Source organism: Apteryx rowi, unplaced genomic scaffold (genome assembly GCF_003343035.1).
Source record: "Apteryx rowi isolate R43461 unplaced genomic scaffold, aptRow1 scaffold_132, whole genome shotgun sequence".
Taxonomy (NCBI): domain Eukaryota; kingdom Metazoa; phylum Chordata; class Aves; order Apterygiformes; family Apterygidae; genus Apteryx; species Apteryx rowi.
In genome coordinates this window covers 311380-381065 of record NW_020447553.1, presented here as the reverse complement: position 1 = coordinate 381065, position 69686 = coordinate 311380, and the positions used below count along the sequence as shown (strand labels likewise).

Below are 69686 nucleotides of genomic sequence, written 5' to 3'. Positions count from 1 at the left end.
AGAACAGTCCACTCCAGCTAACTTTTAATTTGGCACTGGTCAAAATTACAGCCTGTTTTGAAAGTGTTTATCTCAAAGACAACAACTGAAAGAAAGGCTAGGATTTTTTTTTTTTCTTTTAATTAAAGAAACCGTCTCCAAAGTTGGTCCTTATGAGGAACATTCTGCTCTTCTGCTGAATAACCAGAGGGATTCACACAAATTAGCATATTTCAGTATCAGAGCTTATATATGATTGTGAGAGATCTTTAATAAGAAGATAGGTCTTACAGCAGAGCCTGCTAATTAAGGGGGGCTAGTAATGTATAAATAAGCTCTCGCTAACCCTCGGATCGATTCAATCCGGAGCAGAAGGGACTAAAAACTTGATGTTTTAGAGCTCTTACAGAGACCACATGAAATGAGTTTGATAGTTTCGGTCTGGATGTCAACTAGGCACCGGCACTTTACAGGAAACCACCATCACCAAGTGACCTCTCGGTGGGTAAATCCGGAGTCAAACTCAGAGTTACAGGCAGGAAGGCTCCATCCAGCCCCTTCCGTGGGACACAGTGGGGCCAGTGCCAGGGCGTTGGGATGCCAATTGCCAGGGCTCCAACTCTTACAGGGGATAAGTAAAGCCTTTAAGCCCCAGAGCTGTCAGCCTGGCTGGACCGAGGTCACAAGAGGTTTGTTTTGAATTGTTATTTTGAATTCAACTGTGAGAGTCTCCTAATTAAAGATAACACTGAGCGTCTGCAACACGCATGGTGAAAGACTGGAGAACAGTCCGTTTTCTGCACTGATAACGGTTTCATCTTTCAGAAATGCAATAGATCCCCTCCACTAGTGACGAAGGGGTATTTCCCATGGTTGTCTGCAACACCTTTAGAACAGTTTTGGAACAACAGAGCAAAGCGAGGACAGCTACAGATACACTTTAGCCCTGGCACATTAATGATTTTTCTGGAAAACAACTGAGTTTCAAAAACAGCTTTGAAGAGCAGTGGCTCACCCCACGATCTTGGCGAAGAACATTTTGTAATAGCAACATCAGGCGGACAGGGTACCACTTAAATATAGCACAGCTCTAATACACTAAGCTCTCCGCAGCTTTATAATTAACAGTAAACAGAAATCCAGTTTCCCCCTTGCTCCGTCCAATACTGGATGACATGCATAACAGACTGGTTTCACTTCGGTATCTCACGTAGCACACTTGACGCTAACCGTCTCAACACCAGCTGTTTATCACCGCTCCTCGAGTCTGACAGCAAAGCTGCACGTAAAAGCACTTTCTCACTGTCAACTATGTTAATTTAGGCCTTTTTGACTGCACGACATCATACGGCTCCGGGATGGGACTACCATCTCCAGCAGGCAGGGAGCAGTGACGCAAGGCTGAGTCACAGCAACCTTTTCAAACCACTCTGCAGCAGCCTGAACAGCATGTCTGACCTCAGCCTTACGTGCACATTTGAAAATACACAGGCTGCCACAGGGAACGGGGCAGACACGACGGGGACCCCGATACAGGATCGGAAACATCAACTGTTCTGGGAGGTGATAATGAGAAAGCTCCTATCCTACCCGATGTTCATAAATGCCCAAGAAATTTGCACAACCAATATTTTTCTCCATTAGTACAGCATCAAAATCAATGCCTCAAATAATACTAAAAAAAGAAGGTTTTGAACTGCTGTGCAGTACTGCTTAGCCCAGAGATAAGCAGTATTAAGGGTAAAATCTGAAACCTGTCTAGTCCAAAATTACTCAAACATTAGCTAATTAACACACCATAAGTTTCTATGGACCCCACAGAAACTGTGGAGATTAACAAAAACGGTGCTTTGCAAGGAACCAGTTCCCCGACAGCCCTAGAAGCTTTGAGTTTTTGAACTGCTTTGTTTTAAAACTAAATCATTTAACAAATGTACTTGAATCACCTGATTTGAAGATGACTGAATCATCTTATGATTCTCCATACATGCAACCTGGCCTATCTGAAAGGAAAAGGAACAGAGTCAATACTGCAGAAAACATCTTTTAGAAGAAAAAAAGATCACGCTCACGTGTGTATTACAGAAATTATACTGATGTAGCAAATGGTCAAGCCATAACAGCAAATCTATACTTACTGGAATTTAATAAACTGTATGTTTCTTTCCCATTCTTTAGTTGGCCTCCTAAATAAGGTTACAACAAATGAGGCAAACAACAACTGACAAGAAATTCCAAAAACTCCAAGACATGTAGTAAGTCTTTATCATCTTATTTGTATAGAAGTTTACAGTAGCAAAGACCTTTTATCTCCTGAGCCTGTATCAGCCACTAACACCTGAAGGCAGCCTTATCAAAAAGCATTGGTCTGCAAGAAGGTTTTCAAATGCCTGCTAAAACATTCATATCAATGGATTAGGGAACTCATTCATAACTATTAATTGCTACAGTAGATAATGTTCCCGGCTGTAGTAATCTCTGCAGTGGCTAGAGGTTACATAATACCATGATTTTTAATCTGCTCACCCAGAGGAAGAAATTAGTCAGCTTCCACAAAGGTTAAAGCTTCCTTATTCTCCATTTTCCTCCTTCATTTGTCCCAGTTATGTAGATCTAGCAGATGACATCAACCACACAAACTGGGAGAGACTTGTAAAACTCATCCCTTTCATTCGCAGTCCTACTAGGAAATCCGAGAAACTGAAAGTGCTACAGCCTTTGCTACAAAGCAGCTCAGAACAGTCGCTCTCCTCCTGCCTTTCCCCCCACTCTCCTCCTTTGCAGACTTTTCACTCCGGTTATGTTAAGGTATCAAAACATACTGAGCGAGAATTGCAGTCGCTCAAGCCACAAAGCAGATGCATTTCCCTACAAATACCACTTTTAAAAAAATAATGTCAGTGATTATTAAACCGAGAAAATCTGCTGTAGTTGGGGTGCGTCCTTAATCAAGACRGTTAATAGGACAATCTAAAACATAACATGGACTCGCAGATTAATGTCAGGAAATGTGGCCAGCTGTTGTCCCAGGAGAGTGGAGCCACTGGGCTGGGATCCAAAAAATCCAGCTACGCTTTCTGACCTGGAATTACTTTTACCGAGGAAACCCTTCATCTATAAAATACGGCCTCGCTATTTTCGCATGCCTGATCTTTCAAAGCTACGCAACCAAAACTTTACTTACAAAGATTATCACCGGACAGCAGCGAAAACTAGTTGTTATATATCATTTCTTATTGCAGTCACAAGAGCAAGCTGTCACCGGACTTGCACGTTCTTGCATTTCTCTGCTGTTATGCGCGTGAGGCACATGGTTCTGTTCTGCTACTTTTATGGCTGCTGAGCTGTGCTTCCTTCTGAAAAGCCTCTCCTCTGATTCAATGGAATAAATGACGGCAGCTCAACGCACAGGTCAAGGACACAGTGCTACTTTATGAGGGCTTATTGGCAACTGCATTCGTTGTGCAGTTCTTACAACACATGCTTTTGCCAATGAAAATAACCCGTTTCAATCCATATAATTTCCGTGCATCAGTTACAAACGCAGGCCTAACATGCAACTACGCTCATTGCTGTTTTGATCCAATTTCACTCGCCCTTCTTTGCTTCTTTCATCTATTTTGCTATTGTGTCCCACACGTTTTTATTCTCAGAATAAACTGCTGACTAGTTTTCCAGTCACTCTGACTGTGGGATACTTCTGACCTGTTCCAATTTAGAGCTCACAACCGAACCACAGCTGTACGGATATTACTATATTTGCTCATTTAGTAGCAAAATCAATGGAATGACTGAGCATTCCCACAACCGGTAGCAATCAAGGGATTAGTACCACTTTTAACAGCTACACATAACAATACCCTTGAGGGTTTTTTGAGGGCAAAAGCCAGAGAAAAAACAATCCCACAGTCATTACATAAGAAATCACTGAATGCTGAACTTCAGTGACTACAGCCGGTGTTCAATGCCTCTTCTGAGACTTACAGCCATTGGTTTTGCTTCTGAATTTCATGCCCACCCTCATGAAACAGCAGCCTCATTAAAAGTCCTCTCTCTATTACRGGCTCTGAAAAGTGAATACATGGGCCAGAAATATGGTCCCTATTCAGGTCAAGGTTCTGCTTCATCAAAAGAGAACAAATCACGACCACAAATTAGAATTTCAACAAGAGAGGGGAGGAGAAACTCTGTCATGAATGCTGATGAAATCAGACCTAGGGAAGGCAAGTCCTAGGATTTCTGCTGCTTTCAGCATCTGTAATTAYTTCCTTGTAATAGACTCACACACCCATGTAAAAGCCCACTTTACTCTGCCTTTGCAGTTCTGCTACATTACAACCCAGGCTGTTTTGGTCAACAGTCCTGCAAATGAGTTGCAGTTCACACAGCTGCTGCAAATTAATTCCACTCACCAGGTGCCATGTGTCCCAAGCAAACTAGGTTGGGATTAAAAAAAACAACATTTTCCCCCCCACTATTTCTAGGCCTGAGACTACAGGGCACATTCCTAAATTCTGGCCTGTTGTTATAACACCCTTCTCTGGGAAGCTGCACATCCTTTGACCCTGCAAACCATTGCTCCTTGGCCTCGCATCACACACACACATCCCAGAGCTCCATCTCGGCTGTGGCCCCCAGAGCCTCTCTTTTTGCCCATGGTAGGAAAGGCAGGGTGCCAGGCTTCGCAACACAGATTGGCCCTGAGAATTTCTCATCTCAGAAAATAGCATTTTGGATATTCCCATTGCTCATGTGCATTCACGCGTGCTGCAGGCTGGATGCAGTCCCTCCCATAGGTCCTCCTTACACRCAGCAGCRGTTGCCTTCCCTTCCCCCAGGATAMAACAGCCTTAAGCATGCCCTGTTTATCCCAAAGCACTGAGGTCTGGATTTGTCTAATCTGAGCTGCCTAGATTACGAGTCTTAGCTTCGCTGTACAGACACCAGTAAGAAATAAGCATCCGAAGGCAATTCAGCTCTTCAGAATRCAAATGGGATCAATCTGGGCTATGGAAGCTGTAATTCAGGGATTTTTCAGAACTGGGAGGCTATTGAGTAGGTAACTCATACAGCAAGGCTGTCCAAGGCAACAACAGCTACCTAGGAGAGACTGCGCAGGAACAGGCTATTTCAGGAGCTCCACAAATGCCTTTCACAAGTTAATTGACTATTGAGGTGGCCTGTGACCATGCAGTGACTTTCCTAACAGCATTGCAACTTCATGATGCAATTATTAATACAGTACCACTGTTTCCAATTGCTTTGCCAATATTCCATTATGGTCACAGCTTTTGGCAAAAGGAGGCTAAGGTTTAGTTAACTGTTGTACAGTACTGAAGTCTTGCATGAAATTTATTACAAAGGGTGAAGTATTATTTACCTTTCTCTATACCCAGATTTTCTACTTACAGGTTTTTCAGGCATATCAGGTGTAATTAGAAGCATTATTTTTAAATGACCTTATACTCTGCTTCCTTTGATTATGCTGTTAAACCCTGAGCTAAACACTTGGCTGCCTGTGATGGATACATGTAATGAGTTCAAGTTGAGGTCAAGTGACAAACACATCCTAGCATGCCCCAAACTTTGCGTTGAAAGCATCAGCTAAAGCTAGACACAGTTGTTACTTTTCATGACCTGTAAAGACAGACTGGATTGCCATGAAAAAAAATATTACCCTATCCTTCACAGAAAACCAAAAGCAGGTGGTTAGGGAACCTCTCAGATTCTGAAGAGGCAAGACTGAACATGCTAAAGATGTTAGAAAGACATGGCAAGAAATTGAAGAAAGACTACAGTTATTATCAACTCAAATAAGAGGGTTTCTCAATCCTGATGGTTAAAAACAAGGTTGGGGCCAGGAAATGAAGATTATTGCTGCATACAGGTCAGGTAAGGCTAACTGTAGTGCACAGAAAAAGCAAAGTGTTTTATATTCATTCATTTTATACTCCACATATCCAAACTTGGCCACATTAATGATGATCTTAGATTATATGTTTTTTAGCAAAATTATGATCAATGATGCAGATGAGGCTTTTTTTTTTTTTTTGAGGCTCTGGGCTTAGTATATTGCCTTCCACTCAGAACTGTCATAAAACAATTCCAGAGAAAAACCTAACACTTTCCCTGCTTGCAGTTACATGCAATCTACACCAAACAGCCCAAATGTGTTTGCCAAAACTTGCTTCTCACCACTGTTGAGTAGTGCATAAACAACAACTTTGGTCCTTTTGACTCCAGCTTCTCCCAAGTAGACACCTGTGGCTTGTCTGAGCCCACTGAAGTCCACCCAACTTCATACAGAACAACTACAAAAGAGAAAGTTTCAAAAAACAAATCTACATGGTGAATTCCTACCCAGAAAGGTCATTCTTTTCAAGCTCCAAACAGAAAACATCCACTTCAACACTAGCAGCAGAAGACAGTACTGAAAGAGATAAAAAATCATTTCACATGCTGCAGATCAGGTAAGTCTGTCTTAAAACACACATCAGTTTAGCTAACTCAGCACACACCTACATCTATTAAAGCATGACCTACTTCAACCTGTTGTTAATTGCTTTAAGATAAGCTGAAATAAGTCTGTGCATAGTCTTCCACACAGGCTTCACTGATAACTAGTGTAACCATAAAACTGCTYATTTCAACTATGAGAGACTCTCTAATGTGGATGTTATAGAAAATATAGTTAGGCCAGTGTAAGCAATTGCAGGCTGTTTTGCAAAAGAGCGCTTTTTAGTGATGTAAGTACATACCAGCTGTAAATGGTATCAGTCTGTTTATTTTACTAAAAAGATGACCATTTCCCTAAATAAAATTGTTCCACTGGTACTAAAGGCATGTGCAAATCCAGTCTGAAGAATAACAACTAACAACGCTTTTAAACAAGAGCAGCTTTGCCTACAGGCTAACCCACAGTTTTCGAATCCAGCAGTCCCCTTTTTGGAAACCTACATCACTAAAAATGCTTCCAYGAACCAAGGGCAGAAATATTTACAACCCACGAATGCAGGTGATTCCCAGCAGTGCAGTCTCACAGACCAGGCACAGAGGTGAAGCAGGACACACCTTGAAAGTGCAAACCGCCTGGTTCTCATTACCAATCTCCTTCCAATTAACAGCTCACGATTGCCAGGAATGCCAGCAAGGACTGTGACTTTGAGAGGAGGATGAGAAGCACATAGGAAGTACCGGTGACTTTTCCGCCTTAAGCTTTAACCTACTGCTACAACCGGCCTTGGTTTTACAACAACCCTGGCAAAGTCACTCAAAACATTCTCCGTACAAATAGGTGCGCACAACCTCCCAGGATGATCAGCATTATTACTACACCTTTCCTGAGCAGTTTAAGGTCACTGAGAAGGCAGCGCAGAGAGGAGGCTCAGAGACAGCAGGAAGTCACAACGCAGAAAGGTGCCCGCAAGCAGGGGCGGACTAAGATCTCGCTTATTCCTCCTGCCAAGGGGAAAATCCCACAGCCCCTAAAAGCTCCTGCTCCCTTTCAAGGTGGGGCAGGAAGGAGGGACGAAAGGGAAAGGAAGGCAGACTCGAGCCTTGAGACACGCTCGATAATGACAACGCACAAGCCTACAAACCCAGGGCGCGCGTAGGGGGGCAGCGGGACGCAGCCCCCCTAACAGCGGGGCAGTTTTCCCCTACAGGGGCTCACGGGCAGCAGTCGCGCACCAGAGTCCTGCAGAAAGAGGGACCGTGGGGCAGATGCGGGGACGCGGCACGAGCCCCACAGGGGTAACAGCCCCAGCCCCCCCCTTGCCCCCCAAGCACACACAGGGCAGGGGGAGGCATCCAGAGCCCCTCAGACCACCGGCCCCCGACGTGCCCCCCATGCCAGAGAGCTGCGGAGGCCCCCGCAGCCCCCCTCGAAATGCCCACGGGGCGGGGGGTGGGGGGAAGGACCCCTCCGGCCCCCCTAAAACACACAGAGGACAGCGGAGGCCCCTTGGCCCCTTCGACACCCCCCCAACGCCCACAGGGAGCAGGGAACGCCCCCCCCCCCCGGCTCCATTCCTCCCCCTCCACGGAGGGGGACGGAGGCCTCCCCGACCCATTAGCTTCCCTCAAAGCACACGGGGGCAGGGAGCGTCCCCTCAGCCCCACGGGCCCCCCCCAAAATGGCCGCGGGGGGGGGCAGAGAAGGCTCCACAGGGCCCAAAATGGCCACGGAGGGCAGGGAAGACCCCCCCCCCAGGCCCCCAAACGGCCGCGGAGGGCAGGGAAGGCCCCCGAAGCCCCCCCCAGGCCCCGAGAGCAGGCAGCGCCCCGCAGCCCCCACGAAGGCCGCGGGGGGCGGGCAGGGCCCCCCCCGCCCACCTTTGAGGCCTCGCTCACCGCGTCCCCGGCGACGCCGCTGCTTCCGGCGGGCGGAGGGCGGGGTCCCGCCGCCAGGCCCCGCCCCCTCCCCTCCGCGCCCCGCCCCCTCCCCTCCGCGCCCCGATTGGCCCCGCGGGTCGGGGCGGCTAGCCAATGAGGGCCGAGGGATCGGGCGGGGCGGGGCGACGGCGGGGTGGGCGGGGAGGTGGGCGGGGCAGGAGGGGACGAGGGGGCGGGGACAGCAATGCGGGGACACCGCTGGGCGCACCCTCGTGTGCCCGCCTGTGCGCGCAGTCCTGTGCACACCTGCCGCCGCGCACCTKCAGTGCACACCCTCCTGTGCACACACCCTCCTGTGCACACTCCCTCCTGTGCACACCTTCTAATGCACGACAGTGCATGCGCTCCTGTGCGCACCCTCCCGCGCACACCTCCCCTGCCCACCCTCCTGCGCACACCTTGCTGCGCGCACCCTTCTTCGCACAGCCGTGCGCAGCCGCATTGCCAGCCCCAGCCCCTCCGCGTGAACGTCCATGTCGCACCTAGGCAGCCCAGGTGGCCCCCAGGTGCCAAGGCCCTGCTCCAAGAGCTGCTTTCCACTCCGGGCATGGGGACGCTTCAGTTTCTGAGCTGTTTCGGGGGCTTTGCAGGGGTGTGGTGACAACAGCTGCTCCCTCTCGCCTGGGGGGGCCGCAGGGACTGAGGGGACCCCGCAGCCAGAGCACGCATGGTCGTTCCTGGGCCGGCGTGGGCTGGCAACCCTGGCTGGCACATGTGGAAGAGGCTCTGGAGCCAAGGGAAGGAGCATCATCCTGCAGGACCGTCCGGGCCCTGCCGGACCCCGGGGAGGAGCTGGAGGCTGCGCCAGGCCCAGCGTGGGGGCCCTCGCAGCCTCCTTCCTCCTTGCTCGCAGCCCCTGCAGCCAAAAATCTCACCCATCACTACCTGAAAAGGATAAACCCAGACATGTGAGCCGCTCGCTCGGATGCCACCGAGCCTGTATGTCCCGGTGTGGCCGGCAGCCCCGGTGGGACCCTCTGGCAGTGCATCCATCCCGGTGCCTGGCAGGGTCCGGGTTGCTGGGCCTCGCTGCAGCCTCCGGACCCGGTCTCTCCTGCGGGCCAGGCACCGGGGGGAGGGACAGGGACCGCCGGCCCGGTGCGGGGCACCGGCGCTGCCCCGGTGCCGGAGTCCCCCGGGGTCCCCGGGCAGCCCAGCCTGCTGGCGGCGGCGGCACCCCGGGAGCGGCGGCGGCMCCCGGGCGGAGGCACCGGCCGCGCCGGGACGCGGGGCAGCAGCCGGGGGGGCCACGGGGCCGGGGCGCTGCCTGCCCGGGCTCCGGCTCGTTTCGATTTCATTTCCTGGAAGGATCGCGCCGAAGCTCGGAGCGGCCGCAGGGCACCGGGGACCGGGACAGCGCCGAGCACCGGGACAGCGCCGAGCAGCGAGGGCAGCGCCGAGCACCGGGGACCGGGCGAAGCATCAGGACAGCGCCGAGCTCTGGGACAGCGCTGAGCACCGGGGGCAGCGCTGAGCACCGGGGGCAGCGCCGAGGACCGGGAGCCGCGCCGAGCATCGGAGCAGCGCCGAGCACCGGGGCAGCTCCGGGTACCGAGACAGCGCCGAGGGCAGCGCAGCACCGGCGGCAGCGCCGAGCACCGGGGCAGCTCCGGGTACCGAGACAGCGCCGAGGGCAGCGCAGCACCGGCGGCAGCGCCGAGCACCGGGGCAGCTCCGGGTACCGAGACAGCGCCGAGGGCAGCGCAGCACCGGCGGCAGCGCCGAGCACCGGGGCAGCTCCGGGTACCGAGACAGCGCCGAGGGCAGCGCAGCACCGGCGGCAGCGCCGAGCACCAGGGCAGCTCCCGGCACCGGGACAGCGGCGAGCACCGGGGCCGGGGCAGCGCCGAGCACGGCTGCAGGGAGCGGCGACCCCCCGCCACCGGGGATGCAGGTAAGAGCCACCAGCCTTGCAACCAAGCCCGAACTGCCTCCAAAAGGAGGTGCACCCCCATTTAGGACTGACCCGTACTCCTACACATCCAGGATTTCTTTTTACCATTTTTTTTCCCAGCTTCCCACTCCAAACCACCCAAGGACAATATTTCCTCTTGAAACAAGGAAATACTGYCTTGTGTCTCAGAAACACTCATGGAAGCGGCTAAGCAGGAAAAAAAGCAACAAAACAAAATTGGTGCAAAGTCGTAAGAGTTAAGAATACTTCTCTTATTCCCTAGAAATCTTTAGGAGCAGGAAAGCTATGTAAACATTCTGGATCATCTTTGGAGTAAATCTAGTTGTAACAGAGCCATGAAGACGGGGGAAAAAACATAAAATGTCTTTACAGAGAGGTTATAGACATAATACACTGCTAATTTCTTTCACTTTTATTTTTCCTGTCGCCTATTGCTTAGAATGAATCTGAAACATGGTTTGCATTGCTAGAAAGTCTGTTCAGAGTTTATACTGGATCTTCTCAGGTTTCCTCACACGTTGCTAAGAAGCTGATTACTTTGTTAAAACCAACAACGCAGATCCTGTAACAGCTAGCAATGATTATACCACTGCCAGAGAAATTGTAAATAATGGTTCTTCTGATGAAGAAAAACCCAACACCCGGAGATTTAGTTTTGGAATGATTCAGCTCCTTATCTTTATCATAAAAAGACTGAGCWATAAAGATAGTTCTTTTAAGGTTTCCTTCTTGTTTTGACATAATACGTGACAATGRAGATGCATCATCACTATAAAGTACTTCGGTAATCTCCAGCCATTCCCGGCATCCTAGCCAAATTGTTCCCTTTCTCCAGGTAAAACTCCCCCAGACAGAAGTGGAATATTTTCCCCAGGTGAGGTGGAGCGATCCGCTGCTCAGACACTCGTGGATCCCTGCGGGACGCTCCCTGGCTTTGGGGGCACCAGCTTCACATTAAGATGTGTGTCCAACCACCACAGTCTGCTCTGTCACTAGCACCTTGATTTTCTTTAGCCCTGATTTTCAGAGAGGCTGAGCTCCTACAACCCCCCATAAACTTGAGGAGCGCTGGCTGGCTTAACCACCCTGGAAAATCTCCCTGAGGGTGTATTGAAGTGCCCAGAATCAGCAATTGCTTCAGAAAATACTGGTTACAAGCAAAGTTGTCAATCTTCCAGAGAATTAAGCTGCTCAGATCAGCCTCGCAATTGCTGGGATTCACATTTCTAAGAGGAGACATACCTGCTGGGCTATCAATAATATTTCAAGATGTAGATGGGACTGAAAACAGGATCTGAGCTTGCTTCTTGCTCACGGGCTCTGGATAAAAGCCCCGAGGCAGGCTGGGGTGTGATGCTGCCTCCCAGACCGGGAGACAGAGGTGCTGGAGCCATCTTTCCTTTTAGTCCCGAGCAGTGACCATCTCTGCGGGCTCTGTGAGCATCTTGGCTTTTGTTGRGGCTGGAGCAGCTCATTAACGAACAAGCAAGAGCGAGGAGTAATTCTTTTGAGTGTGAGGTTCGGACTCCATTGCAGGAGGGCAAGATGAGGGGACATCTCGCTAATGCCTGGGATTGCTGTTTGCAGTTATGTCCAGGTGATTGCTAAGGAGTTACAGACGGAGATACATCTATTTATATGGTGTGATCAAGACAAAATCTAAGCACCATTATCATCACCTTTATTTATCTTCATAACTCTCTGAAGCATTTAAGTCCTGTCTTTAAACCCCAGACCTCCAATGAGCTGCCAAGGATCTTGCAGGAAGCCTGGAGCTCATGTGGGCGCTGAAGGCTCTGCTGGTCTTGGCTTCATCTTCCAGTTCCCTGCAGCTATGGGGCATTGGAGATGCCTAATAACAACTCACTTTTGGAGCCTAGATGAGCCTTTAATGATGGCAGATACCTGTGCTAATGTTGAGGAAAGAACTTGAGAAAGAAGGAGGAGATCTCTAGCTACTAACACTGTCTGAGGGCAACCAGAAATTCAACCCGGGGCTGGTAAAGAATCTGGAATCAATGCTGAAGAGTCATGCAGACATGTCTTATCTGTATCCTTTATTCTAAAGCATGCAGCCAAAAAAAGTGCAGCTCAGTCCTCTCTAAAACCAGGAATGAATTAAAGGAAATACAGAAGATTCCCCGGTCCTATTAGAAGTTATAGGGAGAAAAAGGGTAGATTACTTGGCACTACATTACAGATAAAACCTTGCCTCCCACTGACCTGCAGAAAAGAGAGGGGAACTTTCCATATGCCCTGCAGTTCTCATTTCCACTTCATTYGGGAAGTTGAGGTGGCACTTCCAGGAACCTGCCACTGTCTCTATTGCCATGTTAGGTAGCTGGTGTGGCACTGATTCAGCATGAAGGGTACCCACTCCTCCCTGCAGACTGAGTCACCAGCTTTACCTCCAGACATGGGTTTTCCCCTGTGGCTTCCTTTCAGTGACCAGCCAGGCTTGAGCTACTTTAAAGTGCATCATGCCGCTCCAAGAAATTAGCTAGAAACTATTTGGGCAATGTTTATTGTGGTGGAGGTGTCTCCAAAGCAAAGCGAAGGCAAGACACAAAAGGGAACTTCTTCCCCGTTGATGTGTTTGATTTCTTTTTGCCAGGGTAAAGTGATGGTTGGTTCTTCGAGCCCAGTTGTTGCAGCTTCGTTACCACCCCAGCCCCAGGCCAGATGCACACCCATCCGCGAGGGGGAAATCTTCAAGCTACCGGGAAGGCTGAGTGAGTAGACGTTGAGCAAGTCAACGCTTCTTATAAAAGATGTCCCCGCAGGGTGGGACGCAGTGGGTGCAGCAGTGGTCTCCCACCCTGTGACCATTGCCCACTGTCTAGATTAGGGGACAAGATGGGCCAGTCATCACGGCTCATTTTCTTTCTCTGGGGTAATTTGATCTGTGAATGTTTAAGAGGGGAAGTTTGGGGATGGAAAAGCCTAGCATCCCATCCGGTCCCTCACTGGTTTTGAAGATGGAGACCAAGTTGTTTCAGAGGCTGCCCGTGGTTTCAGGAATCCAACCCTCGCTGTGGAGCAAGGAGGATGTGATCCACTGGTTGAGATGGGCCGAGAAAGAATATTCCCTTCGGCAAACGGATGAAAGCAAGTTTGAAATGAACGGGAAAGCCCTGTGCATTCTCACCAAGGATGACTTCAGATACAGAGCTCCTAGCTCAGGTTAGATGAGGGGGAATGGTGTTTCTAAGGACAGACTGAGCACAGCATAGGCTGGGCTGCTAAGAGGGGCTGGATAGGTCCTGGTAGATGTGGATTGAGCCCTGTCTAGTCAGCTGGATGAAGGAGGCTGGGACAACTCTCTTCTTTCTTTAGACCATCTAGACTGCAAATTCTTTGGGATGGGGATAACCCCCTACTCTGTAAGTGGCACAGAAATATAGGTAACAGTATCAAAATCCAGCTGTGGGGAGCAGCAAATCATAGTGGCTTTTGGGCATCACCTTTTGTTACTCTTTTTTGCATGGTTTCAATGGGGTGGGATAAAAGAACCATCATGCACAGGCAGATGTGCATTCCACGTAGTCCTTCCCCATGGCAACACCCTTAGTTGTCCACTCGAAGCCCTATTCTGGATTCTGCTATGTGCTTTCTTACATATGGAGCATATTGTCCCTGCAGCAGTTTCAGTTAATAAACCTGAGTTTCCTATCCAAAAGTCAGGTGTGGTTTTGCCTCATATCATTAAAAGAAAAGTTCCAGATAGTTACAGTCCCCACAGCGAACAAAGTGATCCTTTACTGTGTGCTTATGAGAGGTCTGACTTCCCTGGGGGACAAGATGCGATGGTGAAAGAGAGTTGTCAAGAAAGAAGCAGATGGTGATGGAGAGAACAGGGACTGCATGGCTTGAACTGCCAGTGCAATAATAAAACCTGTTACCACTTTTTGCAGCTTCTGTTATCTGGATGATGTATTTCTGCAACACTCTATTATAGAATGACATAATCATCTGAACAGACTCAAATGCTTTCCTTCCCCTGTAGGTGATGTCTTATATGAATTACTCCAGTACATCAAAACTCAAAGAAGAGCTCTGGTGTGCAGCCCTTTACTGAACTCACCCTTCAGGGAGGTCAAGAGCACGGTGGAAGGTATGATGGAGAATGGCAGCTGTCCATCAGGCAGAGCCTGCCCTTGGCCACAGTAGGTTGCACAGGTTGGAGGTTCGAAGCTCACCAGTTTGAGGGAGGTGGCTTGGAAATCTCCAATGTTGTGGGGACGAGTAGCTGTGTTCGACTGCTCCTCTTGGCTCGGCCATCCCCGCAGAGCTGGCAGATGGAGAAAGAGGAGGAGTGAGATGTTAGGTTTGGGCAGAGAAATGAGCACTAGTGGGGTGGCAGGACCTAGGGGCTGGAGCAGGGTGGTCTTCCTTTCCAGATGCTGTTCCTGTCCCTACAGCAAGGGCTGCGTGTTCATAGATAGCCACTCATTTTGGGTGCCCTGTTTCTGCAAAGCCAGCTTAATGGCTTTGAACTTCCTTCCTCCTATGGCTCCTATGCTGATCTGAGGGTGCAGACAGCCTCTTTTCTGGGACCACCTGGAGTGGCTGAAGACATCGCTGGCCCCAGCTGCCCACTGCTGCCTGGTACTCAGGGAATGCCCTCCCCACAGCTCTGCCAGGGTTAGTTTGCACAGCCAGTGAGGATGGTTTCACATGACCTGGCTCACTTTGCACTGAGGTGGATTCAGGAGCACTTTCATGAGCCTCTCTGCTGGCATTAACAAGTGGATGTAGGGTGACAAATTTCTTAAACTGCCGCAGCAGTTTCCAAGGGGATCAATCACATGCATGTGCTCTGATATTCTCCCATTCCAGCTTTCCTTCTCCTCTAACAACTCTCCCACCTGCCCTCCCCATGGCTGGCAGTGCCACTAGCCCACCTTGGACCTTCTGCTGCTTCTGCTTCCAGCACTCCTTTTCCCTCAGGAAAATCCCAGCATTTTGCTCTTCRCCTGTCTCCACTGACTGCAGCGTCAGTCGGTTGGTGTGAGGCTGGGGCTCGGAGTGACGACAAACCCAGACTTTCAGCAGTAAACCAGCTCTGCTTCTCTGCATGTTGTATGGCTTCAAAGGTCTCCTGAGTCCTACTGTAATGCACTGCATGGGGTTTTCTTGCAGGGGTGGACTGCAGCGCAGAGGCTGCCCCAGCCGCTGTTTCTTCCCCCCTGCCCAGCTGCTTGAGCCGCGCCAAACAGTCCCTGTCCCCCGGCTGGACCTGCAGCCATGAGGAGCCCCTGAACCTCTCTCATCCCAGCTCGGAAGGCAGCTGCAGGGCGGATGCCCTCTGCTCTTTTCCTACACCCCCATCAGCCCCAGCGGATGGGAAGATTGCAGGTGAATATGAATTTTTAGCCTGGTTCCTAGGGGAAATGAGGTTGCATTGCCTTTGTCCTCCTGTCTCTCAGCCTGTCCCCCTTCCATTTATTCCACACTTCAGTGAGTGCATCTCTGCCTCAGTTTCCCCACCTGAGAAGTGCTAGTTTTCCYACGCATTTTGAGATTTAGCAATGAATGTGCTGCACGGGAGCTCTGGGCTCCTATTATTATTATTGCTATGACAAGAAGTCCTGCTGCTGACCAATCCTCACCAGAGTGTACGTGCCTTAGCGGGAGCTCTGTGACTGTTTCTTCTGTGCCAACGCTCAGACTGCAGGTTACTGTGGGATTACGTGTACCAGCTCCTCTCTGACCGCCGCTATGAGCCTTACATCAAGTGGGAAGACAAGGAAGCCAAGGTCTTCCGGGTCGTTAATCCTAATGGACTTGCCCAGCTCTGGGGGAACCACAAGGTAAATTCAGTTGAGACCAAGTTTGTCGTTCTTGGGCTTTTGAATGTTGCCTTAGCTCCATCCGCTCACAACCTGCTCCCTGGATCCATTTGACACGAGGGCAGTGGAGGGTGAGAGCAGARTGGGCCCAGGTCTACACCAACCTCTTGCTGATTTAAAAGAGAGGCACGTGTCTGATGGGAGCCGCTGGCCCCTGGCCCCTTGTCCCGCAGCAGGGATGCAGACCGCAACAGCTGGGGCTTGCTGCCAAGGGCCCAGAAGCAAGCCCAGGTTACGGAGACCCATGACACCACCTGCAATGTCTGTGAAATCACCTTGAGCATCCCACACATGGCCTAGCAGGCCCGATTGCTGCACAGAGACCCAAACTAGGTGTTTGTGCTTGGTTTACTCAAAAAAAAAMCCCAATTCTTTTCTCCTTCCAGAACCGGATAAACATGACATATGAAAAGATGTCACGAGCACTCAGACATTACTACAAACTCAACATCATCAAAAAGGAGCCSGGGCAGAAGCTATTGTTTAGGTAAGATGAAGCAGTGGAGGGCAACTGGCGGGCTCCAGATGTTGGTAGCTGCTTCATCTCACTGGATCCTTGATGGTCCAGACCTGAGATGAAGTCACAGTGTCCTTGCTGTATTTTTGGGGCAACTGCATGAGAATGTGGCCTGTCCTGGTTTGATGGTGCTGTGAGGAGCCTGGTCCCACCTGGCTGTCTGCTGCCACACATGCAGGAATCCCACAGCAGYTGTGTGCATGTATCTGAGTGCTGAAGTTAGCCCTCATGTTGAAGTAAAAGGCCTGGGTTGGTTTTGGTTTTGCAAAACCTCAGTGGTTCCTTCTGTGTTTGCTTCTTTTTTTCCTCCCCTGCAAACGCAACACCCCAGCAGGTTTGTATCTGGGCTGTGCTCTGTGCAAACCAGGTGCATGGGATGCCTGGGCGCTGTGCTTCTGCTGGATCCGCTGCCCCACGCAGCAGGTTGGCAATCCACCCCAGGCTGAACTCTGCGGGCCAGCGGCAACTAGCCCTTGTGGAGTCAGGCAGGGAATTCAATTTTTCTTTGAATTTCACACCATTTTCAGTGCTGGATGCTTGCCTGGGAGTAGCTTAAACTTAAAATGCCAGCGCTGGGCTCAGGGCTGAGGTGCGATGCACTTCACCTCCCTGGCTTGGTGCATTCGGGGTGCGAAGCAAGAACTGGGATCCTCAGCAAAGCATGGAGACTGCAGACAGCCTCCATGAGGAGCTCCAGAGCTCAGCTGGCAAGCGCAGTGGCTTGAGCATTTACAGACTGTTGTGGGGCTGGGTTTGGCCATGCAGTTAAAACTGTTCAAAAATGCATTGCAGATTTCTGAAGACTCCTGGGGAGATCATCCATGAGAAACCCAGCAAACTGGAGCAGCTGGAGAATGAGGAACACGAGGATTTCAAGGAAGACACATTGGAGGTCTCACCGTAGGAAACCTCTGAGGGTGGCATTTGCAATGTATTGCAGACAGATTTGTACTCCACTGTGAAGTGCTGGAGTCTCTTGCTCTCCCAGCAGAAGGCCACAGAGCAGTGGTCATGGATTTTGAAACCTGTCCTGAGCAAAGGCTGTGACAGCTTTGGGGCTTTGTAAGCAAAACTCACACACCAAAATTATCCTCCAACCCAGAAAATGGAGGTGAATGTGTGGGTTGGTCTTTTGCTTGCTTCTTTTCCCTCCTCTGTGAAGGAATGTGATATTTTTTGCTTTTTATGTTTCGACGCTTGTCTGCAAGGTTCAAACTTGCTGGTGAAGATGGCTCCACTCTTAAAACCAAGCCTGATGAGCAGAGAGTGCTGGAGCAGACTCTTTGCGTTGCACATTTACTGAAGCACTTTCACTGAGAGCGGTGGCCCGAAGCATTCACATGCCGGTCTGAAACTGAGCCTTTGCCCCCGACTGGGGAACAGACTTACATTGCAGATATGCTGTACATTACAATCTCAAGGGCTGCAGTGGAGCTGCTCGCAGGATTGAGGGTGGGAATGTGCTGAAATATCYGCCTGGATAGGGCCTGGTTGGAGATGCGCAGCTCCAGACTGCAGGGAGTCTTTAAGCTGGGTCTCATTTTAACTCCTTTCCCTCCATATAATGCTTTTTGTAATTCACTGACTAGATAATGTGACAAGAAGCACAAGCCAGTAATGAATACGATCACACTCAGCGTTAGAGATGTAGTTATTTGCTTTGGGTACAAAACAGGACACGTACTCTCATGCCCCACAAAGGGGCACGGTATTGACTCACATGCTCCAGGGGTGCAGTTTGGGGTGCTCCTGTGAAATCCATGGAGCTGGGCTGTGTTTTACACCATGGGAGGATGTAGCACATATAATCTTTGCCCTCAGCTTCTGAATACCCAAAGTTCCCAGTGGGCTGAAGTTTACACAGAGTATTTGGGCAACTGACGGAAACAGCTGGCTTTGTGACCTCAGGTTAGTAAGTGCTGGAAGGAAAAATGTGCATGTGTTTTTTAAATCTGAAAATATCTATTAATATTTTGGGATTACTTTTTGTTGAGGAAATAAAATTCTGAAACTGCACAGTTGAAAATCCCCCTTCTTGCTGGTTGAAAAATCTGAAACTGAGAAACCCAAGCCTTCCTCATTTACCCAGAAAACAAGCACTGCAAAGAAGCTCTCACGTAACCAGCTCCAGATGAGCAACCCGGTTCTTGTCCCCGAGCTTGTCAGCCTGGAAACCAGAGCGCAATAGTCCAAACTGCTATTTGGGTGAATGCAGCTATTGGGTGACTGCAGTACAAACACTTGGTGTTTTATAGCTACGCGGAAAAGCACAGATATACATAGTGAAAGCAGCCTCATGTTTCATGGCTGATGGGAAATGGGGAGTTCCTTCAGACTTTGGTTTCGCACCAGCRCAGAACTAATCCTCCTGGTTTCTATCCTTGCTCTGGACACTTGCCCCCAGCCCCATTGCTGCATTGGGGCAGCAATGCTGTGAACAGATCAGGGAACCGTTGGTCTTAAAAGAAATCTTGGCAAGATTTGATGACTGAGGTTTCCATCAAAGACTGATGTTGCCATCCCAAAACCACAGCCCCTCTTGCTGTAAACTGGCATTGCGCTACCAAAATGGTTTATACCAATTAACTGACTGCTCCAAAGAGGGTGATTCCTCCTCTCTTGTATGCTGGCAGAAGTCCCCGCCACATTCCTTGGGTCAGAAATCAATCAAACTTTTCCAAGGAAGAGAGCAAAATTCCCACTCTCATTTAAAAATCCTCTTTTATGCTCAGAACTTGCTCCTTCGCCTGGCTTCCAGTTGTGGTTGGTAGCCACCTCACCTGAAGAGCTTAGTGGGCTACCCGTGGTGGGAAGCGCAGCGGCGGGTTGGCGAAACATCCTCGCTCCAGCTCCCAGCTCCTGACTCTCAGCACCAGTGTGTGTTGGCACAGCGCAGTGCACAATGTCTTCTCCAGAAACACACGGTTGGGAAGTTTCACTTCCAGAAAATCAGCAGCTCATCAGCAAAACACAAGGGCTGGACAAGTCAAGTGATGGCAGAGAGGAAAATGAGGAGTCAGATGTGCTGGTGGGGTAAATGAACATAATGTTCAGCCTTTGGGAGATGCTAGCAAGGGAGGGAGGCCAAAATCTCTGCTAGGAGAGGGGTGGTCGGTGTCCAGCATCCAGCCAACCTGGAGCCAGGTGCCAGGCCCATCCTGGGGATGCAGGTCACACAAGGAAGGACCCTCAACTGCATGATCCTTCCATGGAGGGTGCATTTTGTCGCAGAAAAGACTAAAAGGAGATTTTTTGGGGGGTGAAATCTAGTCCCATGTAGAGAGTTAGCATAAGGCCTGCCTAGCCATGAGGATCAGCTTTGGAAGGAAAGAAGGCCTCCTTTCTTGGAAGTTGTCCCAGCCTGGCCCTGTGTCGCTCTTGAGATATACACCTGTGGGTGCATTTTACTTGGTCTTCTCATAACAAGACATCCCACCTGCCTTCTTGCTGTGGAAACAGCCCCAATGGCTCCTGAGCAGCCCAAGGTCTAACCACTGCTCAGGCTGGCAGGGCTTGTGCTGTTGGAGAAAGTGGCCAGGCGTGATCCTGGTGCTTGTGGGTGACGTGCACTGATGCCACGTGGGATGCTGTTAGTTCACCTGTTTTTCCAGTAATGACTAAGGATCATGCTGGACTTAAACAGCGGGGATTTCCTCTGCCATTTGGGAAGCTGCCAAACACATTCAATCCTCCTTGTGCTGCACCGCAGCCACGGCTTAGGAGGAAGCCGGGGCAGCGGTTTCTTGGGGGCCAAGAAGCAAAGTGCACTTTTGCAATGACGGGCAGCAACACTGTGCTGGGCTCTTTCCCGGCTCCCAGGAAGTATTCCCATCCTCCCTAGGACAATGTGACCGTGGCTCTTCTCACTGCCTCCCAACAGAGGTGGTAAATGAAAGCAGAAGGACGGTAAACATGTTGTTTTCCTGGAACCAGGACCCATCCCCTTCGGTAAACAGCAAGTAATTGCCGCTTGCACTGGGGCTGATTGGCGTAGGAGTGCAGCGAGGAAGAGCACACGCAGGTCAGTGACTTGTGCTGTGACTGAAGTCCAGGGACAGTGGCACAGATACACCCTGACAGGTGCTCCACAAGAGTTTTTTCAGAGATTCAGGCACTTAATTCCTTGAAGGTCTCCATTCTTGCTTCAGATGTGTCTGACACCAGGTTTGAACAGTGTTGTCTAGGGCAGGGTGTTGCACAAAAGCAAATACAGAGGCTCACACACCCCACTGGCACTGCTGTCTTGCATAGCTCATCTCCTGAGGAAAGTGGGCTAAAATCAATCCTTGGGCTGCAGGAGAAGAGGATTTGCTTTGGAGGCTGGTGCCCACAAACCTCTCAGGCCAGATGCACTGCAGAGGTGGGCTGAGTGGTGTCTATCGTGGCTGCTGGGCCCTGCGGGTCCTACGAGTTGCTGTGCTGTCTATCCAAAGCTTGGCCTGTGGGGGAAGAAGTGGCTGCCCCTCAACACCTGCATCTTGGCTCAGATCTGACATTGCAGATCCTTCTGTGCTTTGGTGCTTTCCATTCACACAATCACATAAGCGTTGGCTGGAAGGAACCTTTGGCATCCCTAGTCCACCTTCCCGCTTAAAACAAGACTGTCACCAGCACCAGATCAGGTTGGTCATGGCTTTGTCTTCAAAACCTCCAAGGACAGAGATCCCCAACCTCTCTGGGGACTTGTTTGAGGGCTGCTCCACCCTTCCGCAGAGGAGGTTTTTCCTGATGTCCAACCTCAGTCTCCCATGCTGCAGTCTGTGGCTGCCTTGTTTCCAAGAAATTTGGGTGTTTTGACTCCTGGGTTCTGCTCATGAGCACATTTTAACTCACAGCTCATGCGTGGCCATTCCTTTCCCTTGTTTTTTTCAATTCCTGGAACAAACTCCTGTAAATAAAGCCAGTTTCCCCCTATGCTGCATCCTTGCATTTTCAGTTCTGCTTTTTCCCTCAAACATCACTAAACTGAAGATATCAATCTCATCTTTGTGTACCCCCTCCACATGACTTCTCTGCCTGCTAGCTTCCTCATTCTCCCAGCACTGATGAGAAAAGCAGACAGATTTGGATTCAGATCTTAAAACCTTTCTCCCCAAATCTGGCTGTGTGTGGACATGGGATTTTGCTTTGGCTCGGGTCTTCTGCAAACAGTTTTTTCTTATGTCTCTCATCCACTGGGTTTGAACATCTCCAAAATCCCAGAAGGGGCCTGAATGTGGATAAAAGACTGGCTCCAGAATCACAGTTCAAGGCAAGATTTATTCTGCAAATCCCTGCTAAGTGCTGGAGTTGCTTTGGGTGTCCTATCTTCAGGCTGTGCCCAAATGCTCTTACAAAGAGGAAAGGCCTGGACAAGGCCGTAAGTCAACACTGATTCCCAGTTTAATCGTGGGAAGTCTCCATAAACAGGGATGGTGTTTGGACTCAGCCTTGGACAATCTCCAACACCAACATCTCCAAACTGGAGATAGCCAAACTATGCCCCATTGCCAGAGTGGACATGGCCTGGTCAAAGTGGCCTTGAACCAGCCAGCCTTTCAAAGTCCTCTTCATTATATGGCTGTTGCAGAGAAAAAGCACCCAAACAAAATTGGTTGTGAGACTCCTCATCCTCTGGAAGCAACCCTCTCATGAAAGGACATAGTCATATGATACTTAGCAGCATGGAGCTCCTGATGGATGGACTAATTACTTATCAGCAGTAGATGAGGACACTGAAAAACAGAGCTAGGCAGTCCCTAATCAATAGCAGACACTGTTTCATCAGTATAGGCTAAGGAGAAGAAGAAGGAAGAAGATTGGATCTTTCCTGCAGGACTGTCCAAGTAATAGGAAATTATGGCCCAGAAAGTCTGTAGAAACAGACCTAAAGAAAATAAACATGGATTCATTCAAGTGCAAGCTGAATCCATTGTCTGGAAAAGATCATTTTTATTCAGGATAGACCCGGTCAACACATCATCCTAGCTGAAAACCACAGAAAATGAAGTATTGTTCATGCTGAAATCTTGCCAAGGGGTTTTCCAAATCCGCCCTGCTGGGAGTGGCACAGCACAGGTCACTGCCTCCATTGCAGCTCATGAAATACTTCCTCATCCCATCACCGTCTCTGCAAGGTGCAGTGCAAAATGTTGCCATCAGATGGCAAAATAGCAATGAGGATGACAGATAGCAGTCTGCAGGAGGGTGGCAACAGGCCAGAACAGGAGGATGGCTGTGGTCCAGATTATTGTCTAGTGTAAGAAACACCACAGATTTATCAGACCCATCTTAAAAATAACCTCATCTGTCCTCACTGTTAGTGGCTAGTGTGGTGCTTAAAACCAGCAAACCCACTGTCCCATGCTCATGCTCTAGTGTGGAGCTGTGTTTCACGTTTTAGGGAGGCACATGGGCTGTCTGAAGGACCCAAGGCTGGGTTTCAGAGACCCTGCAGTCCAGCTCAGCCAGGCCGTGTATGATGTTAGGAAAGAGCCTGCTAACATTGTGCCCTAGAGTGACTCCAGGCTGTGCAGCAGCCTCAGACATCTGGTTTCTTGGGGGCTCCTGGGATCTGAGCGGGGAGATCTGGCTGCTGGATTTAAACCTCATTTTCTTGAGGAAGACATGACTTCTCTCTGCTTTTTTTGCAGAAATCACCTGACAAAGCCCAAACACAGCAACACACCTGTGAAAAATAAACTAGCTGGCTTAGATAGCTGGTTTCAAAGGGCAGCCATTACACGAGGTGATATGGATGTTTTATGCTGATTTGCTGCTATTTGTCACCAGGAAATTTTCTTCTCCAGTGAAACTCACGCGCGCATGCCTTCCAGATATGGGTGATGTATCTTCCTGCCATGAGGGAGGGGGTAGCGGAGATACCATGAGGAAGTGTTGCCCTCTCTCATACCTGAATGGCTGCTAAAAATAGGAGTTGCTCAGCAAGCAACCAGCCTGGGGTATAAAAACGGCAACTCCTAAGAGTGCCTGACAACCCTCGGTACTTGTTGGCGAGGAGCTTGTTTTGACATATGTCCAGAAAGGCAGAATTACTAATGGAAAGGTAAATACAAAAAGAGCAAATAAAAATGATGTACGTTCAATGTACTGGAATCAATCAAAGCAGAAGGGGGTTGTTGCTTTGCTGTGATTAAATCTATTTGAATGATTTATTAATGGTACTGTCCTGGGCTGTTGGATGGTTTTGGAGTTGCCTTGGATGGGTGCAACTTGTCTTCTTGATCCAGAGAAAGATTGAATTGCGGTGGGTTGGTGTGCATGTGCGTTGTGCAGCACTCATCTGGGTTGTCCTAGCAGTGGCTGGCATTGCTCCTGGGTTGCGGAGATTTTTGCCTTGCTCCAGGGCAGCTTGTTTGTGTAGCTAAGAGCACAGCCATTCGGATTGTGGTGTTTGCTCCTTGCACGTTGTTTGGCAGTAGAAAAGGTCTGGTTTGGGTCTCAGAGCCAGCACGAAGCATAGTCATGGCTCAGTCCAGCTCAAGTGTTCAAAAGACAGTTTAGCAGGACTTGCAAGGTACATAAACTTTGCACTGATGGGCTGTGCAGGGCTGAATTTTTGCAGGGTTAGCTCAGGAGTAACTCTATCAAAAGCAGAAGAACTGCAAAGTGTCCAAGGGGCTAAAAAATCTGGGCTCTGTTTTTTCAATTGTAGCATCTCCTGTTTAGTTTTGCTTGTAAATGTACAGGAAAAGAGTGATGAAAAAAGACTGTGGTCAGATAGCCTAAGCGCCACTCGTGGTCCTATGCTAGCAAGAGCACATGGAGGGGCTGTGTCATCGCAAGGTGCTCGGCCAATACTGGGAGCAACTGAGTTTGTTTGCAGGCTCCCACGTTGCCTTCTCCGAGGAAGCTCCTGGCCTGGGTGTGCAGGGTTTGCTCTGCAGCCTGCTGCCAGCACGGGGGAACGACCCATTTCAGCAGTTGTGAGAAACCTGGTGTCAGGCCTTAGACTGGCTGGAAGCACCCAGCATTGTCTGGGAATGTTCTTTTTATCAGACACTACTTTGAGGGGAAACACTCAGAAACCTGGGGTTAGGGGGTTGTGTGATTTGTCAGAGGATGGGTGCTTTTGATGTGGCTTTTCATCATAGTTTGGGGGACATGTTACAATATGAAGACTCAGCAGCACATTATCTGCATTATACCCTTGCAAACCTGCTGTGTCCCGCACAGCTAGGTGGGACCAGTCAGAGCTGGTCCTCTGGGACCCACTTTTGGCAGGCAGCTTGGGGGGGCTGATGGGCTCAGCAGTTTCCTTCTGAGACCAGYGACCAGCTTGTCTCCCTGCTCTGCAGTTTCACTTCCTAAATCAGTAGTGTCTATAGCCCAGCTTATAGCATCATAAAACCCTGTGTTTAGATAAGGAGGACTTAGAYAGCAGCTGTAAAAAGGGTTGATCATTTACCAAGGACCAAAACAGTCTTGGACACCAGGAGCTCCCCTTTRGGTTGAGCCCAAAAGGTGGTTATTTCCATCATGCCCAACCTGACTGCACAGTGTGGTGAGGAAAGCAAAAACCACAATGAAAATGTTATTTTTCTCTGCAGCAACGTACRGACTATGGATGTGGATATGCCACTGTGGGACCTGGGGAAGAACCCATCAGGAAAGATCCTCTCACTAGACAGGCAAGGGGCGAAAAAAGTGCTGGAAATCTACGTCAGGCGCTCGCTGAGCTGCTGCGAGAACTCCCTGGCTGCTAAGAAAAGATTTCAGGAGAGAGCCGGTGGGCGAGGGAAAAAGGCAGCCAGGCTGCAAAGGTCAGAAAGCGACTTCTGCAATTATTCGTGCTCCAAAATCAGCCTGAAGAAGGACCAGGAGGAGGGATCCAAAACATCAGATCTGGAAGAGGCTCTAGATAAAAAAAGCAAAGCATCAGCTCTGGAGAACTCTGTGAAAGAGGAGTCAGAGCACAAGGGGAAAAGCGGCAAGAATTCCTCCCAGGGGAAAACCCAGCACGCCTGGTTCAAAAGTTTCTTAAACTTCCTCTTCAAGAAGAACCCTGATGACCAGAAGGAAAATGCAGGGCAAAAGGCAAAGGAAAAAGATATCAAAGCTCCTCACAGCACCAAACCAGAAGTGGTTAAAAGACCTGGAACAGACGTGAACACATCCCCACCGCTGGGTAAACCTCTGAAAAAGAGACCCAGCCTCAAGAAGGTTTTCTCATTTAAGAAGCACACTGCCGCGGAGGAGGAGCGGGGCGAGGCAGGAGCAGAAGCGAAAGCCAGGAGACCCAACCGCCTTCTGCTGAGGCACATCCAGAGACCGGCCTCACCAGGTGAGACCTGGCCCCTGCGCCCTTGCCTCTTGGGAGGATGGGGCAATGCAGATGGGAGCTGAATGTGGGATCGTGTTTGGCAAAGCAAGGGAGAGTGTCCAATGCCGAGTTCCTAACCCTAATTCTTCCCTTCCCTTCGGAGCACACCAACAACCATCCCAGCTTTCCAGGGCCTTGGGACAGGCTTTTGGGGCTCCTGACTCAACTTGCTGTCCCAGGAAAGGGTGAATTTTGCCTCTGCTTAAAGATGGCCCTGGGTGAAGTCCACAGGCACAGTTCATTACTCAAGCTTGGGAGTGCAGCAAGTTACCACAAGTCAGCTGCTCCCCGGTAGCTATCCATGCACAGGTTTTCCACCTGTAGCAAATGAGGGACACTGCAATTTAGTTTAAACCTGCATTTGGGATCCAAGATTAAAYCTATTAAAGTCTAAGATAAGTGGCTTTAAATTTGCTGCTGGCTAAGGGTGTGAGCGGGGACAGCTGTTGTGACACAGCAGGTTACTTGTGCAGCAGGTTACTGTACAAGTTACTCCATCTGCACCCTTCCCCTGCTGAAAAGTTGACAAGATGGTTTTTATGAAGGTTTGGTCAATTCAGGGCAAGTCGCTGAAGCTCATTTACAGTTCAGAAAACACAGTCTGATAGTTCATTAACGGTCTACACTAATCCAAGGTGAACACAAGCATGAAGTGAACACACAGAGGAATTTTGCTAGTCAGGCGCTCGTCATGCTTGCATTTCCCTTTTAATCAGTGAGGGACTCGTCCCAAACCCTCGATTCTGAATGTGTGTTTTTCTTCTAACAGTTACAGACCAGCCCGACTGCTACTACGCACAAGTCTCTGAAGAGATAGGGCTGATAGTCCACGGCAGCGAAAGCCAGGGGAACAGCGAGCGCAGTTTCAAAGAGCTGCAGGGACCGGCTAGCACGGATGGAGTTGGTGAGTGTTGCCCTCAACAGAGCTTCATCGCAGGCTACCATTGCTGCAGGGGTCAAGAACATGTTGGCACAAGATTTGTCTCCATGTGACATGAGCCTGTGTGAGACCCCAAACCCACTTAAGGCCTGTCCCAAGGGTTTATGTGACCCTAAGAACTGTATGTGGCCTTTGGATTCATTCTCAGCATCAGGGCTTGATTTTGAAAGAGAGAAATTCAAAGACAGGAGGGTCATTTTCCTGGTTGAGGAAACAAGGCATTTGTCAATAGGCTTAAATGTATTTTCCAAGGATAGAGGTATATGCATTTCCTCTGGAGAATTTTTTGGGGAGCCTACATAGGCAGCATTACCTCCTTAGAGCATTTTGGTGTGGGGCTTGTAGAAAAGGCTGGAAATAATGTGGGAAATGATTCTTCTCTCTCCACAGAGGAAGCCATCAGAAAAATCGTTGCCCTCCTCCAGAGTGCAGGAGATGAGCTRGATAAGAAAGTAAGAGGAAACTTCTTAGCGGCTGGATGGGTAGAAGGAATTTGGGCCAAGCTCTGYATCGTTGTAAAATGGTGCAACATCACTGACTTCCATAGTGCAGCAGCAAGCTGCATAAAATCAAGGAAATGGCATCTTTTAATTCCTTGACTGGGTGTGATCATATCTGTCTGTCTGTCTGTCTGCCCTTTCTCAAATGCAATCTCAGCATGGTGTGAAAGCACTAACACAAGTATGACACACTGAGTTATTCACTCTTAATATGTGTATTCATTTGCTGCTTAAACAGGTAAAGGAAGATGCACGACTACGGATGTTTTTCAAAGAAATGTCCTACAGCTCCTTCAAGAACTTGGCTGATGCCTATGTCAGCAAGGAAATGACAGCCAGCAGGTCCAACATTAACCCTGAAGAAATCCAGTTTGCCTTTGCTGTACACCTCACTGCCAAGGTAGCAGGCATCTGTAACCAGGCAGTGAACAGGATCATGGGCTTTGGCACGCGATACCTGGAAGATTYGTTTGCACCGTTGTCCTATAGCAAAATTCTTCAGGTATGGAGGAGCAATGCRTTCGTGATTGAGCTGCCAGCAACAAGTTAGGGCAAGTGGTGTAATTTAAGGATGATCCACAGACATAGGTGGATGTCAGTCAAGTCAGCTTACACTGGAGGGGTTAATGAGCACTGGATCTTGGGTAGGGCTCTGGGGCTGGATCCTGTTCCATACCAAAGGCTGGAAACCCTGTAGGACAGGTTGCCTTGACCTGTCTCCAGCAGGCCCATGGCCCATGCATGAACAACAAGCATGACTTGGTTTGCTTCCCACCTGTGCGCTGCATCTCTGCAGCCTGGAGGTTGTCCTTAGTGCACAGTGTAGATATAATTGGGGATAACCTCAGCCTTCCTCTGGGAAAATTTCCTACTGAACATATATAGGAGACTGTGCTATGTCAATAGCACCAGCCCCAGCTCAGGCCTGTCCAGGCTCCCTGGCATCATCCACTTGGGGAAGGGACTCATGGATGTCTCATTCTGTCTCAACAGGACAGAGGAAAGTTCAACACAGAGAATTGCGAGAGCCCAGACTGAAATCGGCTGCTCCAAAGTGTGCTTTCCCAACCATGGCTGGTGCCTATCGTGTCTGCGAACTGAAGGATGCAGATTTACCAATGTGGGGAGCAATCCCTGTAGTTGATCTGAATCTGCCGTAATTTGTGACCTGTGGATTTAAAATCCTCTAAGGAAAACAATGGTAATAGACACAGCAGCATGAAATGCTTAAAAGCTACCTAACTGGGACAACGACATAGTCTGTAATTCAAACATATCCCAGATTTCTAGAGTTGCCCTATATTTGCATTTTAGCTCTCATCTGATGCATATGTTTTACCTGATGGTTTGTTTGTGTATGTGTATTTATATACCTGCTTTTCCATATGTATGTGTGTATGTGCAATATAATTTATATAGCTTCTGTTGCCAAGCAAAGAGCCAGTTCAGAAAAGTCCATAAAAATGCTTAAGTGCTGCGCAGATGTGCACATGCTCCCTTCTTGAATATAATGCTGTATTGAAAGCGCCAGCAATCCAGTTGTCATGGCTTTTATTTATCATCTGTAGGGGCTCTGGGGGGGTTTGGCTGCCAGGGCTCAGGACCAGCTTAGTGTCCTCCCATCTGGCCCTGAGGTCCCACAGGGAGCAGCTGACCCCTGCTGCTCCCTGACATCTTTGTTAATTGTGTCATTTGGAAAGGGATGGCAGATGTTATATTTCATGTCTTTAGTTCTTCTCCCAGCTCTGGTGATCTGGATGAGATCTTGGGGGAGATGAAATGTCTGTATCTGTCACTCTCAAGCTGCTCATGTCCTTCTGGAGCATCTGCAGSCAGCTGTTCTTGGAGACAGGATGCAGGGCAAGACTGACCCAAGGCTCATGCAGACCTGCAGTCTCCACATTACTGGCTGTTTTGTTTTTCAGTGTTTTTCCTTGAAYGGCAATGCCTGTAAATGAGTTTGCCTGATGCAGATCTGCCGAGATGTGATGCAGCCACGCTGGGATGGCTGTGGCAGATGGTGTGGCCTTCTCTATAGTCACAATAAAACCATTTTTGGCAGGATAAAGTACTTGATTTCAAGCTATTTTAATCCTATAGACAAGAGAATCTCAGGGTTACCAAGCATCACATTTAGGATGGGGTTGTGGATTGCATATGGGCAGGATGGATCACCATGATTTTGGGCTGGAACTACTCTGCCAAGACAAATTTCCGTGCCAAAAGATCTGTTGTTTTCTACAGCTTCTTCTAGTGCATTTCTCAAATATGACAGTTCCTGAGTGCCAGCCAGTCTTGTCTAGAGGAAATGAGAGATGTGTATGGACATTATACTTGGAATAAAGTTTGCCTTGCTACAGCTGTTGTGGGCTGCTCCTTTCAAGCTAGATGCAAAGTGGAACAAAGTGAATTTTGCAGCAGATACATGGTGTTGTCCAGCCATTTTTGTCTATTTATGGCCAATCCCYTTCTAGCAGCAGGAGATTTATTAGCAAAAGCAGATTGTGCTGACACCAAGAAACGAGTAAAGCTTGTTTCCGAGTGGCCCAGAAGCTGCACTTGATATAACTCCCTGGTGGACTGAGGAGATTTATAGCTGCTGGGGTCTCCCCTACTATGTTTAAGAAGATGTGAAATRTCAGAGAGATTAAACCACAATCACTGGGAACATTCCCAGCTAATCTTTGCCCAAACCCCTAAGCAGGGTCTTGGATTAAGGCTGTGGATCTTGGCTCAGGGCCGTGCCGGGTTTGTGGGTTTGCCATCATTGAGTTCAGTGGGAGCCAACAGGAGCATCTCCCTTGCTGGGGTCAGACACGACTGCTGGGCCAAGCACAGGGGGAAGGGGACAAAATTTTGGGTCCTGCAGTAGGCAAGAGGCTGGACTGGCTGACTTAATCATGACTGTGGCCTTGAAACACCTTCTGGTATGAAGAAGCACAGTCATATCACAAACAGCCCAGGGAAGCCGACCAGGCCTGTTTTGGGAGGGATCTGGAGGAGAGACTAACTGTTGCTCTCCTGAGCTGAGGGGAGGGCCTCCAAGCAGGGCCTCCAGCTTCCTAGTGGTGCCTCATTCATCCCAGGGACATCCCAGCCTTCACGGCACAGCACTGCATCCCTGGCRCTGCTGCGGGTCCTTGCCCACCCAACGACTGGGCCAATGCTCCACATCTCTCCTGATGCTGGGCTCAGCTCCGTGTGTCCAGGTTTCCTCAGCTTTCTGTGTCCCTTGTCCTCATTTGTGATCACGRCATATGAATCTGTGGGTCACATCCAGCACTGCTCTCACTCTCCTCTCCCAAAGAAATTGATCTTTTCAGTTCTTGCAAATRCGCAAATACAAATAAATGGAGAAACAGAGTCCCTGTAAAAAAGAAACAGCCCTTTCCCACACAGATGAAAACTTCCCTTCTTTGCAAACCCTGTAAGGAAACATGTGAGAGATCAGCAGAGATGGGAATCACCAGCTGATGAAAAGCCCCGGGGGATGGTACCTCACAGGGGTCGGTCCAGTCTAGCACTGCGTGATTAGGAGTGTGAAAAACATCTAATCCCACTCCTCCATCCTGCTCGAGTGATGCCAGTCCTAAGTGCAGCACAAGTGCAGTATTTCCTTTTGGCCGTGAACCAGGCTTATCAGACTTTTATTGYAGGAGAAACTGAAACTGGTCGTGACTGTTTGCAGACCTTCATGATGTTACCTTGTCCCTTCCCAGCACCAAGAGCCCAGGGAACTTTTATAGAGTTRATGACCAGGGCAGGTTGAGATGGTATCGGGCATACGGTGGGGACCTGGTGGGAGGRTCACACAATAACCTTTGATGGCCAGATTATTTGTTTTGCATTTGAGATCATGCGGTATTGGGTGCATGACTGGATTTGCATTGAGCAGAAAAGGGTTTTGTTTCCTCACTGACTTCCCAGAGGACACCTTCTTCCCTCTGTGCATGGGACACTCCTGCCAGGCAAAACAACTGTGAGAAAACCATTCATCTCTTCCATTCCCTTCTCCTCCTGCTTCCAATGTCACAGCTGAACCAAATATCCTCCTTTTGTGGCTGCTGGGCCCTTTTCCCTCCCACTCATTGGGGGAGTGGTGCCGGTTAAACATGAAGGCAAGTGCTTACAGCTCCTTGCACAACAGGCTTGTGTTCCCAAACTATCAAACCAAAAATAATGACACTGTTGTGTCCTTGGGGTCTGGCTGCTGTAGGAAGAGGGCTGGAGCGGTGATGTCTACTACTAGCATACAGAGCTTCCCACTGGCTCCTAGTGCTGACAGCTCTCACAGTTCAAGTCTTTGCTCATTAGTGACTTTGACATCTTGGCCTAATCTCTTGGTTATAAAATTGAGACCCTGACTGCCCATGGCCACTGAAGATCTCCTGGTATTAAAGAAGGGCAAGTTATTAGCCCTGGAGTTTTGATCGGTTTCCAACTCTCAGTATTACGTTCGTTCTTCCCTAAACTCCCTGCCATGGTTTCAGACCTCTAAGGCAATCGTTTCTCCTTAAAATCCCTGGGATCATGAGAGCCGGCCATCTGTGCTGTTATCCTGCACGAGAAGGAAAGAAAACCACGCTCTCCACAGCCACCTGCAAGCACTGCAGGCTGGCTTGGTGCTTAAAGTGAGCAAGGAGTTTTCCTCTGAAAGCGCCTCAGGGTGCTGCTGGGATCCTGCATCTCCGGAGTCACTAGTCCCCGCTAATCCTGCCTTGCAGAGTGCCAGTTGGGGGAGGGCAGCTTAGAAAATCACCCAGGCACTTAACGAATCAATCAATTCAAAGTTCTTGGTCACTAAGAGGATGATGACAAGGTTTTGTCTCACAAGTAGCATGGCACCAGGCCAGGGAGGGGAGCACAACACAGCCGACCTGTGGGATCCTGTCCCCAGGCCTCGGCTTTTACAGCGGACGAGGATACCGGACAGATTTTGCAGGGCCTCCCGTGAGAAATCCCACAGTGACCCAAAGAGGGAAGGAAGCTGCAGCAATGAGGCCATGCCTGGCCCCACAGGCTGCAGGGGGAGAGCGGTTAGGGCAGTTTATGGAAAATGCTGTAATGTGGCTGAACACCCCCTCAGCTGCTGCCTCAAGGTCTGTCCTCAAAGCCTGGATTCTTTGAGGATCTGAACTAGAGCATGGGGCATCTGGGCATGCCGTGAAGTCCTTGCAGGGCAGCACCAGTTCAGTCTCAGCTGCTGCCTTTCTGGGCTCTCCCTCATCCTGCCAGGCTAGCCATCTCTCATCTGTCCCCAGGGATGGACGATCATCCTGGTGCAGTCCTGCCTTGTCGTCCCCTGCCTCCTATCCTGGGGCTGGTGCTGGCTCCGACGGGGTGGCCGGGCCCAGTCTGCCAGGCTTTCTCCTTGTTACAGAGCCCAGGTGGGTCCTCTAGCATTCCCCATCCATCTTCCCTCTGAATTATTCACACATCTTGTACAGGGATAATTTTTTTTTAGGGGCATCGTAAGGTTCTCCTTCTGGCTCTCTAAATGGAAAAATCCCATTTAATATGTTGCTTTATGGCAGCTGCAAGTGAAGAAACTATTGCAACATGATGCCTGTATGAGACCACAGGAGGAGAATATCTCCTAGCACAGTCCTGACAGTGTTTGCACTCCACGCAGCTCTGCAAAGCTGGTCGCAACAGAGGCCTCCTGGAGCACAAGCTCTTTTAGCAAGACCAGCTCCCATGGGGAAACCTGCCTCACACTGTGCCCTGGATGGAGGAATGCTTTCATGCAGGTCCCATGGGATTCATTCACACCTTTCCTGAAGCTTGGCAACAGGTGCTGAGCTCTCAGTTGAGGAGTCACAAGTGTTGAGCAAAGCAGGAGCACCCTACGCCTTGTATTTGCAGTTCCTGTTTAATTCCCTGAGGGCCTGATGAACTAACTGTGGCAGAGTTAATTAACTGACAACATGGAAACATTTTCTTTCAGTGTTCAAAGGCTTATAGACTTCCAGTGCACTTGCACATTCAGATCGGTCACAGTGAGAGGGGTTTTTGGCCCTCATTTTACCGGCAGATGTTTGGCAGTGATGGCATAAAGTCCTCTAGATGAATGAATTTGCTTTCCTACGAGCTGGAGGAGACAGTGGCATGAATCGTGCCAGATCAAAGCTCAGATATTACTGCATGATGACAATGTCTGTAAATCACCTGGTCGGACAGATAGAACAGGGTGTGCGGTGAGAAATCCATCTGACAAGGGAATAATTAAAAAAAAATCAAGCACTGGAAAGACAAGAATGAAAACAGAAGAACAAATCCAGGAATGCTGTATTTCTACAACAGGGAATGGTCACATGCAAATGTCCTCATTCCAGGTTTTGGTCATCTCTGTGATAGTCCAGATCACATTTTAACAAATTTACGAGCTCACAACTTGCTGCTTCTTGTTCTGTCTTTGAGGCAGCACTCAGACAAGGGCAGTTTTGGCTATGCGGAGCTATATTTGGGAGTACTTGCAGGTAATATTCACCTGGTGATGCTGAAAGGCTGCCTGGGAAGGTACCAATGAAACTTCAACCAAGAAACATTTTGCACAACAAGGATAGGGCCTCTGCTCCCAGAAACCGCACCTGACAGGGTCTCTTGTTGTGGATTAGCAAAAGCCCAGCAGCTGGTGCCCAGGAATGGCTGGAGAGACCAAGAAAAGCCCTCATGTCCTTACGAATATCTGGGGCAAAATAGCATTCCAAAGGTTTCATCAGGATGCTGGGACAGTCCCTTTTATTCTTTTTTTTTTGCACTGTTGTGGACAAACCGCCACACCAACACAGAGGATGAAAGCTCTCTGATTAAAAATGCCCGTTATTATCCACATGCCCATATTACATATGTGTATGTAATATATACATAATCTTGAATGTAACATATATAGTATTCATTATACAGTATGCACACTGTATGTATTACGAACATTATAGGAGACAGAGTATTCACTGCATATTTAATGAATATATATATATTTAAAATGGCAATTTTCATTCTGTATGTTGGCAGCAGCATTAAGTATTAAGGCTGAAATGACAGTACAAATCTGAATTTGTACTGAATTTTTCACTATTTTTAATTTTCATTCAGACAATGAAGATATCCTGAAGACAGTTTCCCTTTGGTTCAATCCAGGACTCGAGAAACACTGTGCTACTGCAGGAATCCTTCTGGGGCTTTAGGAGGCCTTGTGCTGGGTGGGAGGAAAAGCAAATCCAAGTCCTTGGAGGTTTCTTCCAGGGAAGATCTAAGAAACTGGCAAAGATGTAAAACCTTCCAGTAGGGAGCAAATATAAGAAATATTGCCAAACCTAACACAGCCACGCAGAGTGCTCTGTGTAACGCCCTGTATACACCCCTTGTGTAACACCATCTGGCTTTGTGTCTTATACAGGCCTTTACTCACTCACTGCTGAGCTGTTCCTTAGCTGGGATTGAAGGAGAATCCTATTTAGAAAAACACCCTTGATGAAGAAAGCACAAAGCAAAGAGGAAAATTTGCAGGGATCTTCCAAAGTGTGATGGCAAAGTAATGCGGAGACCATCTCCTGGAGGGCTCCAGGAGGACTTGGGATCGCTTATTATAAAAGGGAGCCTTGGTTCAGCCCTGAGCAAAGAACTGGCTACAGTTGAGGATTTTAAGTGCTGTTTCGATCGGGCGAAAATTACTGTTTTTAGCGCAGGAGGTAATTAAAATAGCTTGTGAATCTAAACACCTCGGGGATCTGTCATAAAAGGAGGCAGAAAATCCATCTTCTGTATTCCTGTGTAACCAACTAGAGATGATACTGGAGAAAGCAGGGGAGATGAGAACTTGAAGTTTGCCTAGTGAAGAAGGACAAACTGAGATATTGAGCCAGATACAGAAATCTGATCTCTGCAAGTTCAGTGGCTAGAGATGGCTGAAGAGGATATCAGGGCTTCAGGCATCCCGTTCTCGCTCTCTTTTTCAGGCAGTGGCTTTCTTGGCCTGTATCAGGTAGGAGTGGTGCAATCTCTCCTGGAGCTGGCTCCAGAGCTGCTCAGGTCAGCATGCAAGGTCTACGGGACATCTGCCGGATCTCTCATCGCAGCGGCCGCGGTGTGTGGCACCAACCTCGGTAAGAGAATTATTGCTTGGATTTTCTCATTATTGACTTTTGTTTCAAAACACAAATACAGGCACTAATGCCTTAAAGGGCTGAAGAAGGTGATTTTTGTTAGCAACCTATTGTTCAGTCAGTCACAGCTGGAGGTGGGATTTGGGGATGTGTTACTGGCGCTATTCATATTAATCATGAGGTACAAAATCATGCCACTTTTTTTGCAGCCCCCAGAGCAATTTTGGGTGGTGCCAGCTGAAGAAGTTCGTTATTATAGTCTACTGCATGTTACCACAGAGAGTTGGGGAGATCTTACATGTAATATTTTATAGTCTTGTTTTCCTGCTTATACAGCTAAAGGAGCAGATCTCCTCCTTCACTAGCAGCTCCAGGGAGAACTGAGATGTGTCCCAGAGAGAACCCATGTGGCTGAGGAGGGAGGATAGGCACAGGCAAAGCCCTCTCATTCTTTACGGATCAGGCTCATCGGCCTCCTTAGCTATGAGGGGACACGAGTGACAGCCATGTGGCTTGGCAGAGTGGGCATCTACAGAGCTGACAGCCTTGTTTTTGTGTTGCTTTGGGTTATCCCATTTGGCCTTCCCAGAGCAAGGACAGGCATGCTGTGATTCCTGTGTCCAAACAGCGGAGCACCTTTCCCATTGGCAAAATGGGCTCGTCAGTGGAGGTGCCAGGGGCAACAGTGGGCCCTGCTCCACCCCGGGGAGGGGGATGCTCTTATGCCTTAGAAAGAGAGTTTTACACTGAATCTGTTTAGACACTGTGGAAATAGGTCCCCTTTTTAATAAAATCATCTACACGTAGAGTTAATTCAGAGCAGTTAATCCACTTTAATAATCACATCCTACCATACTCCTAATTAGTGTCCATGTGTAAACAATACTTAAGCCATCAAAGGTTCATCCTAGTCCTGCCTCAAATAATGTGGACATTTAGGAGAAGCAGGGGTCAAGTGCTCTGTTTTAGGGTTAAAAAAATGAAGGAGGAAGCAGGGAAGAAATTCAGAAGCTACCAGGGGATTTAGGAGCAGAGTCCACTAAATATTGGTAGGAGTCTCCCCCTTAAACCACCCTTGCTTTAAAATTCCTCCCATGCCACACATTGAAAGCCAGGCCAGCAAAGAGGGGGGTTTCCAGGAGCACTGCAGTGGCTGACCTTGCTTTTCCAGCCCCAGTGTCTCRGGCCTGGACTGCTGACTGGCCCCAAAGGAACAAGCTCCCACTGCAGCTTTTCTGCAGCCTGGGCACTCAGGGGGACAATCCAGGGAAACCCCAGAGGATCTCACTGATAGGTCACTGCTGCTGAGCTTGGCAAAAAATTCCAAATCTGGATACTCCAAATTGAAAGTGGCTAATTTTTTTCCCCCAGGATGTTTTGCCATTTATTTAGTGACATCTCAAAGAAGCTATGAACCAGCTTAGCACCACTCCCCTAGGGTAATGCATTCTTGTTCCAGAGCATTTATCTGTTGGGCTCTGTCCTAGCAGGACATATCAGGTATGTCCAAGATCCCGGGAGGTGTTTTGGGGCTAAACTCTCATAGATTCAAAGCATTTAACAAGCTGGACGTTCTGAGAGTGAGCAGGCAGACCTTGATACCAGGCAGAGCCATGAGAGCGCTTGGGTCAGAGCCGTAATGCTGCTGCACCAAGTGTTTGTGCTCCAGATCACCTGACCCAAGTGCTAAACAYACGCGTTTAACCAGACGGACAGCTTTTAAGCCATGCCTCCCCAAAGCTTGCCCGCAGGTTACTTTGCGTGCAGCTGGTAGAGGGACAGGTACATAAAGATGTTATAATGCAGGCAGCTATTGCTGCATAATGCCCCAACCATGATATAGTCCTTCAGCATGGAACGTCCCTGGGGTTATCTGTCCCTGTTGGCCCACTGACACCAACTCCRCTGAACACCCACTTGTTCCCTTAGGTAACACTGACAGATGGGCCTTTGGGGGTCTCCGACACCACACGGTTCTGCTGTCCCAGGAGGCAGTGGGTGACCCCAGAGCTCATTTCACACAGCAGCGCAGCTGCTGTTTTTAGGCAGGTTTTTTGTGAGTTGCTTTTTCACTCAGGGAAATGGGCTGAGTTTGTTTCAAATGCTGCTGCCACAGTCTCCCTGCCCAGGTCTGACCTGCTTTAACACGATGGCCGAGGAAAAACGCTGCAATGCTGCGTCTGCAGCCAACTGCAGTCTGCACAAGGGGATCAGGCATCTTCACCCGCATGTATGCACAGCCCAGCCACTGGTTTCCTTAGCCTCTCCACTTGCTCATCACCAGCAGTGACCCCCCACCCTGTTTTAAGGCAGATTACATGGCATACATTTGCCAGAACCGTCACATTATAAGTGTTTTCCTCTCACTCAAACTTTCAGAGAGAAATCCACTAAACAGAAAACAGAGGAAGGTCTTAGGGAGCATCACACTGGGCAGGAACTCACTTTCATCATATCCTCAGAGGCCTGCTTCTCCTGACTGGTTGAGGCAGGTGCACTCTTGGACCCCTCTGACTTTGCAGCAGTGGAGAAGGATGGAGAAACTCAAAAATTAACATCCCCCCCACTTCAAAGTATCACAGTCTTGCAGAAACCCTATGCATCTCCCCATTATGCTGGGAAAGCTGGCATTTCACAAATATATTAGTTCTCCCCATCTGATTTTCCATAACTCATTACTATGAGCACTGTGTTATCCAGGCAAACGCACCTTGTGTTGCTGGTCTGTACGTAAAATGAATTGGAACCACTCTCATCATCCCAAATACACGGCACATCAGATGCTGATGGATTGGCAGTACCCCCAGCCAACTCTGCCCAGTTTATTGGTTCCCAATAGGCAGCCAGTGGATCACAACAGTACAGTATTTACCTGAATAAGCAGCTTGTTTTTCTAATTGCAAAAAGGAAAATGGCACAGAGGGAAGTTTCATCCAAAGAACCATGGGACCACAGGCACAAGTGTCAAATAACTGAAGGCTGCATTGATGTAAACAGATTCAGACCTAACTATGAATGCTCAGTAAAAGACTGATATAATTATGCTCTGCTGTCTCTGGTTGAAGTCAATGACCTGGCAATACTGCCTCTGCAATGTGCACCTTTGAGCACGCTAAGAGAGACCCGGATGCTTATTTGTGTTGGCTCCAACAAAACCTCTTCCTGTCTCCCTTGTGGCGTCCCGGATGGATTTACATCTCTCAGCCCCTGCAGCCGAAGCTGAGGCTGCTCAAAACCAGCTTGTGAGCTGTGACTATCTACATGCCACAGGTGGAAGTGGAGAGGGCACAGAGATACCTGCTGCTTCCCAGGGAGGCCCAGGGCCAGTTAGTCCTTCATTTGCTTTTGGTGATACTGCATTTCTAGTCTTCCCTCCAGGCGGGCAGCCCCATTTGTGCAATAGCATTTCCACTGGGCTTCTGGTCTCTCTAGCAAGCACCACTACCTCTCAAGCAGGATATAACCATTTCAGGCAGCCTCAGGTAGCCATACACAGCATCCCTACTCAGATGGGAAATTTCAACATCCCCAAAAGATAATTCTTTTAGAAACTGGACATTCAAATCCACTAATTTCGTTTGCAAAGCTCAGCCACAAACAGGAGTGTAGCTTGAACTACCCAAGTGTGCTTAATCCCCTCCAGGTACAGGGCAGGGTGCTGGGTCATGAACAGTTAGTAAACTTTAGTCTGAGAACTTTTAACAAAAACAGCCCACAAGGAACATCTAAAATTGCACATCCCTACAGGCTTGGAGCAGGAGGGCCCCATGCCTTGTCCTTTTTCAGACATAACTATTTAATAACTCTCATCATCCAGATCAGCTGCTTTGTGCTCTGTTAACCCCCCACCTTTTCAAGCAAGCACACCTGACATTGCTGTTGCCTCTTTTGTGTGAGCTTGGAGCTAGCAGCACAAAACAGGCTGTGCCAGAAGCAATGGATAGAGGCAAAGTTTGGCATCTGTTTTGAATCATCTCATGCAGGAGTGTTTCACCCTGGAAAGGCAAGCTGGGAAACCCAGCTGTTCAACCGGCTGCAATAGATCCTGTCTTCCCCCTGAAATACCTCAATTAAAGGTTGATAACAGGAATCATCTGGGGCCCACAGGGATTTGAAGAGGATTATAGGCCTGCCTGTACTGGTGATGTTACTGCCACTGTGTGCTCTTCAATGTGCCTTTGTGTCAATCTGCAGGCTGGGTCTCGAGCTGCTCTGTCTCTCTTCAAACCATGAACTGGGGCCAAAGGCAGCAGCTGGGTCAAAAATGCTCTTTTGTGGCAGTGGTCAGCGAGTCCCTAAAAGGCATAAAAACATGCTGGTCAGTCTCACAGACACTTCTGACAATTCTTGTTGGACAAACCAGATTCAAACACCTGATCAGGGCTGCATCCCTCTGCCCTGTTGCCTAAAGGGCAATGGGATAAGCAGGTTTTAAAATCCTTAAAAACAAACATTGTCTCTATTCTCCTTTCCTGCTCCAGTGCTACTTGGCCTAATCTGCACCAAGCCCAGCAGAGACATGAAGCCTGAGGTGGATGGGAAGAGGGTTTGGACATAACCTGAGTCAGAAGGACCTTTCTCCAAAGCTAGGACAGACACCAGATGCAGCAGGAGAGTCCCAGGGCCTGATCCACACAACCAAGCCAAATCAAAATGAACACGTGCCAAACTCTGCCTATGTCTCTAGTCTCTGGCTGTGCAAGCATTATCCCAGACTTTGCTTCTAGTTTAGACATTCAGGAGGGCACAGCTCATTCTGCAACTGTCCTGGTGGGCAGATGGGTAAGTAGGCAAATGACTGTGGTTAGCCAGCTAATCCGCTCTGAGCCTTGCTCATGTGCAGGTCCTTCTGCAGCAACAGTCCTTTTGAAGATATTCTGACTTGCGCAGGAAAATGGGGATGAATTGCGTGCAGGATTATTTCCTTGTTTATTTGGTAGCACCAAGGATCTTAGAGCATTGTGCAGATAAATAATAGAGCCTTTCTCTGCTCTAGGATCATCAGGGCTTTTCCTTCCCAGCCATGGAAAAAACTGAGATGCTGCCCTCCTGGAGGAGAGCCCCATCTTACCTTTTGGTTGCTCTCTGGCCTAACAAGCAAGTCTAGATTCTTTCCACAGATGATCTTATGCTTGTGAATAATGTTGCAGCTCAGCTGCTGGCTTGGAAAAAGCTCAGCTTCATTCCTACCCTTCAAACCTAACCAGAGACCAAGGGAAATACTCCAAATAACCCAAACCCTGCTCAGTCTCCAAGGAAATCTCATAACTACTATATCACTTTCAAAATCTCTATGTAGTTCAGACTGATAAGGCTTTTTAAAGAGCAAGAATGCAAGCAACCTGTACTGCCTAAAACTGTGCATTTCTATACTGTAGTATGTCCCCCCCATCCCCTGCCACAGGTCAAGTAGTCAGTGGTTTAGAGGATATTTCCACTGAAAATCAATTTTTGTTTTCATTTTATACTTTGCAAGCTTTTATTTTTAGATCTAGAATGGTGAGATTCTGGTTTTCTTCTCTATATTCCTCATTTCATGTGGTCCTCCTAGACACAGCAGAACAACATTTGGGTCTTTTTCACTTTTTTATTCACATGGCAATATTTTTAGATTGTCACCACCTTGAAAAAGCTGCTGTGTATTTTTTCCTAAGTTGAGAAATTTTGAAATGTAGAAAGATTCAGAAATGGAAAAAACAAAAGACAAACTGGAAGTGTGAAATACTGAGAGTTCAACAGTTTAGTGCCCCCTCCCATTTCAATTTTGACATATTTTGCACAGGATTTTGAAAATTTGGAAGGTTTGAATTTAAGCTTGCCTTATTCTGCTTAAAATTGAGTCAGGAAGAGGTTTATCTACAGCTGTAATAAGCTGCTCTTAGACTGCAGTATTTACACATGGTTGTACACTGGAAAAACTAAGCAGAAATTTTGGCTTCTGACTGGCACAGCCAGATCACCTTTAACCATGAGACACATGCGCTCCTTCCCTCACCCACAATGAAAAGATACATTGGCAGAACCTTGCAAGGAGAGTAAATGACTTCCCGATAAGGCAGCCAAACTATCTGATGCTCTTCAACACACTCTCAGTGGACTTGCTGAGCTGTCCAGGCACATCCCGCTTTTCCTGAGGTGCTGGAACTACAAAGCAGAGTCAGTAGCTATAAGAAACTGAAGGGAACAAACGAATATAAATTTACAAAGACAAGAGCTCACAAGGAAATGCAGGCTCCCATGTTGTGGCTGCACATGCCTCCTGCCTCAAGAGGCAGGAAACACCTGTCAATACCTTAAGCATAAACCTGCCCCATACTGGTCTTGTGCCACTGGTAACAAAAAAATACAAGAGGAGATTTGCCAAAGCAGCTAAGGGATTTGAATCACCCACTGCTCACCACATTGAGATTTATGCTCCTCAACCTCTACCATCCCTCTGCATGGGCACAAAATCCCCATAGGGCCTGAAGGGAATAAGTCTGAGATGCGATCTGCTGGGACTCAGTCCACAGCAGGCCTTGGATGGAAGGAGTTTTAGTGAAGAGGGTCACAGAAGCAGAGCTAATTTTCCAACAGGACCTTTCTGGCTGGGGCACAACCTAAAACCTGCACCACATTTGTGGGAGAGATGATGCATGGGCAGCTAGGAACTCAGGTGGTATTTGTCATGAGTTTGCTTGCAAGAAGCAGGAGAATCACRGCTATGTCCTCAAGCCTCACTCAAAACAGGCTCAGCATGAGGGTTCACTAATAACCAACAGCCCAGGAGGGTCTCCCTYCCATTCCTGATGTTCTCATCTACTGGAGCCTGCAAAACTAGACAGCCTTTTCTTGCAATGAGAGCCCTGGGTAACTGTCACTTAGATAATGAAAGCCTATGAGGTAAAGGAAGTGCTTGTCCTCTACCTTTCTGAGGCAGAAGCCGCTGCTGGGCTTCCTCTTCCATTCTGTTYGCTGCCCAGCAGGTCACTGGGTTTTCTTTTGCAGCATCCTTGTTGATGGCTTCCAGCACAGGGCCTCTTTGCCGTTCTGACCTGATTCCTTGTCCAGCAGGAACAAAGTCCTTGGCAAAATAACTTATACCAAATTCACCTGGGGARAGAAACTCCAGGTCACACTGCTTGTGGATCAGCTACCAGGTCTCCAGCAACATGAGGTGAGGCCAGGCTTGGCTGGAAAATAAGTGGACTGATGACTGCACTGCATGGTTAATCTGAGCTGGGTCTCTGGGTCAGGGACCAAACAATGCTGCTTTGTGCATCGGTGTGTGGTCCAATACCACACAGGGCACCTGAGCCTATAGCTCTCCTGTTTAGGTCCTGGGAACCTGTATTCCCTGGAAAGTTTTACATGCCCAACAAGGCATGGGAAGAGAAGGGACCTAACACATTCAGAGGGGAAGTAGTGCACAAGGAGCTTCAGGAGAGGCCACAAAGAGGATGGGACTCACGTAATCCTGGCAGTGCCTGGAATGCAAGGGTCTCTTTCATCCAGTCTGACTCTAGATGTACCAGTAGCATCTCTTACCTTCTGTCAGCATACCGCCATTCTAAGAGAAACACCTGACTTACCTGCTCCTCACTTGCAACCACTTACTCAGTCTTTCTAAAAAGGAGTTTGTGTCCTGGTAGCCATGGCAATAAAACCGGTCCAGAATCTGCAGGAGAGAGCTGGTGGTCAGGGCAGATAAGCCAGCTGTAGGGGCCTTGGGGCTCAGGGTACCTGTAGAAGCTGCTCACTTGATGTGTGGGAGGCACTAAAGCACACAAGAAGCGGTAGATGTTGTTTTTTGATATTTTTAAGACATAACCGAAGGCTTGGAAAGCAAAGAAGGCAGCTGGGTTTTCTCTGGGACAGATGTCATATTCACCGGCGAAAGAACACACTGTGATTGTGGTCTCAGACAYGAAGTTAGCCTGCCGCATGGAGAATTCCCCATCGATATAGCGCTAGGAGAGAAAATGAGGAATACTGAGTCATCTTCTCAGAGAGATGAGGGGATCATACAGGTGGATGAAGGCAGGGTTTCTTCCCCACTAGTYCCAAACTAGACTGGGGCTGTGGAGATGCCCCTCCAAGCAGCAACCCTGCCCACTGCCCTATGTGCTCCAGGGTCTACACCCACCATCTCCTCCCTTCCAATTAAACAATTAGTATTTAATGAAATGCCAGGCAGGTACAGCAGAAAGGATTCAAGCTGACCCTATGGACAGGCTGAGGGTACATGCTCTTGGGAGGAGGCGAGTCCTGTCTTCAGGGTGGTCAGCCTGTGGGGCACCCGAGTTCAATTCATCCCCCTGCAGACACCACACAAATACAGCACCAACCTACCAAGCAGCTTTGGTGGCAAACATTGAAGTACAAACATGCTTATTGCCACCACTGGTGAAAGGACACAGGTGGACCCTCAGCCTGACCTAGGACAGGGTCTTCAGACAGGAAGGATACTCACCACCCCATGGTACAAAGGAGGGAAAAAGCCACAATACATAGGGAGGAAGCAGCTGCAGAAGACGGCCTGTGGGTGAGATGGAAAGCACAGAGATGAGCAAACAACCATGAAAATCTCCTGCCTTTGGAAATGGCAGCTCATCTGTGGATGCTGAAACAGGACCCACAACTGGCACCACTGACTGTTGCAGACCAGCCCACATAAGCCACAGCCAGGTTTGGAGAAGGAGGAGTAATTCATAGAATAACTTGTTTTGCCTGCTGCATATACAGACTCAGGCCCTGTAGATAATTCAGCCAGCAATTGCCAGGGATGATCTTTGATTATTTTCAGCTTGTGACCCTGTCTGACTTCAGAGAACCATGAGGACAGGACTCGTGGCACACACAGCTGCGAGGCCCAGTGGTCCAGGCAGGCTTCCCCCACGGACACTGCATCGCACCAACATGCAGTAAATCACCCCCAAACGCCCCTGCAGGGCAGCGGGGCTTCTCTCACCTGAATGATGTCCTCCTTTGAGGCAAACTCTGAAATCACCACATTTTGCCAGTCACGCGCACGGGTGAGAACAATGTGCAGCTTCCCAGAAGCCAGCTGGTGGGCATTTGTGGGAAGATATTTATTTAAGGAGTTCCTTAAGGTATGAAGGACTTTCATTCGAGATGAAAGACATAGCCAGTTAGTGTTTTTCAAAACACTGAAGAAGGATGGCAGTATCTCATCTAAAGCCAAAGCAAAGAAAAACAATCATGCCATTATTAGTATGTACTTTCTGGGCTACATTTCCACCTGGTAAAGATGCATTTTACCATGCTGGTAAATACCCATAAAGATCCATTATATTCATTAGTGCTGGAACTCTTACAAGTGGATCTAGATTTTCCAAGGCTCTTCAATATTGCAAGAACCAGGTATTATTTTGTTTTGTTTTCCATTTCTCTCCATTCCCTCCACAAAATCTCTTTAAAAAATTTTGGAGATATGGGAGAAAATTGACTGGAAGTCTTTTGTATAACACTTCCTCTCATTTGCTCTGCATCTTTATGCATTTCCGAGCTCTGAGGGTGTAACTTTACTTCTAATTCATGGGGCAGCAATACTGATCCTTTCCATATTCAGTATTTTCTCTCCTCTGTCTGTTTTAGGAAGCTATCAAAAATTTCAAGTGCCCTATTAGGCAGTGCACTTCTGTTTCTGATATTAGATATACTTCTCATTAATTCAAATTAACAAGATACAATGACTTATTTTGTAACTATACCTAGCAGATTCTCTGTGCTGGTTAATTTACTCCTATTTTCCACTCTTAAAGAAGTTAATGAAGTAATATCCTGAGGAATTAACCACTGAATAAAGAAAACCATTCCAAAAAAAAATCCTTTGCAACTCCAATGTTTCCAGACATCTGATCTCTCTAGACACGCAGAAAAAAAGGAAGTGCACAACCCTTACCCATGTCACACTTGCACACCRCCAATGCAGCTACAATCGATCCTGAAGACACTCCATAGATCCTGCATGCAGATTTCAATATTTCAGGTGACAGTTCCTTCAAAGCCTTTAACGCTCCAGCTTGATAGATTACCATGAAAGCACAGCCCCTAAACAGAAGAGAAGGGTCTTCTCTCATTTCCATTTCTCTTCATCATCTCTGCTCACACCAAGCGCTCAAGCCACAGGAACACAGCCGCCCAGGACAGATTTGGAGGTCTTTTCCACAGCTGGTCAACACTCACCAATAGCTAAACTGGGTCTGTTCCCAACATGCTCCTGTTTCTGGCCACACTGTCACTGTTTTATATCTGTTTGACATACATCTGTATGCCAAATATCCAGAAAAAACAATAGAAGTGGGTGAGGTGAGCTGTCTTTTAATGCCTAAAGCAGCCACTTATCAAAACAAATGGTCTATGCTGCAATATGTTTCCAAGAAAGGTGTGCACTTAGCTGCTGGGTAGAAGCCCCAGGCAGCTTGGAGGGCTGCCCCATCAGGCTGGTGGTGCAGGTGGGAGCAGCCAGTAGGGACTCAGTATGGGCTCAGAAACGAGCCCTCCAGGGAAAAATGCTGCTGCCCTGAGCTGACGGATGGTGTGTTACCCTTGAGTTYGGCCAGGACCCCAGGTACTGCTCAGTTTGCAGCCTAGTGGGAGGTAGGAAGCAGAAATTATTCCCTTGTATACAAGTTTCTTACAAGATGCTGCTCAAAACTGTATCTTGTCACATTTATCCCGGGGCTACCAAACCCTGTCCTAGGGAGTAAAGTTGCAAAAGGTGAGCGGATTATTAAAGAAATCCCAGTCCAGGTTGTTCACTTAGTTTCACAATTTCAGGGTTCAAGTTTGCTTCCAAATGCTACAAATAGAGTCCAGATAACAATTCCTGGCTTAATTTGCCACCTAAATGGTTGAAGTTTATTGACCTGTTGGTCTACTAAAAACAGTCAAAGGAGAAAAGCAGCATCTCTGACACAGTCATCTGTTGATTATCTGTTCAAAAAGGTAAAGTCTTCTTAGCCTTGCAGCTGTGTGACAAGTTGGGAAACTGCTATGTGGAAAAGCAGCACAAACCCGGGCAGAGCAGAAGCAGSTGTTCTACACAAACAAGGATAAAACTTCAACAGATGGGGAAATACTTTTCCCCAAGATACATGAAAATCTACCCAATCTCTGCAGGGCAAAAAGCTTTGAAAACCTTCTAGGATGGGCTCTCTGCCTCTACTGTGTGCTGATGCAGTGCCAGGGTGAGTTTTGTGGCCAGATGCAGCCCTGATCTATGTGAGGGGGCTGCAGAGCAACCCTGATGTTCACACGGCAGCGTGTGGTGGACACAGTGGTGCTAACAGTACTGCAGCCCCCACTAACCCTGAACTCTTGTTTTCCAAGCACCATCAGCACATTATTAGTCTGGTCCCAATTTCATGTGGGAGCAGTGTACATCACCACGCAGCTGCACCCAAGAGCCAAGCCACTAAGCTCCTCAAACATGTTGTGTGAGCATTGCTGATCCCACTGATGAACCACAAAGGTGAAAGAGCAGAGATAGATGGAGGATCAGAGAGGAATAAATACATTACATGCCTAGTCAAGAGAACAAATGCACTGGAAATGAGTTTTAGTCTAACCTTTAGTGTAAATAACTCCTAAGAGTTAATTGCACTGAGAAGAGTAAATTCTAGATGTTGCTCTGTGCTATTTATCAGGTGCTAAAGGCATGCAGAGTTTGAAACCCATTGGAGAGCCATGGAGGAAGCTCTTGAGATAAAGGAAAACTGATCCCCAACTCTAGGGCAAGGGAAAAAATTTTACATAGCTCAAGCCTTGCAGAAAACAAAGACCCCAACAACATCCCCATTGCTCCTTCAAGCCCTGGGTTCAAGCCCTCTTCTCCCAAATCAACAGCATGGGTAGGGAGCTAGAAATGTGAGATACTACTGCATTAGTTTCCAAATGCAGCTGGACAATTATGTTGCTCAACTTGCAAGTCAGACACATCATTTAGGCCATTCTAGTAACATGTTTTACTCTCTTAATCACATCTTTGCATTATTGAGAAAACTTGTAAATCCATTTGTTTTAACTTCTTACCCAATCCTGATCTCATCAGTGGGGCTGGTAGTGCAAAAGAAACCCAGCTGACCTCAATCGAAGTGACCCAGATGGCCTAAGTAGGAATTGAGAAATCCTGCTGTGGAAATGCAGAAGCTTTTTTATGGCCTCTCTCTTTGCCCACAGCAGGAGGCAATACAAACCACATGCATCCCTGCACAATGTCCTCAGTTTCAGGCCTGCTTTGTTTTACCTGGCCAAATGCCCTTGTGCTGCTTAGCACATATCATGTCTCCATCACTAGGTCAGAAGAGGTTCCTAGCAGAGGAGCCCTGCTTGTTTGCCTCTTGGCTGTTCATCTCAGCTTTGGAGAGAAAGCCAAGCACAGCCTTGAGCAAACCGGCCATCCAGGGTGAGCAGCTTGAAGCACCACTTCAGGCAACCAAACGAATTGGAGAGAAATCAATGTGCRTTCAAACAAATGAAAACGCAGGGCACTGTCTGATGAAAGTAGGGTTTTCTACCTAGGGAGGCAAAAATGAATCAGAAATCCACCCAACAGCCAACTAAAAATGAAACCAGCACCCCAAAAAGCTGGAGTGAAATAAAATGGTGAGTCATAAAATGATATTTTTCAAAATCCTAGGAATTACAGCTACCCTTGCTCAAACTCTGCACCAAGGAAGGAGCCATGTTCTTCAGGAGATGTAGTCAGGACAGAGCAGAGAACATGACGGGTGTCCAGAAGTTATTCTGGCCCCTCAGGGTGGCATGTTTTAGTGCTGAACTGATGCCAAACCAAAATGTTTATTTCAAAGATCTGCAGTGACAAAATTATGACCTCAGGCTGCAGTGTTCTGGGAATACAGCAGCACTCCTAACCTACATATGGTTTCTGATATGCATGTCATTTCAAGAAAGAGACTTTGAGGAATTCATTTCTATTTCCTCGTGTTTCTGTGAAACAATGAATCACCTTACCACTTTGAATCAGATGCGCAGTTTGTCAAGTTTCAAGCACTAATACATACCTCAACAAATATATTAAATGTGCCATGGACGAGCCGGTGCTACTGCCTCGTGGGATTTACCTAGCTGCAAGCTGTATTGCTTTGCTTCCCACATGGACCACTGGATGTGCAGAAATATGGTCAGCTGTCGCAGAAAAAAGGACAAGTCACATCCTGAATGTTTTCACACTAAGCTAGGCATAACAAAATCAATTCCCTTAGACAGCAGTGTCTGGATACTCTAAATTCATGGAGGAAGCTTTTAGCTGATCAGGATGTTCAGGGTAGGAGGTAGAGTCTTAGGAGGGGCTGAGCTCAGCCAAGCTGCACACTGAGTCACCTCCCAAAATTTTTTAAGCAGGCTATGCTTGTTAGCAGCACTCATTGCTGACCCAAAAATTCTACAGTGGTTGAGGATCCTTGTCAGGGACAAACCATATGCAGGACTGGGAATATTCTGAAGTCTGAAGCTGCTGATGCAAAGGCACTTGAAAAAAAGGTTACTGACTGCAAGCTGTTGAGCTGCTGGGGCACATGGCTTGCAAGGAAAGCTCCTACGAGATTTCCAAAACACAGACAACCTCTTGCTGTTTAGAGTCTCTAGATACCAGCAGGGATTAGCCCGGGCTGTATTCTCCACTCAGACTTCCTGGAAGAAGTTTTGCTCGCACCAGCCACATGCCTGCCCCTCTTCTGTGACACTTCGTTCAACGCGTGGCCCCACACTGCCAGGAGATGCTAACTATGAGCCACAGACATCTTTAGGGCCACCTTGGGGCTAGCTGCTGGGGTTGACTTTTACTGTGCTCTAAGGCAATGGCTGGCTCCAAGTTGCTGCCTGAAGTACCAGGGCCATTGTGTGGCTGGGATATTGCAGGATCATGCCAAACTTTTCTCCCCCAAAACTGCCTCTGCTCCAACAACTACAACTCTGTGGCTACTTGTAGGAAGCACAYACAAGGGCCTTGGGTTTAGCCCTATTCAGAAAAAAGTTCAGTTAAASTCCTCAGAGCTGAGAACAAACAAGAGAGACTCACCCCAGATGGCGATTTTTTCACTGATTTTTCCAAGCCTGAGACTCAAAGGCAAAAGTTCTTGCTTTGGCTTTGCATTTACACTAGGAAGACTCTCCCAGCACCACAGGATTAATCAGCCTGGCCTTTAATCTGTCTGTATCCTGCTTCTCTGCATACAAAGAGCCAGCCACTTGTCCTGCTGCTTCTGTGAGTAATCAGAAGCAATCTGTGATGCTGCAGGGTCCAAAACATTTAGGCATTGCCTAAAAAATTAGGCATTGCCTTCAGTTACATTAGGAGATAAAAGCAAAGAACGGGAGGGGGAATTCACTGTAGAAATTCAAGATAATGGTTTTATTTTAGGTTGAAATTTGCTCATGTAAAAGACCAGTCTTGGTGAAAATCTATTTATGTCACTTTTTCGGCCTCCACTGAAGCCAATTTTTTTTTTGTCTAAATACTCAGTCCCTAAGGTGATTAATCAAGGAGTTTCCCTGGCACCTCCCTGGCTACAGCACCAAGTGTATTGAAATAGAAGTGCGAGACAAAGGTGTCTGCTAGCTGTCTGAGCTCGCTCATGCAGGGGGAAATGCTGTTTCTCCCAGCTTGGCAATGTGTCATACCCAGCCCATGCACCTTGCCTACTTATTAGCCCGCTCAAGTGTTGCATCAACATACAGCTCCRACCTGGAAACACTGACTTGTCAAGTCTTCTTTCAGAAAAGGCTGACACTGGGCTCAGAAACATGCTCCCATCTGCCTGTCCTCCTTCCGCAGGACCTCACAGCAGAACTGGGGCACTGAGCTGCCTGGGTGACCAGCTTTTGGGGACACGCCACCAGCACTAAAATGCTGTCTGCAAATAACTGCTGTCAGGGAGCACCCTCTTGTGGCTCCACAGGGCCTTGTAGCCATCCTGCCTCAATTTCCCTTGCAGGGTCAAGAAAAATTCACTCCCTCCCCAGACCCATCAAGCYAGCACTATTCCACACCAGGAGGGCAATGCACAACCCCCAAGCTTTGCACTTTTCACCTGTTTTCCCAGGCTGTGGCCTCAGCTCTCTCAGATGACCTGGTTTARCTCCTTCTACTTTGAAATYCCCATCATGGGCTTGAAGCTTTCTCTGGAGCTGCTAACTCCTAACAATATTCTAGCAACAGCAAACACCTGCTCCCAGTTCAGTGGGAGTTAGCCACCTAGCTTTCATCAAGAAGTGAATTAAAAATGCAACCCAAAATAGCAAGCCAGGCTGTTTTCAAGTGAGCAAATCAAGTCCTCAAAGATGCATTTTGCTACTTTTGTTGTTCAGATGAAAAGGATTAATCAGAGTCCAAATCCCACATCTGCATCCCATGCAGCGACAGAAGCAGGAGTTACAGCAGCAGTGCCACYACCAATGGCAACACAGACCAATCTGGCAAGTCTTAGAAAGAACAGGAGCTGTGAATCCATCATATCCAAACCCCTAACAAGATCTCTCCAAGAGAGCTAAGACACAGCAGATTAGTGACCTTCCCAAAGTGCCTTATGTTTGAAGAAGTAAACCAATGTGTCAGAATAACCCTGCAGATAACCCACAAGAGATCAAGGCAGAGGCAATCTTTCCTCTTACACATTTAAATGCAGAACTGGGCAAGAATTTAAAAAAATATTCATGGGTTTTGGAGTGGAAAAATATGCTAATACTCCAAAATAAACCCATTCTTCACTATGTCTACACGTAGGGGTCTACAGGTACAAAGGGACTCCATATATTTCCTGATATGGAGCAGGCTGCAAAAATCCTCAACTGGAATAAAATGCACATTGCAGATTTGTTTTCATCACACAAACTTAAATCAAAACCAGACACCTTTCCAGGAAAGGAGACCAAGCACTACACAGCACAATCAAACCAACTTTTAACACCAACTTCAGAAAGATACCTGCTGCATGCAATAAATTTGTAGCCAAAGTCCAGTGCCAACAACTTCTTCACTCTGTAACTACTGGCTGTTGCTTCATCTAGGCAAAGAGAAAAGCCATAATTTCCCTGTTACATGGATCTACTAGAGTATGAATAGAAAGAAGCAAATTAAATCTACAGCAAGTATGTCTTAAAAAAGACTAGTTTTACCCGAGTTGACAACACAATCAACATTTTTGCCACTGAGTTCATTGATAACCTTTATTATAAGAAAGAAAAAACAGGGATTGATAATACATCCTACAATCTTGCCTCACATACCTGTATTTCTGTGAATTTGGCAGCTCCCAGAATGTGCCCCACCATACGTGGTTTCTTAGAACAGGAACATGGCATACAAAACCCACAGTCCATACTAATTTTAACATTAACTACAGAAATCCTTCCCCTGCTCAGGTGACCAGCATCACATGCAGACACAGGTTAAAGATGGCACTGTTTACAGGAGCCACAGGTGAACCAGATGAACTGTGCTGATGGTAACAAAACCCACTGTCTTCACAGATGTCCTAAAGGTATGGGCAAAGGCCTATAGTGAACAGTGCATGCAGACAAATGGACCACTGCAGAAGGTGAGACTCAGTCTCTCTGCTTTTGCTCATAGGTGGGGCGTCAAAGACAAGGAGACTACTTAAATGTCATGTTTGTAGCAGATCCCCACCTCTGGTCTGAAGGAGTTAGGGTAGATGCCACTTCAGGCTAGGAAAAAAGCTTTAGCCTTTACCAGAGCTGTAAGATCACCGTGCTATACTGTTAGGCTGCCTTGGCAATAGATTTTACATGGTATCAGAGCATAAGTTACATCTTCCTCTCTATTAGGTAGGAAAGAAAACCAAAGAGCCACTTCCCCRTCACTATAGTAAGGGGCAATTGGAGTAACTCCCAACTCTTTTGATGCATTCATCATCTGCACTGTGCCTGCACTGCTAAGGATCTTTTCAATGGTCTGGGCTACAGGGTTGCTATTACTACCCAAGGAGCAAGCAAGCAAGCAGCCACATAATGCATTCTGGAAAGAAAAACAGGGAAAAGTTCAACTTTGACATTTAAAAGTTTGAAGAGTGTTGCCAGTGCAAAAATGCAGAAACCTACAGGTTCTGGGGCGGAATCTGAGTGTCTCATCTGCAAAGTCTAATGTTAACAAGCCTCAAAAAGCACAACATTGAGAAAGTCATTCTAACCTTTTCTACTGTAATTAAAGCTTTTAGCTTTTGAATAACAGTCATTTAAGTAGCCAAAATCAATACTTTCAAGGCCATCCATGATTTGGGAGCACCAGCACCTTGCAGCTGCTACTGACAAGGCCCAGCCTTTTCTTACCACATCTGCCTCCACAGCAGCTGAAGAGCCAGACCTAACTTTGAGCCTGGCACCTTGCAGGCACCTGGGAGCTCTGCTACTAGTGCACAGGCCAGGGCTGCTGGGCAAGAAAACACATGGTGAGGTCAGAAGACCTTCAACTAGGTCAGAGCAGAGCTGCCTGTGCCCAGGTGTGAACAAAGTGACATGAAACCAGGCACGGCAACAAGCACTCCTCGCTGACACGGGGTACCGAGCCCTCCTCAGCCCTCCACGATCAGCAGAGACGGCCACTTTGACCGTTAAAGCCATCCAGGGCAGCCCAAGCCACTGCAGGGGCCCTCATTAAGGCCGTGCCCAGCTGCACAACCTGACAGAGGGACAGAAGTCCCCTCTCAACATCGCTAGTGAAGGCGGGCCAGGGGGGAGGCCAGGCCTGTCCCAGGACGAACTGGGGGAGCCGCGGGGACGAGGCCGCTCACCCCCCCCTCAGCCCTCGCCTCAGGCAACACCCGCCCGCCGCACGAGCCGGCAGCAAGAGGCACTGACGTCACGCCACCACTGTCTCTTTATACCTCACTTCTTTTCCCTTTTCCTTTCCGCTTCTAGGCCCCTCTCATCTCACAGAAGAAAATAAAAATACGCTACGGAAAAAAAACCCACTGGAGAAAAAGGAGCCAAGCTGCCSCTCCTCCCGCTTTTAACGGGTCTGGCGTGCGCATGCGCGCAGCTGGGTTTTGCCGGGCACGCCATGATGGAGAAGGGCAAAGGTGAGGGCAGGGAGGCCCCGCCCCGTGGCGCAGGTATAAAAGCCGGGCGGGAGGGGGTGTGCCTCAGTGTGCGGCTGGGATAGGGCTGGGCGGGCGGTTGGTTTTAGGCCTTGTTTCTCTGTCTCTGTATTCTTTCTCTTTCTTAAATCAGATCTTGTTCTCAGGTTGCTCTCTCTGTATGTATATTGTAGGTAGGGCCGGGGCAGATATGCTGGGCTAGAGATCTAGTCCTAAAGCTTCCTGCAGGAGAGGCTTTAGTAAGGCCTTGGGGGGGCTCCCCTATGCTTTCCCTGCCTCTCTGTAGCTGCTGGCCTGAAAGGCAAAGGTGCAAACTGACTTCTAGGGCTGAAACCAGCTTCTGGGGGTCTTTCCTAGGGACAGTCTGAATGAGAAATAGTGGGTCATGAGAAAATTCAGGTTGAAAGAGAGCTCAAGAGATTGTCTAGTCCAGCTCTCCTGCTCAAAGCCAAGTCAGCTAGCAGATCAAATTAGGCTGCTTAAGATTTGGTGTAGATACTTGGGAATGCTAGGCTTAAAGAAGAAAGCTCTTCTGCTTTGCAGGAGCAATTAATAAACCTCATTAAATGGGTCTGTGTGTCTCAGGGCTCCCTAAAACACTTGGCAATAATTGCTGTCTCATGAGGTGCAGCTGTTTTCTACTGGGAAGGGATGGAAGCTGTAGGGAGAATTCAAGATACTTGAGCAAAAAGGGCTTCTGAAACTTGAATGACAAATAATGGTGCCTTCCCTGTTCTGGGCATATGGTCACTTCTGGTTGTCTTGTAGCATAATGCTTTAGTGCGAAAGTATCGGTGGGGGAAGGATAAATGCCCTGCAACTTTGCATAGGTGTTTGGAGCTTACCGATCTCTGTTCTGGCTATTCAACTTTAGCATTCAAAGTAATTGCAACCTGCTAGGTAGAAGCAACACTAAAGTTATTTAATAGAAAAGTCTAAGATCAATTTTGTAGTCTTCAAGTGCTTTACACTTAAATATGATGCTGAGGTCTCAGCAAGCAGATGGTTTGACCTTCCTCCTGTCTTGTCAGAGCTGGTTGGGCTGTGGATGGTGGAGTGTCTGTCTGGGAGCGGGACAGGTTGGCAATGCCATCTGGCGCATAGCTCTGGATGCGCTCAGTCACACTGATTGTCATCTTTTTGGGATGCATCCGGTGTTGATACAAGCAGCTCCCTGGCAGCACCTGTGAAGTTCAGAGCTGAAGCAATAAAAAGTGGCTTTTGGAAGGAAATAGACTCCATGTAGTGTTGTCATGCCATCATATGCAATCACAGAGTCTAGGATAAAACACTACATCTTAAGGAACAGTCCTCTGTGGCTGTGAAAAATTAACTGGAGGAGATCAAATAGGAGTTTGTACTCTATATCTGGTCTGTGCCATTTAAAAGCCAGCATTTAATGTGCTTGGGAGCATGGTGCCTATGGGCTGGCTGTGCTACGTGTATTTTGTACTGCGTCATCGTGCCAAAGCCAAATGATTGATGGGACCAGTAGCAATTTATATAAAAAACATTAAATGTCTCAGGAAGATGAGAGGGGCCCCAGGGAGTCTTTGGCATCTGTTACTGACACATTTGGGAAGAAGGAGAAGAGCAATTGTTGCACACTGCGTATAGCTGTAGTGTCTGTCTTGGGGGGACTTTCATAGCTTGAGCATGTGGCTGGGTACTTTCAAAGCTTTCAAATTGCAGCCCTCTGCCTCAGTTTCCCCATTGTGTAGGAGGGAGAGTGCAGCCTGTAGGCACAGGGGAGTGCCAGATACAGATTTGCAAAGGGACTAAAGGATCCCCATCTTGTTCGGATGGGCTAGTGCAAAAATGCTTCCTCTGAACAAGAAAATGAGTTGTTGATGAGATAGCAGCATGGCATGGTTTCAGGTGGACTGAACAGGGGCGTGCTTAGAGGGTAATGGGCACAGCAAGCCAGGAGACCTCCCCTTCTCTCCCTGGCTCTGTCTCAGTTACTACATGACTCACATCCCTTCTGTCCCTAAATGCAGCCAATGGGAAAGACATGGGRTTTAGGTGAAAATTTTGTCCATGTGAGTATGGCCCTCCCTGGCACACAACATGGATTAAAGCCAAAGTTTCCTGCTCCTTCTGGACAAGTAACCTTTCCATCTTCAGCAAGCAGGACTGTGCTGAGCCCCAGGCTGCTTGCTGCAGCCCTGTCGTGTTCCTGGCCATACTCCTAGGTTAAACCACCAAATCCTGGAGTCCCATGATGACAACACTCGAAAGAGGGTCATGAAGAGGGGAGGGAAGGTTGTACCCTGCAACATGCTGGCTGGTGAGCCCAGGGAAGTTGTGAGGAGGAAGAGCACGGAGACGCACTTGAGTCATTGATAATCAGTAGATTGTTCGGCCCTTCACTCCCACTGGAACTTGGGGAAGCCCTGGGCTGGGCTAGGGTGGATCAGTGGAACAAGAGTTTGGCCAAGGCCAGCTGCGATGGAGGGAGATCTCCTATCTCAGGGCTTTTAAAAAGGATCAGTTAGAGAATAATAAAACAGGGTTGAGCCCAGTCCTGGTTGTCATAGAACTGGTAGTAATGCTACCAGAGGAGGAGGGTGATGGTCCTTAATGCTTTCCATTCAAGCTCAGGAAATCTCTGTCATCGTGAGTTAGGGCCAGTCACAATCTCTTTGGGTCTCTGCCCTGAAAGCAAGCAGCATGAGAAAAGGGATTGGTAGGAGTTGCAAATGCTGCTGTAGGCCTGGATTTCTGCAGAGCTTCACAAGAGGGCAGAAATCAGCTGCAGGAAGTGCATGTGGCTTTTGGAGCCTGACAGTGACTTTCTGATGGAAAATTCTTAGGGATGTTCTGGTTTGCTCTCAAGCAGAAATGTATTACAGATTTGCTGTGAGAGCTGCTGTAAACTCACAGCAGAGACCACAAGCAAGAGCACTATCCTTGCCACAAGCACCTTTGTCAAGATAGTTGTGCATTTAGTATCAGCTATCCGCATTTAGTATCACCTACCCTCATCCCTCTGTCTCTTGGGGGGGATTACAGGGGTCCATGCCCATTCACAAAAGGTTATTTATTCCAGATACAGGTGGGGAAGAGGGGGAAGGAGAAGCGAAGCTATGGAAGGAGATGGAGGGCATTAACTCGAGTTTGTGGGAGGCTGGAGAAGGGGATGGTTGAATGCAGTAGCGTGGCTAGCTGTTCCCTTGCTCAGCTGAAGTGCAGCCCCTCTGTCCCCAGACATGTTACTGCTTCTGTTTACAGCACCTCCCCAACTGAAAGGGATCGTGGTTTACGCCAGTGCACTGGCTTGAAAATTGCCATGACAGAGGAAGCAGACGCGTGTCTCCGCTTGCAGTCCTGACTGCATGCAAACCGCACTCCTTCATCTGGCGTGCAGGATGGAGAGCTGGGGGCAAGGAACCCTTGAGCCCATTCTCATTTAATCTGCGTCTGTGTCAGATTGAAGAAGCACCTCTTTGGGATGAGGTGGGCTGCTCTGAATGGGAAGGAACAGCAAAGGGGCTTGGGGATGGGCTTTCATTTGTCCTTGCTGTGTGTTAGCACAGTGCGTTAGCCTGCCGCAGCCGATTGTCTCAAGGGAAGGTCAGCRAAGAGTTGTGATTGTGCATTCCTTTGCCCTCCGCCTTGATCCATAACCACCCTCCTAACAAATCAATGTGGGAGAGGTGGGGAGAGATCGGTGGTTTTGGATGTGCTGCTTTAATTGTGTCCAGAGGGTCCCGTCAGCTCGAGCATGCACAGCAGTTCTCGGGGGGGTCTGCCTGTGCTTTGGCTTGGGGAAAACACTGCCGTGGCTGGATCAAAGGCTGAGAGCAGCCTTGGCCCCGGAGGGCTATCTGTTTCCCAACGAGAAGGAAGCTGTAAGAGGAATTTGCGTTTGCAAAACTGAAACYGTTGCACATGCAAACAAGCACCTGTGGCCCCATTGAGTAACCCCCCACTTATCCAGCTCCTGTCAGGGAATCCGGAGCAATTTGAACCATCCATCCAACAAGCCTCGTTGAGGAAACTGAGGCACAGAGCAATGCTGTGACCTTAGTCTTGCACAATAGGGAGAGACTTGTAAGAAGAACCTGGGAGTCCCAACTTGTCCTTTCTTACAGGCCTTGCTCCAGTTCTGGTTTCTTCTCCCAAAGCTGGGAGCCAGATGAGCATCTTTTGCTCTTCCCAAGGAGAAGGAACCCAGGAGTGCTGATTTTTTGGTCCTGCCCTTTTCATAACAACCTCGTTGCACCTTTGGCTCTGTTAGGTAACAAGTCTCTGTAGAGTTGGAACGGGTGTTTCGGGGATCTTGCTCTTCTTTCCCCATTTCTGAGGCAGAAAGGAGGACCTAGAGCTCTGGATATGCATGCTCTCCTCAATCGATTAGTCTTTCTCAGAGCTGCAAAAAGCAGCCAGGAGGCCTGACTCGCAACCTCCTCCCTCCTCATCTCTAACCCCTAGACAACACACTCTCCCACTCGCTGCGGGAACAGATGGCGAACTGCGAGGAGCAGACGGCCGCCTGAAACAAGCTTACAGCGTAACCCTGCTTGGCAGTGAAGGGCAGCCCATGAGCAGGGGAGCGCTCTGGGTCGCTAAGCGGCCTGACGGGGACCAAAGCAAAGATGGATCCACTGGGAATTAATCTTACCCTGTGCAAATGCAGCAAGGCAGGGAGACCTGCATCAGCTGGGCCCCGTGGACAGCATCAGCGGGGAACAGCCGTGCTGAGATGGCAGGGATTGCACCAAAAAGAGTTGCAGAGCCTGGGGTGGCCAGGGGCTAGACAGCAGTTGGATCCTTTTAGAATTAGACAGTGATGGGGACCCAGATAATCAACAACTGACACTTCTAATTCCTCATATGATATTTAAACTTAAAAGTCTCCCTAAAGTCAATGCTGTATTGGTGGAAGCAGCCCATTCTGCATGGTGCAAATGGCCTGCGAGGAAAAGGCAGAGAAAACGCAGTAGGGCTGTTTGTGGAGTGGGGCATGAACTAAACTCATCCTGCAAAGCGCGGTCTTATCTCTTAAGCCCTCGTCTATGAAGCGGGATTTGCTGGGGGTGTGCTGGCAGTCGGGCTGACTCCCAGGGAAGTGCAAAGCCAGATCCAGGGCTAGAGACAGCTGGGCCACCAGTTTTCTCCTGTGGTGGCTCTGGCCTTGGAGGTGGGGTTTGCTCACGTGGGTTGACTTCAGGAAATCAATGCCTAAGTGTTTAAAATAATTTAAAGAGTGCTTTCACTTGAAGTTTTGTTTAAAAGGAGCTAAAAATAAATCTTCAGTTGTAAAGCAAAATAAAAACACTGCCATCTTTCATTCTAGTTATTATACAGTAGCTGGCATTCTTTAGACAAAGCTTAAAATAACCATGAACATACCAGTGAAAATAAATGGGTGAGTCATGTTTGTTAATGCAGGATTAGAAGTATTGCTCTTGGCTCTACTGCTGCGTAACGTTGCGTGCTTCCTCTCTCAAACAGATAAAAGGTTTCTGGCAAGGCCAAGAAAATTTGGGATCTATCAATTCCAGGTCCCTCTGAACAAGGAGGTTTTAAAGCAGCAACCACTTTTTTGTTTATCGGTACAGTCCCTGGCACTGTGTCCTAAGCACTGCTGTAGTTCAAACCRTCAATAGTAATTAGGCTTGTACCTCACTCAGATGTGTAAACCTGATTTTGAAGGTTTAAGTGGAGAAGTTCACTCAAGGACTCATCTCCAAAGCCTCTGTGAGCAGTTCCAGGTCCTGCGCTCCTCTCTGCTCTCTCTTTATAGCCTTCCTCCATGGGGCAGGTGTTGAGAGAGGAGGAGGAAGGTGCCAGCGCTGCAGTTCCAGAAGTTGATCATGGCTTGGTTGCACAGGGTTCATCATCTGCCCTTTGGTTACAAAGACTCAAAGAGTTTCCCCTTAGGAAGGACTACTGCTGCTGGCATTCGGCATCCTGCTTGCAGCAGGACACATGCCGAAGGGGAAGGTGTCATTAAAAGTGGCTCTAGATGGCTTGTGGGAGTGCTGGAGGGRGTGGTTTGAGCAGCTATGGGAGTGGAGGGCAAATACGTCCACCCTGCTATGACAGTGATGTGCTGTCAGGCACGGATTACCAGCTCAGGATGTCCGTCAGGGACAGAGTTGATTCACTGGGACCAAAGCAATGGGAATTTGTAACCAGCAGGAAAGATGCTGTAGTTCTTACTGTGAGTCTCGTTCATGGAGATTTTAGGGTGCTTTAGGAGGAAATCAATGAACTTCAGTGGAGCAGCTTTGCTCTCCTGGGCTTAAGGACTTCGGCCGACCAGCTCTGCTGAATCTTGCTGGTGCTCTGGAAGGAGCTGTCTCTCTGACTGCCTGGAGGTGACTCTCCCTGCATGAAGGACAGCTTAATGTTCATGTGTGTCCACATCCCGCTGCTGCAGTTCACAGCCTGCCCCCTTAGCACAGGCAGCAAATGACAGTGATTGAAGTCAGGCAGTGACATACGGCAGCTAGGGAGGCGTGAGACGTCCGTGTTGGCTCTCCGCGTTATGTAGGGGGGCGGAGAGCTGCCGGAGGCAGCAAGTGCAGTGTACAGGCTTTTTGTGAAAGGATGGGTCCGTGCAATCAAAAAGGACTCAATGAAAGGCGGTGTAGCTAATGGTGGAAGATGTAGAGCAAGGATTCAGCCAAGCAGCTGGTCAAGGACCCTTCTGAAGGACCTGCAATGAGATGCCAGGCAGAGTCTTGGTTGGACCATAATGCACGTAATCCACCTGTATCCGGGTATGGGCCCCCGGCTGAGTCCTAGAGACCCTGTCTGTGGGGTCCTGAGTGCTAGGTGCAAGATGGGGCTCAGCTCTGCTTGGCTGCCATGAGTTGATTTAGACTGCTTACAGGTTAGGACCTCAGCACCATCACCAGCTAATGACTATTTGGGGGTCTCTCAAACTGAAAATATGAGGTACATGTTGCCTGAATATTTCTTCTCCCTGCCACCCAAGCCTTTATTTCTGATATCAGCCTGCTCTCGTTGGGGGATTTCTGTGTTTCTTCCTTTCAAATATCCCAGTCCAAATACAGGTCAGCAAAGGGGATTCCTGTTAAAAGCACCCAGCCCACCACAGAGGGGTAACGCTGCCTGGTGCAGCCTAATAGGTCCTGTATTTCTAGCCTGGACCTCTTTGCTATATATTTTAATGTGTATATATTGCATATGATCTTTGAGCTATTAGGGACACGTGCAAGTTGTGAACTATCACCTTGGGAGGAAAAGCAGAAAAAAAAAAGACCAAAAAAAGCTCTAAGTGCTGTGGCATGATGCTGACAGAAAGCATTAGCGTTCGGTTCCTGGGATAGAGCTYGGGTTCATTAGAGAAGTTAGTAGTGATGCATATTAATTGTGGAAGAACACATCTCTTATTTATTAAGGAGAGTAATGCTTTTTCATATGAATATTTAATGAAGCACCCCCCCCCCTCAGTTTCATTTCTCCTCCTCCCCTTTGTTTCAGCTCAGCTCAAGCATGTTCCTGGGCAGAAAGTACAATCAAGGGTACTGCTGTATCATCTAAAAAGCCAGCTCTGGATTGTGATCTTTGCTGTCTCGTGGGCTTAAAACTTCCCTTTGTGACCCTGTAATTCTGCTTTTTTATTGCCAGTGTGCAAAAGGTCAGAGCGCCTAGTTTCATGCTCATACTGGCCCCACTCTGCTCCTGATGGACAGCTTAAGTCACCTGCAGATGGTGCTCAGGGGTGCAAAGCCGTCCAGAGTTTCTGCATTCCTGCAGTGATTGAAAATCGCAGTTTGAAATCCTGGGCCCAGCCTGGGTTTCTGTGTGGGATGCAGCGGCATTAGAGCCAGCATCAGAGTGGGTCCCGATGCCTTCCATAAGAAGACAGCTTCAGCAGGCTTTGGGTGTCCAACATAAGAACAGGTCTGCTGTCTGCTTTCCTCAATGCCAGAGGAGATCTGAAAACAGAACTTTATTTTCAGTAGAAATGCTTCAAGAAATGATTCCTCTCTTCCTAGCACCAGACTTGGTTTTATCCCTTTGCAGTTCTAGTGGTGGGTAGAGGAAGCTGGCAGAACCGTCAGGGCAGCCCTGCTTGGCTGGACACTTGTCTGGATCTGCACACTTGGGAAGCCAAAGTGGCCTTTCTCATGCCACCTCGCAGAGCAGTGGCAGAGGGGGACGTGCTGTCACGGCTCTAGCTCATGGCTTGATGTCCGCTGCCACCTTACATCCATTTAAGCTTGGCATGCAAGGCTCATCGGACTGCTTTGCGTTGATGAGATCAAGGCCCTTCGGTCAACAGGGGTGAGCAACTCCTTCCTCTGTTTTCCTTTGGCTCCACAAGAAAAAGGAGGCAACCGGAGGCTGCTCTTCCTAAGGAGGGTTGAAGTCATTAGCTGCGGTTCTCTTGCTTCCTTGACAATGTGTTAATTGCTTGCCTGGCTAGTGGGTCTGCTGGGCTGCTTGCTGCAGAGGATCTATGGGTTTATCTTCTCCTTAAAAAGGAGAAAGRAGTGTCTGCAAGAGCACTGTGCTCTTTCCCACCCATCCCTACAGAGTTCAGCGAGAAACATGGTGTATCGGATTTGTGCTCCAGATGTTTTTACTGCAGGAGCACCACTAACCTCCTTCCATCCCCATCCGGGTTTGTGACTGCAGCAATGCAGTGYGCAGCTTTGGGGAGAAGAGGGGGCAAATTCCCTCTTTACAGCGGTGAAGAAGCAGGAGCCGGGGTCTCGCAACGAGCAACATCTTGCAAAAGCGGAATTTCGACTCYGCAGAGTGGATGTCTGACTGCAGTGAGCTCCCGTGCTCACATCCCCTCTGCTGATGCAATGGCCCAGAAGTCATGAGAGCTGTCTCGCTAGTCAGCCTTGCGTCTGCCAGCCCTGTCTGAGCGGCAGCTGCACAGTCGCTCCTGCCTTGGGTCGCTGTCAGCACACAACAGGCAAGGTTATTACATGTGACAGCCTTGTCACCCCTCTGAGAAATCACACGCCAGCGCAGTATTGATCGTGCTTAAATTCACTGAAGGCAGTAAATGACCCACCTCTCTATTTAGGATTTTTTTTAGAGAATGGTCTTGCTATTAAAAATCCCACTCTGGGTCTGTCATATACACAGACCCAGTCTGACACCAGTCTGTTCTCCTCACCTCGACTGCCAGCATATTTCCCTGCTGCTGCTTCCCTGGAGCCATGGTAAGGCTGGCAGGATGGCTGTGTGCAGCGCTGCACGGAGGTGGCAGAGCCCCGCTTTGCCCGTGAGCTGCTCTGATGAGGTTTGGCAGCCCAGAAGAGCAGCTTCCGACTCCTTTCCAAACATTTGCTTTCTACTTCATATGGTTTGGCTAGATTATAACCCCCCCAGAGATGATGGCAGACTCGGAAAACTATAGGAAACAGCAGCAGGAGGGCAGGGATGGTCTGGGTGTCTCTTCATTCCTGCTCTAATTTGTCTCCCAGGGCTGTGGTTTCTCTGCCCCTGAGTCCCTTTCCAGGCGGTGAAAGTGCTTGCCATTTTCTCCTGACATGGGTTTCGGGGACAGGTTCCCATAATGTGTGGAAGCCCCTACAATCTAGGGGAAAAAATCCAGGGGAAACAGCAAAGTTGTCTTGGTTAGTCTGAGCTTCTCAGAACTGCTCTGTTGCATTGACTTCTTTGGGGTTTGCAGACTGGGGCACTGCAGGACTGCGTCTCATGAGGACCATGATCTGGAAGGCTCAGATCAAACCCACATCCCCCAGATACCATCAGCGCTTTCCCGCAAGCCCTGCAAGAGAGGCAGTATGTTTCCATCCCTTTGACAGCAGAGCCTAGCAGCTGGAGCACTCTGCCAGGCAGCAGAGGCTGGACTCCAGCTGCCCCCCAGCCCAAGAGGGTTCAAATCAATCTCAGTGGCAAGGATGGAGAAACTCACTGGAAGAACCTCACCGAGCAGCACCTGCCTCAAATAGATGAAGCAATTTCTTGGGTGGTTCTTTCATTCAGAGACTGACTGGCCATAGAGATTTCCACAGGGCACATTTTCTATAGCTGGTAGTAAAGGGTGGTCATTTGTGAGCGTATAAATGGCCAGAAGTTGCCGGCTTCTAGGCTTAGATGAGTTTGGATGCTGGATGATGGGGATGGCAAGTGATCCTGTGCGCTTGTTGCATGAGGTCTCGCAGCAGCCATCCTGCCCCAGAGCTGGCTGTGGGTGGTGAAGGGGACTGCAGAGCRGGTGGCTCTGTCTATGCCCTGCTGGAGTGACATGCCACCACGGCTCGCAGCGAAACATTGGTGGCAAAGTCCTCGGCGGGAGGAGATGCGTTACAGTATCGTAGCTTAAACGCCAACCTGCTTGGTGCTCATTGACTGGTCTTGTTAGCACTTTGCGCTGTGGGACACGGAGAGCCCTCTCCTCCCTCTCCGCCCCTGCAAGCGTGCGCGGCGCAGTGTTTTGGGTAGGAAATAGAGCAGAAGGAATCGAGCGTAGCATGTGTTCCTTCTAAAGATAGCATGCTGTAGCTTGGACCAAGGAGCCTGCTACACTCGGCATTCACAACTCCATTGCCCTCCCTTAATGACAGGTCTCCCGGAGCCCTGGAAGGGTGCCAGACCTGGAGTTCCTGGGACTTGGCTTCCCTGCTGCAGTGGACTAGAAAACGTACACACAGAGCACGAAAACATGGGCGCTTTCGCTCGCTGGCGCTTCTATTTCAGTCCTATCCGAGCCTGGCTGTCACCTGCGTCACAACACTGATGCATGGCCTCTGCCAGAGAAGAGCAGCAACCTTGGCCTGTCTGATAGTCTCCATGTCGGCTGGTGGCCCCACGTGTCACATAAATCAGCTTCAAGGCTACCATAGTGTTTTCCCAAGGTGCTTTTGGGGGAATGGTTTGATTTCCCTGCCTGGCCACGCTCATAGCAAGCTGGGTATGGGTGTCGTGCAGGGATTCCCTTCATGCAGGGACCCCACGGAGGCTGCCTGCCCCGTCAGGCTACCGGAGCAGATGTAGGATCTGGGCCCAGGATTTCCGCAGGGTGGTTCAGTGCATTAAATCTGGCCGTGCTTGCTCGCCTGAAGGCCCTCCATCTGGCGCGCGCAGGCTGAACTCGCCAGGCTGTTGCTGCTGAGAAGGGATGTGGCAAAGGGGGTGGGAGCTGGAAGAGGCTTTTGTCTTCAAAGTAAATCTCAACCCATACACGTCACGAATCTTGGGTTCTCATGCATAACCATGCATTATGCATGCTACAGCTCTTTGCAACAGCAGAGTACTCATAGAGTCTCCCTCAGCTATTCAACACCCTATTTTGCATTGAAATCGGTAGAGACTGGATTTTTTGGGAGCCCAGCTGTTGTTYGGGGCATCCCCGGGAGGGGTGCTGTAGAAATACCTAGTACCCATGAAGAGCTGGCCCCAAAGGTGGAAGCAGGGGCTGAACCCCTCTTGCAATTAAAGGGAAGAAACGACATTTTGGTCTCCCTCCTTTGCAAATCCCCTGCGCTGCAGAGCTCTGCCCTCTCCGCACCGCTGGGCCAGCCCCCTGCCGCCGAGCGGGCTGAGGCTGACAGCTTTGCAGCCATCAAGAAGCCAGGCAGAGAGAGGAAAAGACAGGCCGTGTACCTGGGAAAAAAATCGCGTCAAGTCATGTTAAAGCAAGCGAAGAAGTCGCTGCAGGTCTGAAAGGAAAGCACTGTCTGGGGTGAGCTCTCTGGGGCTTTGAAACCTTTCCGGCCCTGCCTGCAAAGTGGATTTGCGGTCTTCGTGCGGCCGCGCTGGATGGCGTCGAGCCGTTTCCATTTGGAGAGCCTCGGCGCTGAGCTGCGAAAGGAGCATCCCTCGCCGCGGCTTTCCCTAGCGGGGAAGCGCAGGTGGGGTTCGGCCGAGAGCTGCGGAAAGGGGTTGTGTCGGAGCACGTAGCCGAGGGCTGGAGACATCCCTGAGGCGTCTGGTCGGTCGGCCAAGATTATTAACTTCGTTCTCGCTAGCAGCAGTGCTGGACCGGGGCGTACCGAGCGTTATTTTCTCCACCAAAGGGTGCCGTACGAGGAGGGGAAGCATCTCGTTGCTGACACCTGTGAAATGGCCCAGTCCAAACATTTTTCCGGGGCGCTTTGGGTTCAAACGAATCCTTCAGCCCCATTCCTCTTGTTCTGGGAGGGTCACAGAATTGAGCCCTAAATGCACATCTAGGTGGAGTGACAGAGACTCTGAAACCTTCCTGCAACTCCCTCCATCCTCCCTAAATTCTCCCCTAGGCTCAATTTTCGGTTGCCTGCCACATTTTAGCGTTTGCTCTCACCTGCTTTCTCAGCCTCTCACTGTCTGGATCCAAATAGCTGCACCTCAGCTCTTTGTCCTGTTTTCGTGCCTGGTTGGTTTTTGAATACAAACACAGTGCAATAAAACTGCATTTAGCAGGGATTAGCTCAGCTAATCCCATAAATGTGGTTTTATTTGGTTATCGGAGGCAGTGCAGCATGTAGGGCTTTCTCCTCTGTTGACTTAGCTGCACTGGGGGTGCCGGAGGGTTTGCGGATCCCCCCACAGACAAAAAGACGGGCTGCCGGCGAGACAAACTCCTTTTCTTGTTCTGCAGGATTATTTTGATTTCCTTATTTTGCTAAGAAAAACAGCAGAGGTGCCCGCCTGGGCTTCAAGGTTCAGCATCCCCCTTTGCTCCCTTCCTGTCTCCCCCAGCCCCCAACCACTGCAGCTTTTTATAGAAGAACTAATATTAAAAATAAACACAACCACGCTTTCTGCGTGGCTACCATTGGGCTTAAGTTACTGTTGACAGGGTTTTTAACAGCTTCCTGAAACACCATGTGCCACTGGTCTAGCACTGTGGGTTTATTGTCCGCTTATTTTTGCTTCTGTATTAATAACCCTCCCAAATGCCTGAAGACAAATAGCTCGAGCCGCGGTGGGAGCGCGGCACAATGTGCCCTCTCAGGTCTGGGCTGCTGCGGCACATACCTTTCCCCCCTCCCTGAATTCAGCCGTGTCCGGCTGTGCAAGTTGGCAGCGTGGGGAGAAAGGCAAACAGAGCGGCTGGGGCTGCGCCGGAGGGTGGCGGAGGTCTGCACGCTACCGGGTGCTGGTTTCACCTCCAGGAAATCATAAACTCCTCATTGCAAGCTCTTTCCAGCACCCAGGGCCAGCATGGAAAGTTTCTTTTTTCCATGCACATGCAATAACTCGGGTTGAAAGCGTGTGTGTGTTGTTCCTGTGGCTGCCGTTTAATGGGATGGCTGTCTCCACCTTCTCCCTAGCGCCGTGTTCACACCACTGAAAGTCTGGAAAAAGAAAAAAATCTCTCTGCCAGTCGCACAGCAGCACCTTAAAATAGAGGTGTGCTGATGCGTCACCCATCTCCCGTCACATTCTCACCTGACGGGACGGTGTTGGCCTGGCTGTTGGGTTTGGGAGTAGATCCTGCTGCAGCACAAGTGGTGAAAATCAGGAGGATTCAGCCATCCTTGTGCAGTGGATGTCCTCAAGGCAACTGAAATTAGCAGCTGCTCGGCTCCCCAGCAGCTGTAACCGCGGCTTTTCAGGGCTTGCTGGGCCGAAAGGTGCCTGTGGTTTCATGGCAGAGGCGCTGAGGTCAAATGCAAGAGATCTGCTCCTGGTTCCTGAGACGAGGCTGCTGGAGGAAACCTTGTGCCTCAGTTTCCTATCTGTAAAACAAGGTTAGCACTTTCTGCCGAAGCTGTTTGGAGCAAAAGTGGTCTCTCTCAGTAGACGTGTAGGTATGAGCTGATGGAGCCCGAGGGGCTTTGGGGCATTGAGTAATGACAGCAGATACGCTCACATGGTGGTGGGGGTTAATGGTATCAGCTGATAGGTCAAGAGACTGTCCCATTCCATGCAGGACCAATAAAAGGCCAAGAGGGACCTCCTTACAGAGGTAGGGATGTGTGCTGGATGCAGATGGTGATGCTTTGCTTTCCAAGCATACTGCGCTGTGGAAGTCTCTAGGAGTTACGGGCACGTCTCATGTTCCAGTAGGCCCCATGGCGAGGAGGAGACCGCATCTCCCCAGCTGCAGGGTCCATGGCAGGAGCTTGGGGCATCTGCTATGATCGATTCGTGCCATTTCATGCCCCATCTCCATCCCAGAGCCAGATTTCCTACTGCGTGCGTGGCTGGTGGGATCAATTGTTTGCCAGCCCTCATCTCTCAGCTCTTGCTGGAGAGTTTGCAAGATGTTTAGTTAATGCAGGAGAGGAGAAACGGGCTTGGGTGGAGGCTCTGCCGCAGTCAGGCTTCCTGATGCTAACTGTTTCAGTGTCAGAGGCATATCCTAGATATGATAAGGATAGATACGGAGCCAAAACTAAGGGTTGGGCCGGGATTTCTCCCTGTTTGGGGCTATTCAACTGCACAGCTCAGCTTTGCAGAAAGGGTGTCTCTGAACATGAACGCCTGCATTTCTGGGGCTTTTGGGCTCGTCGGTTCGAGGGAAGCAGGGCTGGGAATCAGCAGTGCCAGCATTGTTTCATCTCGACTTGCTTAATGGAATTTGTAATCAATTTTCTTAACAGCCATGTGTCTGAATGGCCTCCTAAGGACTTGAATTGTGGAAGCGCTTATTCTCCGGGCGCGCGAGGAAGAACAAAGCCTTGTCGCTTCGCTAGCAGCTTCCTTTCGCTTTGCAAAGCGAAAAAAACCAAGCCTGCTTCTCCCAGCTGCAAATAGAAAACGAACAAAAACCAAGGTGCAAAATATTTTGTCCCAAATCTTCTCGTTAATGATGGTGGTAGAAATGACAGGCGCTGAATAGATGTGAAAGTGGGCTGTTAGGACCCGGAAGGATGCAGCTGGTGCCTAGCACAACGGAAAATGAGCTGGCTGGCAGCAGCCTAGCTGTGGGGTTACTGATGAAGAATGAAAGATCGTATCGGCTTCCTTCGGTGTTTCGCTATCAGCTGCTGCAGATGGGTGCACGGAGTTTAACCACCTCTAGTTTAGCACGGAAGTTAAATAGTCATTTTTCTTGGAGAAGGTTCCTCAAATTGCAGTTATGCTCGGGAGGGAACAAAAGCCCGTATCGGCCTGATATCACTGCAGCAGGGAGATTTGCACCTGATTTTTAATGCATGCTGTTGCAGCAGAGAGTCTGGGTGGCAACGGCATCAGAGGGAAGCCTCGGGGAGAGCGGGGAGGTTTTCCGCTTTCTGGCATCCGTAGTAAAGCAGAGCTGACAACCAAGGGCAGCAGGTTTTCTTGGATGAACTCATTACGCTTGGCTGAGCGAGTCCATGGGCCTGCAAAGGTCTTCAAGGCTCAAAAGCGAACCGTTCCCTCTACCCAGCAATTATTAAAGATAGTCTTTTTTCCTTTTATTTCCCTTTTATTTTCTCCTCGTATCTTTATGGGCAGGTCAGTCTGAGACAGGGAGCCTCTGTATCTGGGCTAATCCAAAATGRAAAGGCCACCGCTGGGATCCTCAGCTCCTTGTCCCCAGTGTCTCGGTGATGTGTCTGGGACGGGACCTTTTCTGATTTGGTGAATTGCTGTTTTTTCTCAAGTTTTGGTGCTTCATTGGCCCTGAATGTTGCCGCATCTTTCCCTTGCTCTGTCTCTTTGCCCGAATCTGTGTGCGGGGCCCCGCKGAGCTCTGAAAAAAAGGAAAAAAAGGGGCATATGAAATGGTGAGCCCRAAGCCAGGTTTTTTAACGCACTGCTGAGGCCAGGCGTATGCCTGCAGGACTGAAGAATTCACAAACCTAATCCCCRGGTTTCCTACACAGGGAGTGCAGGAGAGCCTGCACAGCTGGGGGTCAAAAGAGCAGTATAAATAGAGCAACACAGAGATTATTAGGCAAAATGGAGATAATGGGGATTAATGCAAGAAACAGAAAGGATTTGGCCACTGCTGAGCTTGCTCGGCTTGGATAATGCACAGAGGCACTTACTGAGAAGAGCAGTGCAAGGCCTTCGTGGGACGTTTCGGAGGTAATAGGGTCGGCATCAAACAAAATTGAGGGCGACAAATAGAAGTTTCAATCGACAGCCTGGGTGAACTGCATTTGTCCTGTCCTGACRCCACCTGGACCCTGCGGCCAGTGGTGCTAAAGCAGGATGAGAAACAAACTCCTGGATGACCTCCAATTTCCATGATTGAT

The 69686-nt window shown here is 48.8% G+C and overlaps 5 protein-coding genes across 26 annotated transcripts in view; 3 read left to right on the top strand and 2 right to left on the bottom strand.

The window, feature by feature from the left end:
* KCTD20 (potassium channel tetramerization domain containing 20) overlaps window positions 1-8390 on the bottom strand; it is a 28951-nt gene extending 20561 nt beyond the window's left edge. Inside the window, exons 1-2 of one of the 5 annotated variants that reach the window (XM_026056597.1) lie at window positions 8314-8354; window positions 6175-6290 (exon numbers count right to left, since the gene is read on the bottom strand). In XM_026056597.1, the coding sequence (XP_025912382.1) occupies window positions 6175-6281 (107 nt within the window). In that variant the 5' untranslated portion in view covers window positions 6282-6290; window positions 8314-8354. Of the gene's footprint in view, window positions 1-994; window positions 1150-1925; window positions 1975-6174; window positions 6291-8313 lie in introns of those variants that run through there. The other 4 variants (XM_026056608.1, XM_026056602.1, XM_026056604.1 and 1 more) reach the window with 4 other exon arrangements.
* A 1244-nt stretch (window positions 8391-9634) lies between these two features.
* ETV7 (ETS variant 7) lies at window positions 9635-18667 on the top strand. Of its 2 annotated transcripts, XM_026056646.1 has the most exons (8): window positions 9635-10267; window positions 12903-13020; window positions 13307-13471; window positions 14295-14402; window positions 15431-15646; window positions 15959-16101; window positions 16527-16627; window positions 17450-18667. In XM_026056646.1, the coding sequence occupies exons 1-8, from the start codon at window positions 10262-10264 to the stop codon at window positions 17559-17561; spliced, it is 969 nt and encodes a 322-aa protein (XP_025912431.1). In that variant the 5' UTR covers window positions 9635-10261; the 3' UTR covers window positions 17562-18667. The 2 variants fall into 2 exon arrangements, with proteins under 2 accessions (XP_025912431.1, XP_025912432.1); XM_026056647.1 differs by lacking the exon at window positions 15431-15646.
* Window positions 18668-25135: 6468 nt separating this feature from the next.
* On the top strand, window positions 25136-27606 carry LOC112961396. The gene is made up of 4 exons (XM_026056511.1): window positions 25136-25940; window positions 26749-26883; window positions 27310-27371; window positions 27577-27606. The coding sequence occupies exons 1-4, from the start codon at window positions 25136-25138 to the stop codon at window positions 27604-27606; spliced, it is 1032 nt and encodes a 343-aa protein (XP_025912296.1).
* Window positions 27607-27678: 72 nt separating this feature from the next.
* Window positions 27679-28628, top strand: LOC112961451 (apoptosis facilitator Bcl-2-like protein 14). The gene is made up of 2 exons (XM_026056660.1): window positions 27679-27921; window positions 28413-28628. Exons 1-2 carry the CDS (start codon window positions 27682-27684, stop codon window positions 28455-28457), a joined length of 285 nt encoding a protein of 94 aa, XP_025912445.1. The 5' UTR covers window positions 27679-27681; the 3' UTR covers window positions 28458-28628.
* Window positions 28629-35442: 6814 nt separating this feature from the next.
* On the bottom strand, window positions 35443-53505 carry PNPLA1 (patatin like phospholipase domain containing 1). 17 transcript variants are annotated; one of them, XM_026056628.1, is made up of 12 exons: window positions 53389-53505; window positions 51776-52523; window positions 51474-51552; window positions 48553-48676; window positions 45429-45577; window positions 44475-44698; window positions 43977-44042; window positions 43264-43473; window positions 43121-43181; window positions 42431-42616; window positions 41548-41668; window positions 36338-39819 (listed from the first exon to the last, which is right to left on the bottom strand). In XM_026056628.1, the coding sequence occupies exons 4-11, from the start codon at window positions 48576-48578 to the stop codon at window positions 41589-41591; spliced, it is 1002 nt and encodes a 333-aa protein (XP_025912413.1). In that variant the 5' UTR covers window positions 48579-48676; window positions 51474-51552; window positions 51776-52523; window positions 53389-53505; the 3' UTR covers window positions 36338-39819; window positions 41548-41588. The 17 variants fall into 17 exon arrangements, 15 of the variants coding, with proteins under 15 accessions (XP_025912413.1, XP_025912416.1, XP_025912415.1 ...); XM_026056631.1 differs by having other exon boundaries at window positions 51776-52043; XM_026056630.1 differs by having other exon boundaries at window positions 51776-52023.
* Between the last annotated feature and the right edge of the window lie 16181 nt (window positions 53506-69686).